The sequence below is a fragment of the Dipodomys spectabilis genome, unplaced genomic scaffold, assembly GCF_019054845.1.
Source record: "Dipodomys spectabilis isolate Male_0828 unplaced genomic scaffold, ASM1905484v1 ptg000081l, whole genome shotgun sequence".
NCBI lineage: Eukaryota > Metazoa > Chordata > Mammalia > Rodentia > Heteromyidae > Dipodomys > Dipodomys spectabilis.
Genome location: NW_024870758.1, coordinates 4,431,310 through 4,503,398, shown reverse-complemented (window position 1 = coordinate 4,503,398; position 72,089 = coordinate 4,431,310). Strand labels below are relative to the sequence as shown.

The 72,089-nt window shown below is 38.3% G+C and overlaps 1 protein-coding gene across 1 annotated transcript; it reads right to left on the bottom strand.

Annotated features, from left to right (window-relative positions):
* Positions 1–38,657: 38,657 nt before the first annotated feature.
* Positions 38,658–70,533, bottom strand: Hnmt (histamine N-methyltransferase). Its single transcript, XM_042683559.1, has 6 exons — positions 70,283–70,533; positions 65,376–65,428; positions 48,353–48,460; positions 46,469–46,599; positions 45,183–45,276; positions 38,658–39,417 (listed from the first exon to the last, which is right to left on the bottom strand). The coding sequence occupies exons 1-6, from the start codon at positions 70,417–70,419 to the stop codon at positions 39,062–39,064; spliced, it is 879 nt and encodes a 292-aa protein (XP_042539493.1). The 5' UTR covers positions 70,420–70,533; the 3' UTR covers positions 38,658–39,061.
* Between the last annotated feature and the right edge of the window lie 1,556 nt (positions 70,534–72,089).

The following is a 72,089-nucleotide window of genomic DNA, read 5'->3' as shown; positions in this document are numbered from 1 at the left end:
CTCAGCTTTAAAGACTCAGTTAAAACTCCAAGATAAGAAGATAAGAAAGCCCCATATTTACCACCTTTATTATTTCTTCTTTGGTCTCATAAGCACATACACTATGAAAGATCAGTATTTTCCATCTGGTTTTCTGATGAATCATTGGTGATAAAACAAATTCCTGGTACATATTCTGCACTTAGTAAAATGCTTGTATAAGAAATTAATGGTGATATATACATATGTGCTTTATTTTTACTTAGCTCATATATTTAAAAATGCTTAAAATGCAACTCTTGGGAGATTATAAGATTTCTTTGGGATCTGAGTAGTCTTAGAATCAAGTCAATGTCAGAGCTTTATGGGAACATTATTTAAAATGTAGTAAACTATTTAGCCTTTTTATCTCAGTTCATAATACATTCTTTCTTTCTTCTTCTTTCTTCTTCTTTATTTTTTTTCTCAGTTGTGGGTCTTGAACTCTAGATCTGGGTGCTGTCCCTGAGCTCTTCAGCTCAAGGCTGGCACTCTACCACTTGAGCCACAGTGTCACTTCCAGTTTTCTGGTACTTAATTGGAGATTTAAAAAATACCTTTAAAGAAAAAAGAAGCTGGGAAGGTGGCTCAGTGGTAGAGTGCTTGCCTTGCATACATGAGGCCCTGGGTTCGATTCCTCAGCACCAGATAAGCAGAAAAAGCTGGAAGTGGTGCTATGTCCCAAGTGGTAGAGTGCTAGCTTTGAGCTGAAGAGCTGAGGGGCAGTGCCCAAGCACAGAGTTCAGGCCCCACAACTGACAAAAAAAGAAAAAGGTTAAAAAAAAAGGAAGTATGGCTCAAATGGTAGAATGCCAGGTTTTACTGAAAAAGTTATGATTAAAGAAGAGTCTCACAGACATTCCTTTCCCAGGCTGGCTTTGAACCTCGATGCTCAGATCTCAGTCTCCTGAGTAGAGTGAGGCACTGGTGCCAGGTTCATAATATGTTCTTTCCCAGGTATCTTTTTCCACTCCTCACTTCTCAGAAGTTCATTTTAACATAATGTGAATATTAGCTCTATAAGACACCCAAAGAAGTCCTGTTTCTGATCAGGCAAGTTTGTTCTATATTATTGTCCTACTTAGCTTCATCTGCCTCCCTCCTAGCAGGCCAGAAAGCCACAATCAAATTGTCTCTTACCTGTATTCATATTAAAACAGATTTTTAAAAAGAGTTATCTGGAAATTCTTTATGATTGGATGATCAGTACTTCAGAATATTAAAATGGTCATTGTCATGATGATTACTGCATGTTGGCAAGGCCCTCTGGTGAGTCTTCTGTGTAGTGAAAACAACAGACATTATTCCTCAGCACTTTTCTTTCAAAACACATATTGTCTCCCCAGCCAAATAAACAAGCTAGTGTCTAAGTTCAAAAAAATAAAAGAAAGAGGAATGTATTAGGAAGCCTCATCACTCAAAGAGCACCTATCTTGCTTCTTTTTATTGAGGGTCTTTGTATGTGTAAAAAATTTTAACAGGATAAGTGCAGAAGAAAACACTGTGATTGGACCCTTGGGAAATAGTCAAAAGGAAAAAGTTCGTGGAAAATCTAACTAGTTGTAACACAGAACAGAAGAAATACCAAGTGTTTTATCAGGAGAAGGGCTAGTCCTAGTTGTGAATATTTTCCCACTAATTCATCCAAATCTTATGGAGATGGGAAAATGAATGAGTAGGAGTGATTTCAAAGGACCTCGGTGGAAACCATCAAGTTAATAATCAAAGTCAGAGATTATCAGGCCTCACTGACATCAGTGACATTTCAAACAAGGATAGAAACTATTGGTCTCCCACCAGAAGTAGAAAATAGAATCTATTAAAATGAAGCCTCATAAGTTCTTAGAAGGCATCTGGAAGGACAGAAGGACTTGAAGTTCTGGATTTAAAGGTAGGCTCTAATTCCGAGAAAAATATGTGGCCTCAATCCCTGAATATTTAGAGTTAGAGTTAACTTCCCACTACTGAGAAGAGCTCCATATAGTTTATGATACTTTACTACTTCCAATATTTAAAATTACATCAATATATCTAACTGAGTTTCAACCGGTATGCCTTTATGTCACTGTTGGCCCAATGTCATACGTGCAAGCCTGAGATGGCATGATGAAAATCATTCCTACTTTATCTTGGTACTGTATTTTGTTTTCACAATAAGCTGTGAACACTGGGAGGGGGATATAGGACACTGAGTGCTGTTGCCCAAACCTGATGGGTCCCTTGGAGACAGAGTAATAGCTTCTGTGGGACCTTGAAAGATGTCCTTTCTTCCTTCCTTTTCACTTTCCTAAGATGTACCAGCCATTGACGCCTCTCTCCTCCACCCCCTCACAGAGAATGTTAAGTGTAAGCTTGCCCCTTCCTGTCTTGGAGATTCCTGTAAGCTTCTTCAGAATTACTGACTGCTGGAACCGACCAGAATCTCATCTTTTGTGTCTGTTCCCAGAGCTCCTTGCCTTTATTTATTTCTTGGCTTCCCCTCTGTAATTCTCTGTGTCCTAAAGAATGAGGAGATAGGGAGGTTAAACATATGGCTGACTTCTGCGGGTGTATTTACCAGCGTCATCCATTATGCCCTTTCCCTTTAGTACATGCTTCAGATTGCCACTGGTGGAAGAAGGTTGGAGGTGAGGAAAGAAATCAACATTTCTAATGACTAGAATAGAATTCCTATAGCAGTTACTTCTCCTCTGTGAACCCAAGGAACCCTGCCATGATCTACCATGGCTCTAGCTTTCAACCATGTCTTTGTTTTGTTTCTTTAGCCTTGGAGTTGGTAGGGTAAACCCTATCTAACTTTGGGATCAACTCCCTGTGCTTGTTTTAAATATTTTGACTGCTTTCTGATTTCCTATATCAGATTCTAACTTTCAGAGGCTTATCTTAGAAAAAGTAAGTAGAGGGCTGGGAAGGTGGCTCAGCAATAGAGTACTTGCCTTGCATGCATGAGGCTCTGGGTTGATTCCTCAGCACCACATAAACAGAAAAAAGCCAGAAGTGGCACTGTGGCTCAATTGGTAGGGTACTAGCTTTGAGCTGAAGAGCTGAGGGACAGCATTCAGGCCCAGAGTTCAAGCCCCACAACCAACAACAACAACAAAAAGAAAAAAAAGTGGGTAGAGATGAAGAAAAGTGGGTTGTAAATAATTAGCATGCTGTAGAAAATAATTCAATTGAAAATATGATACTTAAATATGGTATTTAAATGCTACATTCAGGAAGGATGAAGGTTAGAATTCAAAGGTTAGCTTCAAATTGAGGAAACATCATACTCAAGCCCTTATCTCATCCAAACCACAGACTTTCTTTCATGCAGGAGTACAATGCACCCTCTTGGAATTGCTTCATCTTCATCAAGTTAACAACGGTTCCTGCCACTGAGATAGCAGACAAATGGCCTTACCATATTTAGGACAGGTAAGGGAGTGTGCAGACTTTAGAAGGTTTGTTAAAGGGACGTTCTTCACACATATTTTACAAAGAGAGAGAGTTTATCCAGTAGCACATAAAGGATATATGTTGGTTTGAATTGGTAATTCAAATAATTATTTACCTTGTTATTTTAATCTCTGGAAATGATACTTTAGAGCTGTGTAGAGTGAAAAAGTGAAGTTAAAATACCTTGGCTTGATGGAGTTTATAATATAGAATGGAGGGGTGGAACTGACCAACAATATACAAAGTAAATAAATAGCAAGTATACCAAAAGGATGGTGTGTGAAATGGAGAAAAATAATGCAGGCAAGTGAAGAGCAAATATGAGGGAAAAGGGTTCAAATTCTAAACAACAAGATTAGGAAAGAGCCTCCTTTAAGGTGGCATTTCTGTAAAGTCCACAAGGAGGTAAAGGAGAGAGCTCTGAGTCTTCTGGGTGAAGAATATTGAGGCAGAGAGACAGAAAATGCATCATATTTGGCTGAAGGTAAAAGAGATTAGGCTTTTCAAGAAAAAAATAGATTTCTAACTGGAACTTTGAAATGAATTATTACTTAATTAATAATTGGTTATGGTGAGAAAGATCAATACAGAAAAGCAAAACCTGTTTTAGGTAAAAGAAGTTGAACTGTTGCTTTGTCTCTGAGAAGTATGAAAGCATTGGCTTGTGGTTCACACAGTGCTCACAGTTTGTGTAAGCTGGGAACATGGATGGTGCATCCACTGCATCAGGAGAGGGCAGTGAATGTTTACAAAGGCAGGTAGCCAATAGATGTAGTAGGAGTTTGCAGAATTTCTTTACTGTTTACTTTTGTTTTTTGGTAGGAAATCTTGATGCAAAGAAAGAGGAACCAAGCCATTAGCTAGAAAGGAGGAAGTGGGAAACTGGAGATATAGCTTGATGGCAGAAACATGTGCCTTGTATTCAAAATCCACCATCACAAAAAATCATGAGTAAAAATAAAATAAAAGAGGAGGGTGGAAGAGATATTGGGGATTTAATTAAAGAACTAAAGGTATGAAACACTACACTGGTAGAGAGAGAGAAACACACATGGAGGTGTAGCAAGAGAGCTGTTTTGAGCTCAGTGATTATGAACTGAAAGTGAGGTTGTCCATCCTGGGTTTACTTCTTGTTTTTTTCTCAGTCTCATTCTGCTTGTTACAATTGAAAGACAACCGTGGTTTTGCATGTAATGAAGCTAGGAAATGGTCAAAAGAAAAGTCATGGAAATATGAAGAGGAGGGAATTAGACTTACTGGTCTCCAGAACTTAAGATGAATAAGAGGATTAAATTCTAGATGGACCAGGAAACACAGCTAAAATGTAGGTTCTGATGGTCTCAGAGGGAGGCTGGAGACCAAATGGCTGAGGGACAGAAATGATAAAATTCAGGAAGATGGGAAGTCAGTGACTTAGAATTTAGCATATTAGATAAATCATATTACATTCACAGGATATGATGATCAACAAGAAGTAAGCATTCTATAAAAGAGTGACAGGGAAGTAAGAATAAAATCTACAAAAATCACAGGAAAGTGTTCTAAATATGCCTTGATAACTGCAAAAGAAAAACTGTTGTGTAGACTGGTCTGATGATGTTAAGTTCAAAGCTGGGTGTTCTCAAGGAGAAAGGGTAGAAATAAGTAAAGAAACCAAAAAGAAAGTCAGGTCCAGTGGCTCATGCCTGTAATCTTACCTTCTTAGGAGGCTGAGATGTGAGAATCCTGATTGTAAGTTAGCAAATGCTCTCCTCATAGACCTAATCTCCGCCCTTGATGGCATCACCTGTGTGGTAGGTGATGTACCTCCCTCCTCTGGCCCCCAACTGCATAAAAGGGTCCTCCGAGGGGCCAGTCAGCACCATTTTCTCCTCTCCCTTGTGAGAACTTGGACTTGTCATCTTTGCTGGCAATAAATCTTTCTCCTCTATGTGACTTTTGTCTGCGTGGTCTCTTGGGTCACTTTATCTTTCATAGTGGTGCCGAAACCTGGAATAGGTTCCCTGATGGATTCGCTCCCCACCATAGCTAGGATGGGGCGGGGAGTGTCTAACCAGCAGCCCCGGACCTAACCCGCGGTACTAACCAGACCCAAAAGACTACCGAGCTGGCTTCTTCCTGAACGAATACCTCCTCCCCTCCAACAGCGGCTAATTTATTTCTACTCGCGGGTAAGTGACTAGCATACCAGAGATCTGGGATTCCACTGTATTAAGGCCACCTGGGCCTTGGTAGGCTGCCAAGCCCCTATCAGAGGATTAATGCCACCTGGGACTTGGTGGACTGCCAAGACCCCGTCAGAGCAAAACTTGGATCCAAGTACCCAGATCTCACTTCAAAGGTCTCCAGGGGTCGAGGTACCCCACGGGAAAATGTGACTACTTTTCCCACTGGTGAGCTCCCCCCCCCCCCGGCTTTTTTTTTTTGAACCAAACTGCACTGCTAAGGATGCTTGACAGCAAGCTTTTGGTTCCAGGTCATTTACCATGGGGGTAACACAATCTAATATTCCTGACATTCCTCAGAACTCCCCTTTGGGATGTCTCTTAAATAATCTAGAGACACTCAAATTTGAATCTGACATTGATCCACAGGAGCTATATGCTTCTATACTGAGGTCTGGCCCAAATATTCAATGGACAGCCAGTCCACATGGTCCATTCATGAGACACTGGATCCCGGTATTATACAGGATCTATCCAACTTCTGTAGGCATGCTGGCAGGTTACTCTCTTTTCTTCAGACTAAACTACTTCCTAAATCCGCCCATTCTCTTGCCCAACTCCTCCTAGCTACATGACTGCCAGCTTATAACCTAGATCCAGACTCTATTTTTTTAGATCCCACAGATGAGCAACCACCACTTCAAACACATGGAGCAACGACCCCTCCCACTACTTCAGAAAGATTTCTGTTGGAGGAGAAGGAACTTCTGCCAAAGGTGGAACTTCCTTCCCCGCCATTGTGCCAGCAGCCCTTAGCCTAATGGTCACCCACTTCCAAACTCTCCACTCTCCGACTATGTGAGGACAAGGCCCTCTTCCGTGATCGCCACCTCTTCCCCCTCAGGCCTCCCTAACTCCCACAGGACAAAAGTGTTCCTGGCTCGGCCACTAAGAACCAGACGTCTCAACTGAGCAATGCCCTGGAAGTTGTTACGCACCTTGCAGAAACATTGAGGACCGTCCTTACTCAGACCCAGACTCCCAGGGCCTGCTGCAGCTCAGAGTTCTACCTTAACACGTGTTCTCCCTCTTATGAGGTGGCAGGGGCTGATGGAATAGTTACGGTCAGTACAGTTGTTTTGATTGAATGATTTATCCCAGATGGAGACGCGCCTGGGGTCTTTCTCTGCCAATCCCACCCCTGTATCAAGGAGCTGCGGTGTGTGTTCCAATCCTATGTGGTAACCTGGCATGATGTCTATGTAATCTTGAGTGGTACCTTCCTACTAGGGCAACAGTGGGAGGTTTGGGAAAAGGCCCGCTGCTATGCAGTTGAGATCCACCAGACCACCCCAGTCATCCAAATGGGAATGAGATTACAATTCCCCACGTGGTCGCCAAAGGTGAAACTATTTTATTGCCTGTATGAAAACTTGTCTGCCTTTTGGGCCAGACTGAGTCAGACCTTCCTTCAGTATAATAACCTGGACCCTGAGTCTGTGGATGTACAATGCTGTTCAATGACTCATTAATCAATCTGCTCCAGACATTCAGGATAAACTTTAAAAAAATAAAAACACCAAAAACAAAACAAAAACTAGACAGGGGGCTATGGAGGCAGCCTTTAAGGTGTATCATGGCAGGGAGGAAAAGGCCAAAAAGCTCAGCTACCAGCTGCTAGCAAAAATATACCAGCCTCAAGCCTTGCAACTAACCCCTTCCCGATGGGAGTCCATCTAGGTCCTACTATGTATGTGGAGGGGAACCTATCCCCTAAATAGGCCATGCTACCAGTGTGGTCAGCCAGGCCATAAAGGCATAGCCTGCCCACAGCCAGGAAAGCCAACCCAGCCTTGCCCCAGGTGCAATGGCTCAGGGCACTGGGCCATGGACTGTCCATTGTCCTCTCAGGGATGACAGCCATCCACTAAGGCCCCATTGCCCCCTCCTGGTGCTCTGGGACTGGCTGCCTGAGAAGACTGAGGCAGCCCTGGACTCCTGGCCCCGACCACTCCCATCACCACACAGGATCCCAGGGTGACCATCATGTTTACAGGTAAGGTAATCTCGCTTTTGGTGGACACAGGTGCTATGGAGTCAGTGCTCACTGAGTTCCATGGCCAGACATACCTAGCCAATATCTCCATAGTCGGGGTGGAGGGAAAACCTTAAAAGCCCCTCTTGTTATTTGTCAATTTTCAGGAGTGACCTTTTGTCACTCCCTCTTTGTTATTCCTGCTGTCCAGTCCCACTGCTCAGTGGAGGTTTGGGTGATAGGGTTAGTTCACGTAAAAGCAAAAGTCAGCAGATTGGACCTTCATTTGTGCCAGTTGTTTATTTGTTGAAACACCTAGACCCTACCATTAGGGGCTGGGCTCCTTGCCTCTGTATCCTAACCACCTCTTCTGTCTTAATACAGGAGTCAAAGAAGCTAACATTTGGTGAAGCTCTTACCAGCCTCTCCCACTATCACCTCCCTGAGTTACTAACCTATAAGGGGCCACAGCTATTCTCTCCCTTCCTGTACTCTCTCCCTTCAGATTGTTGCTGGTAGAGGACCCCACCCTGACCTTCCAGTCCTGTCCTCTACTAAACCCCTCCACCCTATGACCTGTCCCAAATACAAAGACCTCACCAGCACACTCCTATGTGGAGACTTGGGAGGACCTGCTAGCTCACCCAGACCACATTAGTGAAGGGCAATTAAAGGACTCCCAGTTTACCTGGTTTACAGATGGTAGCTCCTTCCTCTGGGAAGGCTCACGGGTAGCTGGATATGCTGTTGTGTCAATCTCTGGTATTGTGGAGTCTGGGCACCTGCCTCTCTAGACCACCAGTTAACAGGCTGAGTTAGTAACCTTAATATGTGCCTTCCACCTGACCTCAGAACATGGACTCTAAATATGCTTTCCATACCGTCCTTTTTCATGCAGCTATTTGGAAGGAACGAGGCAAAGGGAACCTCAATAATAAATAGTTCATATATTACTGAGTTCTCAAAAGCCTCTTTTCTCCCCTCAGCCATCAGCATAGTTCACTGCAGGGGCCACGGGTTAGATGACTCAGTTATAGCTAAAGGAAACAACCTGGCCGGTGAAACTGCCAGACAGGCTACAATGTCCTCAAAACAATGGGCATTAATACTACCAATAACAGAGGATTCTGCTCTTCCCTTTAGGCAAGATATTCTTAAATACCTCCACCATCTTTTCCACCACCAGATAGGGGCCTTAAGGGAGTTCCTAAAACAGAGCCTTCCCCTAACCACAAGCAACACACAATTTCTCATTCAGCTGTCACAGACCTGCAAAGTATGCCTAAGGGTAAATCCAGATACCAATGTGTGGCCATCTTCCTTTCCAACCCCTCAGGCTCAAGGTAACCTCTCAGGAATGGATTGGCAAATTGCTTTTACCCATATGCCAACCATCCACAAATACAAGTACCTGCTAGTGCTTGTAGACATCTTCACAGGATGGATGGAGGCATTTCCCACCACCACCAAGAGAGCCTCCTCTGTTTCTCAGCATCTCTTACAGAAATAATTCCCGCTTTGGCCTATCTGCTTCCATCCAGATGGACAAAGGCCTGGAATTCATCTCCTCTGTGACCCAGCTATTGGCTAAGTCTCAATATATCCCTAAGCCCTCCACATTGTCCTCCAGATCCTACATCAATGCTGGGGACCTAGTGTACATTACAAAAAATTACCTGCCTTGGGCACCTAGTTCCACCAAGCTTTCTGCTAAGTGGGAAAGACACTATTCAGTATTTCTCTGTACTCCCACAGCTGTGCGGGTTCAGGGCTGTCTGCACTAGATTCATCTCGGCCACATTAAGTCACCTGCCTGATGAACCTTCATACATCTTCAAGCCAACAGGACCCTGGTCTCTCTGGATAAAAAAGATTGGACCCAGTCTTCCTCCAGTCATTGAAGAACCAGAGGACCCCACTCTGGACCAGTAGCATCTTCATAACCATCACAACCTTGGTCAACTTTGTGTACAGAACCTGGTAGTACCTGACTGCCTCTCCCCCTCACAGCAGGAAGTAGCTCCAGAAGAAAAGAACTTTGCCCATAGCCTTGCCCAGTACTGTACATATTAAAGCAAAAAGGGGGGAAATGTAAGTCAGCAAACGCCCCTTCACAGACCTAATTTCTACCCTCCATGGTAGCACCTGCGGGGTAGGTGAAGCGCCTCCCACCTCTGGAGGCTGACTCTCTGAAAGAGTCTTCCCAGGAAACAGTCGGTGCCATTTACCTCCTCTTCCTCGTGAGAACTTTGACTTGTCAGCTCCACTGGCAATAAATCTCTCTCCCCTACATGATTTTGTCTGTGTGATCTTTTGGGTCACTTTTCCTTTTACCCCCAAATCAAGATATTTAACTCTTAGATGCTATGGACTCTCAGATTCTTATCACCATCATTCAGAGAAAGACTGGTTCAATGCCTACTGAAATAAGGACAGTAGTGAGTTTATAGGTGTTTTTTATGTCAGTGTCTATTATTTGCAAGATATCCTGTAGTGTTCATGAAAAACATGGATTCAGAGAATGGAAGAAATGGAAAATCATTAATCATAGCTTTTGAGTTTAAGGATTATACTTTCTATACAACCTCTCATAGGAATTTCTGCATACCCTTTCCCCAGATTAGTTTTTGAGTCACTTTTCAAGATTGTGACTTCATTAGTTTCATAATTTTAATTCACAAAAATTTAGCTCAAAACTTTTTGTGAATTGATGTACTTTAAAATTGCTGGGATTTTTTTTTGGTCTGTTTTGGCCAACATATGGTTAGAGTTTTTTAATTTTGTCACTTTGACAATTGGTACACACACACACACACACACACACACACACACACACACACACACACACAAAACAATATGTGAGTATCCGGGTCTGTGTCTATACACTGTATCTAGATGTACGCCATAAACACACACATCACTTATATATGCACTACACATTTCTGTCACAGCTGTTAATGATCCCTATAGTGAGAGGAAGCATGATGTGTATTACAAACTCACTGTAATTTAACATGAATACTTATACATTTTCCTAATTTAAAATAATACTTGCAGAAGCAAGACACCATTCTATCAAATTTTAATGAGTTTCTTAATTACAGTAGGAAGTTAAACAAAGAAATTAACATACAAGATGCTACATTTAACTCAAAGAGATTATCTCTCAAGCTTTTGTTTTATGGTAGGGATTTTTAACCAGCAGGGACTATTGAGAAGAGAGAAAAGTCTCCATTTTCAATAAAAATAAGAATGCTAGACTTAAACAGATTAATATCTAATTTTATACCTACATTTATATTGTGTGCAAAATTATCTTAACTATATGTTATAAATGAAGTGACTTGCTACTAAATTGAGCCTTTTCATAGTGGAAAATGTTAACATAAATTGTAGCATAAATCATTGCTTCATAGATACCAGAAGGCGCATATAAAAACCCATATCTTTACTGCACATATTTCCCATTAACCATAATCTATTAGTAATTGAAGTTCATTACAAATTCTTGTAGACTTTATTGCTATCATGCTGCATGACATACCGAACCTGGCTTGCATAACAAGAAGTCCTTGCTGGGAAATATCCTATTAACAATGACAGTGCATTTGTCATTGTGATAATAAACCCAAGAGCTGCCTGTAGACTATAAATTATCAAGGTGCCATTTGTAGTGCTCTGGCTTGAAGGTTTGTCATTGCTTCCTTTATAAAACCCTGATTTTCAGTGAGTTCTAACTCAACTATCAGAATCTGCACTTAGCTGCCCAAGGATTTAGCTCAAGATTCTTTCCTTCCTTCCTTCCTTCCTTCCTTCCTTCCTTCCTTCTTTCCTGCCTTCCTTCCTTCCTTCCTTCCTGCCTGCCTGCCTGCCTTTCCATCTTTCCTTCTGTCTTTCTCTCTTTCTTTCATCCTTCCTTCCTTGCTTGCTTTTTTGCTTGCTTGCTAGCTTGTTCTCCTTTTTGAAATAACTTTTAAGTATATTTTATATTTTCTAATCAGGACAGAGGTCTGACAGCTTGAGCACAATAATATGGGAGGGATCTACATTCCTCACTGAGAAAAAATGTGTTTAAATATAGCCAAGAATACTTATGACTTTAAAGTCAGAGTTTACAACACTCCTATTTTTGTGCCTTAAAAAGGACATCATTTAATTTTTAGGAGGACTACACATAAATGTCAGGCATTTGAGGCAACTATATATGCCAAGTATGGTTTTTTCCCCCTTTCAGGCAAGAACCATCCTTTTCATCTCCTCCACATCAACAATGTGAAAAACAAAAGAATTTACACAATGCAGTGAGAAAATACTACTGTGAGGAAAGAGGAGCATTTGAAAAGCAGATGTAAATTTGAAATAGAAATAGTGACAACTGTGTAAATAGCTGTGCCTTTGGTTTGGGGGCAAGCCTTAGCAGCTTATATTTCTCAGCCAAAGAACTGGAAGCCAGAAAGTACTTTGTGCATTATACAAATAGATTCTAGTCTTCTTATTTTTCTTACTCACCTGAAAATAGGGTTTTAGATAATCATGCTTACTTTAAAAAATCCTCTATTCCTAATTAATAATGTAAATTTCTATGTATACATTGACAATTAACTGAAGCTGTCAACTCTTGGGATTTTGCAAAGATGGTTTGACTGATAGGACCTAGCCTTTTTTGAACTCAGGCAATATTTGGGCAGAGCCAGATATTGAATACAGTAAGAAAGCTACCAGGGAAGGAGAAGATTATTTTCATAGTTAGAGAGGTTTCTAAGTCTGAAGAGAGACTGACACATAAGAAAACTAATATAATACCAGATATAGAGGGCCATAAATGCAAAATGGAGCTGTAGAAACAATTTCAGGGGATTTAAAGCAATAAATTCTAACTAGAGGAATGAAGAAACACATTTCATATGTAAGACCCACTTAAGCAGGTTCTTGAAGGATTTCATCTTGTTTTACAAACCCTTCTCTCTCATCCCACAACAATAATGCCCTTTTCTAGAATGTGTCGGGACTTGTACAACGTAAGATAGCTACTGTAGGAATGAGCACTATCTTGACGTGGAGTGAAGTAAATCAGACTCACTCATTTTTAACTATGGCAAACACAAATTATAGCTAGATGTATCAAATTGTATAGAGAATGAGAGAATTGATGTAGCCAAAACATGGGAGAAGATTAAATCTGTTTTGTTTTGTTTTGGGGAAATACCTAGAAATCAAGGATTCTGGGTCCTTCCAGCTATTTTTAATAAGATAGTGGTTTTTATTTTTACTCAGTCCTATAGTGAGATAAAACAGAGAAAATGAAATCTTTTATTGAATTTATTGCCAAATGTGCTCAAAGTAAAATTTAATAGTTCAGACAATATTATTTTAATCCTTTACGCAGTAAATTTCCCATGAAGATCTAGCTGCCAAATACAAGATGTATGACCCAGACTATATTTGAAGTGATATAATATGCATTTCATTGCACGTCTACAAATACTGAAGTGCATTTTAGGATTTTCATTTTTATAGAGGAAACTCATATGCAGGCAAGTTATAGAACCTAAAACAGATTAAGACTTGCCTAATAACAAATTGGATGGCACAATGGGAAATCAAACTTGGGCTGATCTGCCTACACAGGTTGTGCTCTGCTCACCAGCCCTCCCCTCTTGTTCTCTTTTAATTACTTCAAATAATATCCAGTAAACCAGAGCATTGAGAGACTCAGTTTGCAACCCCCAAACTGGGTTCATATTATCAACTATGCTTCAGCTTTTTTCTTTTTAAGCCTAAGTTTATATATTATATATATATTATATATGCCTCCAGACTCAGCCTACTTGAGTGCCTGGGATTAATGGCATCTACCTCATTGCAAGTAATGTTGCATTATTCAGACACATAATGTTTTGTGTTAATTTTATTCTTAAAAGCTACTCCAAAATATAGTGAGTTCATGATTTAACTAAACAAAAATAAAAGGAAAAAGAAAATTCTATTTTTCAATAATGATGATTAATTCTATCAAAACTGTATTACACTGTTTTAAACTTAGTTAGAACTAGCTCAATAATTCAAGGTCCCCTTTTATTTTTATAATAGCTCCCATCTCTAAAATACTGAAGCATATGTACTTTGTCCACACTTATATGGAAACATTGCCAGTCTTAACTTCAATTTTCACAATGTGCTTATAATCTCTTCTTCCTTTATTAGCATCTTTGCCATTTGGTGATTGGATATCTTTTTTTTGGGGGGGAGGGGATCCGGTCGTGGGCCTGAACTCTGGGCCTGGGCGCTGTCCCTCAGCTCTTCAGCTCAAGGCTAGCGCTCTACCACTTGAGCCACAGCGCCACTTCCGGCTTTTTTTCCTGCTTATGTGGTGCTGAGGAATCGAATCCAGGGCCTCATGCATGCAAGGCAAGCGCTCCACCACTGAGCCACCTTCCCAGCCCTGGATATCTTTTTTCTACCCCCACCCCACCCCAACTTTCCTCCAGAGCAAATAAATCACAGATTTCCACCCCTCCTCATGTTTTAAGTCTTTTTTGGTACTGAACGTGACTTTTAGTATACACAAAATACCAAAATACTCTCAACAAATAGTGTGAGATCATTCTGGAATCCAAATATTTGCCCAGGCAGTAATTTGCCATTTGGAATCGACCTTAAAGTCAATGAAAGCATGTTGAGCTATCTGTTCATTTTCTCTTTCTCATTGTCACAGAGCTAAAATAATTATTTCCCTTCGTATAACACCTTTTATTTTGAGAATGTTTAACAATTGCCATGTCTATTATTTCATTTATCAAGTTGAGAGCAAAAAATAATAACTTAAGCCTTTCACCAAAATAAAAACCATTCAAGAGAATTTTATGTGTATTAATGTCATCAAAGCTTTCCCTCATGAAGACCCAGGAATAAGAGCTTTACATATTTTACCCCAGAAATAAATTGTACTAATTCAGTAAATAAAATTCTGTTCTTGTTGTCCTGGCCAAGTTTCTATGCCCTGTTAAACTAAAGATGGTTTTAACTCAAAATAGTAAGGAGAGTAATTAGAAAAGCAAATGTTAAGCATAAGAGAGAACTCTTGCTTGTAGTTGGAGGTTGGGAAAGAGCCATATATGTCCATATTTGTTATGTGTGGTAACCCAAAAAATATCCATTATTTAAATTTACACTACAGTAAATATTACACTAAAGGAAACTCAGGGATCCAGCCAAGTACAGGTGGGATTCTTGCTGCAGCCATGGATAGCTACCATAGAGATAAACTGCCATTTCTAACATAGCATTGTTGTCCCTATAAGCCCACACAACAGGGATTTAATAACATTTTCCTTTTTTGGTCAGGCTGGGGATGGAACCCAATATCTTGCTTATGCTAGGCAAGTACTTCACTGCCAATCTACATCATGTCAAAACAAAGCCAACAAAAGACACCACACCCCAGAATGTGATCTTAGATTCTGGATGGTGGCTGAACAGGCATTTCAAATAGCCCCATGCACTATACTCGTGGCAGCTTAAAGGGTATTTGAGAAAGGCAGAGAGATATCACTGGTCTTCAACAAACCTCGTGTTTATGTTAAAGGGTAACAGCCATAGAGGACTGCTTGTACAGGGGGAAAGGAAGGTAAAAGTTCATAGGTGCCAATGATTACGATTCTAACAGATTATCTTGCAATGCTCTATATTTCTCAGTCCTATTGCTTTATGTATCAAACCTGAACAACAGCTCTTTATTAGCAATGAAACTTATATAACTCACACTACAGATCATGAGAGAAAAAGTTGTTCAAGTGTAGCTTTTACTTGACATGACTAAACAATCCCTTTTTTTGTCTGAATGTACCCAAAAATGAGTGGATTATTCTTTCCATGTTTAGGTAGAGTGAAGATGAAGGTCACAGAAAGTTCGATTTGAAAAAAATAAAATAAAATCTTACTTTTCCAACTTTAAATATATAGTATATATCAATCACTCATATCAAAACTCAGTATGTGTATTGTATTATGTGTGAGAGAAAAGAGTTTCTTCTCCTCTCCTCTTAGCCTTGAAATCTAAACTCCCCAAACTAAGATGTTATATATTATCCTTATGAGACAGTGGAAGAAACATTCTCCACAACAATAAAGCAGTGGCCATTTTCTTACATTCTAAACACCACTAGTCAGACTATGCCTCATTTTGACTTTCTAAGCCCCACAAACTTCCTTCTTAAGCACACCTAACTATACTTAGGTCTGAAGATGCTTCCACCAGAACTTCTAAAATTACTGGTTCTATAATTGACAATTCCTGATGTTCTTGAACCTGGCTCTCTATTGAGGATATCATGTCCATATAAACTTTTCAAGTGTTTTTGGTTGGTCATGGGGCTTGAACTCTGGGCCTTGGCACTGTCACTCAGCTCTTGAGCTTAAGGTGAGTACTCTACCACTTGAGCCACAGTACCACTTTTGGTTTTCTGATGGTTAATTGGAGATAAGGGTCTCATGGACTTTCCTGCTGAGGCTGGCTTTGAACTGCAATCCTCAGATCTCAGCTTCCTCAGAAGCTTTTCCTTCCTTCCTTCCTTCCTTCCTTCTTTCCTTCCTTCCTTCCTTCTTTCCTTCCTTCCTTCCTTCCTTGTAGGTTATAGGGCTCGAACTCCTAGGCTCTGTCCCTGAGCTCTTTTTGCTCAAGACTAAGGACCTACCACTGAGACACAGCTCCACTTCTGGAGTGGTTTGAGTGGTTAATTGGAGAGAAGACTCTCATGGAGACTTTCCTTCCCTAACTGGCCTTGAGTCACTGAAAGGAAAAGTGACCCAAAAGACTATGTGGACAAAAGTCAGATAGAGGAGAAAGATTTATTGCCAGCGGAGCTGACAAGTCCAAGTTCTCAGGAGAGAGAAGAGAAAATGTCACCTACCGGCTCCTGAGAGGTGGGAGGTGCCTCACCTACCAGGCATGCACTACCTTCCAGGGCAGAGATTAGATCTGTGAGGTGGGCATTTGCTGACTTACAGGGGGAGAAAGAGTTACAGAGGAGACCCAGTTTGGTTGTTCTATGTTAAAGTCTATCTGAACCTACAACATTCCACATGAGAATAACAATGACTTCGTACTATAAAAAATGAATTAATGTATTATGAATTTAACAAAATTCCTAATATGTAATACATACCCAATTCATAGTAAATAACATTTTTATTATTATCAATTATTGGCACTTAGAGAAATGGTAGTCTACATAGCTCAGTAAATGATGTAATGTTTCTAATTATTAATATTTTTGCTGCACAAGCCTCAGTATTTTGTAGGTTGTAGGTTCTTGTGAGTCAGAAAATCCTCTGCTGTGGATGCATTCATAAAGATAGTATTGTGAGCTGTACACATGTTCCATATTTGGAACAATTTGGGGTTGCATATCTTAAAAGCCTCCAAAGTGATTCCCCCATTCCTGACCATTTAAAAGCAGAACAAAAGCACCATTCATAGACTGTCATCATGTTCATATCTCTCAACGTTGTTAAAAGAGAGCTAACTAGATTGATGGATGATTAAGTCACCATTTGCTCAGTGGATATTTGGCATTGAGCAGATTAAAAATCTAGAATTCAAGTGACTGATCAAATATGTTCACTTATCATTTACATATGTTGGACTTATCTGAGAAAATTTTTTTTCTCAAAAACTACAAACGGAAGATCCATTATACCAGGAACCTACTGTCCTAGCCCTATCTATATTGAATTTTCCAGTTTTTTATTCTCAGTGTTTTCCCAATGTTCTTTTGGTCTTCCTTTATAGATTGGGGGTGGGAAGTGGGACAGAAAAATGTAAGAAGGCTTAGATTGGGGGTGGGAAGTGGGACAGAAAAATGTAAGAAGGCTTAGACCTGATTAGTATACCTAAGTTAGTTAAAGCATGAATTTAGTTGTGATTACTTTAAGAAGTTGTCATTGTACATCCAAGGTAAGATGTTATTTCTGTCTCATAATAGTCAGAGAACAGCAGTCCGCCTTTCATACAGCTATTCTCTCCACCAAGTCAAGCTAGCCAGAGATCTGGTTTCATCTTCCTCTACATTTTCTGGTGTGTCGCTACCATTGTCTATAGGATTGGAGATAGCTCGTTGCCACATCCACTTACGTCAAGGCCTTTTCTCAAAAATAAAGAAAAAGTTGTTTTTGTAATGGATACTTAATAATTAAGGATAAGTTTTCACTGTGATTGTCCTCCTTTGTCCAAGAAGCCAGACCACAGTCATATGGGATCTGGTCTTGGAGAGAATAAATTGTTGAGCTACAGCTGATCATGACAAACACTGTCTTTTTTTTTTTTTTTTTTTGGGTCCGGTCATGGGGCCTGAACTCGGGCTGGGCGCTGTCCCTCAGCTCTTCAGCTCAAGGCTAGCGCTCTACCACTTGAGCCACAGCTCCACTTCCGGCTTTTTTTTTGTTTATGTGGTGCTGAGGAATCGAACCCAGGGCCTTGAGCATGCAAGGCAAGCGCTCTACCACTGAGCCACTTTCCCAGCCCCAAACACTGTCTTTGTATCAGAATCTCCAGCTGAGATCAGTCTCTAGAAAGAGAACAAAAATCTATTATCTGGGAACTACTCACACCATGAAAGAGAAGATAAAGGAACAAAGCAACAAAGATCAACAACAAGGCAGTGTTAATGAACAAGTTCCTTGGGGTTCATTTGTGTATATAGGAAATTTGGCGCCATTAGATGTAGGAAAAAAACTTGGGGGGCTGGGAAGGTGGCTCAGTGGTAGAGTGGTTGCCTTGCATGAATGAGGCCCTGGGTTCGATTCCTCAGCACCACATAAGCAGAAAAGTCAGAAGTGGTGCTGTGGCTCAAATGGTAGAGTGCAGGCCATGAGCAGAAAGGCTGAGGGATAGTGCCCAGGCATGGAGTTCAAGCCCCATGACCGACCAAAAAAAAATGGGGATATCATACAAGCCAATGTCAATTTCTTCTTTGTGAAATGGAAATGGAAGTTTTAGTGAGTAATTCAAAAGTTTGTTCAAAGATTCCATAATGCACACCAAGTTCTAACATTGTGCTTGATATTTAATAAGCCCTAAATAAATACTATTAATATTATTAATGAAGGCTTTTACAGTCTCTGTGATTTCTTATTTTGTAACAAACCTTCCTCTATGATTAATTCGAGTTGGAAATCTACAAAATAGAGCTGAAACTAGAGGAAAAGCAGTGAGCTAGTTTTGTTCCTCTCTTTGTAGGCTATGCAGATATATAGCCAAAGAACTAACTGCTAAGCTTGCCCAAACAAATCTATCCAGGGCGGCTTCTCCTGGAATAGTAAGCCCTAACTATGTCCTTTGTCCCATTTTTGTGTAACTTTTAAGTAATAAGAAAGAAATCCAAACTCATTGCCCAATCAGTCCTGGAAGGATATAAAATAAAACAATAAAAATAACCACAAGGACTGTGTATCTCCCACTCTGAGCTATTGCTGGTTAGATGGGGCCTTGGAAAATGTGAAGAACATCAGCAATATCTTGATAAATAAGCTAAGGCTGTAATGTGCTTGTGCTGATAATAAGTAGCCCAGAACAACTGCCTCTTGTACAAAATCCAAGGATTTATATCCAGTCTGCCTGCATTGAGAACTAGAGAATTAACTCATGAAACCCATATATCAACACGTGTGCAGAAATGAAATTAGCATGAAATTAGTTAGCTGGAGGACATAAATAGAGGTAACCGACATTTTCTTGCATCTTCTCTATCAAATGTCTTCGGAGAACTCACCAAGCCTAGACTATAATTGATAGCCAGTGTGATTTATTTTAATATTTTGTACTCTGGGTAGGTTGTTTGCAAAGTCCTTCAAGTATCATTAAGATGAATCAGGAAACATGGATAATTCTTCAAGAAGAGAATGTGATCATGGAAAGACACTGCTTATACAGAATACCCACAATGTGTCATCGCAGCCTCCAGAACAAGGCGTCTCTGTATTTATGAATCCATTGCTACAGAGATTACAGCAATCTGACATGGAGCTCTAATGAATTTTTTGGCACATTTGGAAATTGTGATAGTTGTTGCCCTGGGAGCCTCTAAATCACCCTCCCTTGTACTGTGGTTGCCTTTTCGTGATGTATATCACAATGAGATATGGTTTACATGAAATGTGGTTTTAACCATCCTGTATTAGTTGATCCCATACTATGGATATGTGTTGTACAGTGTATGAATCATACACCCATATTGAATATGGGTGACAGATAATTTAAACATGAAATCACTGAGGACTGAGCAGAAATAAAGGCAGAGAAATACAGGCAAAAGTCAAGGTAGCTGGCTAGAAGAGTCCAGTTATCTATGACTAGCTTATAGATTCATTACTGAAGTGTGTTGTCCAGAAAGAGGGTTATTTCACCATTCAAAGAGATGACTTTTTTTATTTACACATTTTTCTTCACTGCTTCTCCTCTTCTATAATCAGATTTCCTTCAGCTTCGGGCTGGACATCAAGAAACAAAGGCAATGAAGTTCTACAAGGTCACACTCTATATCAAAGATGAAAGATCGTTCATTCAATTGAGCCAACCAAAAGGCAATGTGAGGCCCTAAGACTTAGAGTCCAACCTACATCTTGTTATCAACTAACTTTGCAAGCCTAAATTCTTTAACTCGTGTCTCAGTTTCCTCACTTTCAAACAGGATTAATTAGAAATGAGTATTTTTAACTCATTAAGAATGAAGCAAATCTTCTATTTGTTCCACTTAAGAGAAATTTATGTAGACACTCAGAGGATCCTTAAGTGAAATGGAATGTGTGCTCATCACAGAGATCAGGAATGGAAATGGCATGGGGCTTTCCATGAGACAGTCAAAACTCACCTCCCACTTAGAGGTTACTGCATTTCTTACTTCTGGTATCTTTCATCCTCTTAAATCTTACAGTTTCCTGTCGTTCACATTGTGGCATGCTAGATGGTCCTCCCAACATGTGGGCCACAGTGGGTACTCTGGGTTGAATCTATCCAATGATCTTTCAGCTCAGTTGCTATAGAAAGCCACCAAGACTTTCTTATTACTTACTTCTCGGTCATGTGAGAGTTATTCTTCCCACAGAGACTTTGCATTTGCACTTCTTTCTTAAAATATTTTTTCCACCTAGCTCTTTGTAGGCCCTGTTCCTTTATTACTTCATTTACATTTTGTTTACTCTGTTAACAGAGATTTTTTGTTGCTGTTGTTGGTCCTGGGACATGAACTCTAGGCGTGGGCTTGGGCACTGTTCTTCAGCTCAACTCGAGTGCTCTACCGCTTGAGCCAAAGTACCACTTCTGGTTTTCTAGTGGTTTATTGGAGATAAGAGTCTCACAGACTTTCCTGCCCGGGCTGGCTTTGAACCACGATCCTCAGATCTCAGCCTCCTGAGTAGCTAGGATTACAGGCATGAGCCACCAGCACCCAGCAACAGAGATTTTTAAAGTGATCTCTAGTTCTCTTGCCCCCTTATTTACTTTGACTTTTTTTTAATGTTACTGTTATGGTTTGAATATGAAATGTCCTACATAGACTTATTTTTTTTAATACTTGGTCCACAGCTGCTATTTTGGGAGCTTGTGACAACTTTGGGAAGTAGGATCTAACTGAAATAAGCAGGTTACTGGAGTGTGCTTTGAAAGTTATAAGAGGTCCCAGACCCCTCCTTCTTTTCTGCTTACTGTCTTCATGAGCTGATTGCCTTTCATACCAAGGAAGGCATTGCCATGATGATCTGCCCAAGCAGATCAAGTGACTGTAGGTTAGATTTTCTGAAAGGATGAGAAAAAAACATCCTTTCTCCTTTAAGTAGTTTACATTAGGTATTTTGTCAGATCAACACAAAGTAACTAATACCAAAGTAACTAATCTCTAATACTAGAGAGTGTTGCTGTAAATAAATGTGATCATGTGGTCTTAAGCCTTTGTAAGTGATAGGAATCTGCTTTGTTCTCATAACTCAATATTGTTCCTACTGCTTGGCTTACTGACTGCTCTCTCCACCTTCCCTGACCTTCCTGAAATTCTCCAGCCCAGAAGCAATCTAGATGTGGAAGCCCACATCTCATCCCCACCCCTCAGGTGCCTGAGTTCTTGACACAGGCTATACCTGGCTGAATCAGGTGATAGCTTATAAAATAGGCTTCTGGACCATTTTAGGCTATTACCATGAATTCTGGAGGTACTTCTTTGGACAGAACTCTCACTCTCAAGACATATCCCAAAATTCCTTGCAACTTTTTAGCTACCTGTGACCCTGCCCCTCACCCAAAACCATACCTAAATCCCTGTCCCTCAGGTCACCATGGTGTCCTCTTCATCTTTCCTATAAAGTTGATCTAGAGTGTTCAGTTCACTTTCTGCTCTTTCTTTATTCTAATAACCTCATGACCCAGTTTCCTAACAGAAACTAGTTTGTTGGAAGAATTCAGGGAACTTTAGGATTCAAGAAAGAGATGCCCTAGCATGCCAGGAGCAGAGCTTAATGGGCAATTCTGAAGGCTATGCAGAAGATAAGAATGCCAATAGGAATGTCAACAAAATAGATGACTAGGAGGGGGGACCAAGATGGCGACGGGGCAGTAGGGAAACGCCACAGCTCTCTCCAACCAAAAAGAGAGTTCAAGTTCCAATGCTTAATCTCCCCAAGAGACCGACAACAACAAAAAGACAAACACTCAGAGAAAAACCAGAGGTGGAAAATAACAAAAAAAGAAAGAGTGGAAAAGAAGAATTTCAGAACAGAGAAGAGCGAAGACCCCTCCCCCAGCCTTTACTGGCCGCGCAGCAGTGCGCCAAGCTGCCGGCCAGCCGGGCCCGGCGGGGGCTGCTGGAGCCCCAGAGACACAGGGGGCCGCTTGCAGATCACCAGGTACTGGTTTGCAGAACAGCGGATAGCCAGGAACAGAGAAACCTACCAGCCGGGAGTCTCCACGAGATTCCCACTCCCACCCCTCACTTTCCACCGGAGCAGAGAGGCTCCATCCCGCCAAAGCCGCCAGGCACCAGCAGCGCAACAAAGGGACCTGTCGGCAGACCACCAGCCCGATCACGATCGCAACGACCCGGGTCCCAGAGACACAGGGGGCTGCCTGCAGATCACCCGCGCACTCAGACCCACTGGATCTCTACAACCCGCGAAGAAGCCGCCTGAGCGTGGACACTGTTGACCCGACAGCTTCGATAGAGGCAGAGACAGAAAAGAATCACACAGAGCCACCACAGCCCAACCCAGCCCGCAACCACCCCAACTGAACTCAGATTGCAACAACAACTGACGACCTACACCACACAGAAACAACCAGCTCCAGGGTGAGGACCCCACAGGGGACAGTGTATCCCTCCAGGGAGACCAGAGCTGGAGGGAATCCCCAGACCCTGACCTAGACTCCCTACCCCAACACCCGGACCACAGGACCCACTAAAACTGGGAACTGTCCGAGAGCTCCACCAGCCTGTGGAGCACACTCTGCTGGCCAGACCAGAGCAAGAGTGCCCCTGGAAGGGAGCTTAAATGCCCAAACCAGGAACAGCGCCCCTGGGTCAAGACTACCAACAGTAGAAGAAATTTGAACTGTGTCCTCCAGGCTGCATAACCTAGGTGGTATACACATCAGCATAGGCCTAACGAGCACGCTCCAGGCTGGGGCCGGAACCAGGCCCCGGGATCCAGCGCCTTAACAACACAAAAAGCTGAGCATACACCTCAACAGAGGGAAGAAAATAAACAACACTCCCCGGGAAGCACGCCTGTGACAACAAAAGACCTGGAGGTTCAGGACAAGAGAAGCCCAAACCCCACCAAAACTCCACCCATATACCCTAGGCTGGGAATTGGGTAACACAGGCTGCCAGCACCTGATAGTAAGCAGGAGCTCAGGCTGATAAGGCGGCTCAGCAATAGAGTGATAGTCTTGGATGTATGAGGCCCTGGATCTGATTCCTCAGCATCACAAAAGCAAAAAGGGTCAGAAGTGGTGCTGTGGCTCAAATGGTAGGGTGCCAGCCTTGAGCTGAAGAGCTGAGGGACAGCACCCAAACCTAGAGTTCAAGCCCACAACCAGCCCAAAACAAACAAACAAAAACAAATCAGGAGCCCATAGCAGACTCCAGTATTTGGGAGAGTGCATCCAGAGCATCTGATCTTCCCAAGAGCACCCGTAGGAGCAAACACAAGCAGTCTAGGCTGCTCAACCCTTCCAAAGGCGGGAATTGCCAGCAATCTACAGCAGAGAGCTGAGAATCCTAAGTAAGTCAGAATAGCAGCTGGAAATAGGCTCCCAACAGAATCCAGATCAGGCACAGACTCTCTCTACCAATACAGAATCAGCAACCAAGCAAAGACAGACACACCAAAACAAAATTGAAGAGCAGTCTCCTGAACCCCCATGTGAAAATCACAGAGAAAAATCACAAGGTTTACAACCACCCAGGATAGCAAGCTCACCTCAAAAGCCAGCAGCCATGCAGGGGAGAGCCCCAGTGGGAGCAAAGCAGGAATGGAAGACAAAAGATACATCCAAGGGTTGCTGGAGACAATGACTCAAGAAATAAAGCGAGAAATGGATCAGAAATTGAAAGAGCACAAGGATGAACTATCAAAAGAGATACAGGATATCAAACAAAAGTTGGATGTAAAAATAGAAGCTGCACAAACCTCAGTAAGAAGTGAGATAAACGCCAAATTAGAGGTAATGCATACCTCATTGAGAGGTGAGATCAGTACTCTGAGAACCAACATTGAATCCATAAAGGGATCCATTTCCTCCATGCAAACCACAATAGAAGCCACGGTCAACAGAGTGAATGAAATGGAAGGTAGAGTGTCAGACACAGAAGACAGAATACACCAACTGGACCAAAAAGTGACAGATATGGAAAATCACTCAAATTAAACCAAAGGGAAATCCAAGAGCAAGCAGATAATGCCAAAAAATTTAATCTTCGCATAATCAGAGTGGACGAAGGTGAGGAATTCCAGAGCAAGGGAATGCAACACCTATTTAACAAGATAATCAATGAAAATTTTCCCCACCTCAAAAATGACCATCTTAACTACATTACAAAAGCTTATAGAACACCCAACAAGCAAGATCCCAGGAGAAACACTTCTAGACACATTATAGTAAAAATGATAGATCTGAATAATAAGGAAACAATCCTGCATGCAGCAAAAATGAAGAAGGAGCTATACTACAATGGGAAAAAAATTAGAATCACTGCAGATCTCTCCACACAAACAATGAATGCAAGAAAAGCCTGGGAAAGCACCATACGAGCCCTGAGAGCCAATAGCTGCCAACCCAGACTAATATACCCGGCAAAGCTAGCATTCACATTCGATGGAGAACTGAAAACTTTTAATAGCGAAGAAAAACTAAATGAATACATAAACATTAAGCCAGCATTACAAAGAATTCTAAGAGGGGGGACACAACATGAAGAAAGCAACCAGGAACTGGGACCTGCCCCAAACAGGCGTTACTCAAAGTCTAACTGAGCAAGCACAGGAGGAAAGGAAAGAAGAAAAACTTAGGAAAACAGAATGGCAGGGACAACAATGCATCTCTCTATACTTTCTCTTAATATAAATAGGCTGAATTCGCCAATTAAAAGAAAACGAACTGAGGACTGGATCAGAAAACAAGACCCATCCATCTGTTTGTTGCCTTCAGGAGACCCACCTCTCAGCCAAACATACAAACAAACTCAGAGTGAAGGGGTGGAAAAGGATCTACCAATCAAATGCCCCCAGTAAGAAAGCAGGTGTAGCTATCCTGATATCTGACAAAATAAACTTTTCATTAAAATCAGTACAGAAAGACAAGGACGGACACTACATATTAATAAAGGGAACAATCCAAGAGGAGGATATAACCATCATCAACTTATATGCTCCAAATATTGGTGCACCCAGATATGTCAAACAAATACTCTCAAACTTACAGAATAAAATAGATCCCAATACGATAATACTAGGAGACTTTAACACACCACTCTCACCAAAGGACAGGTCTACCAACCAGAGGATTGGCAAAGAAGCTACCGAATTAAGTGAGGCCATACTTCAAACGGAATTAACTGACATCTACCGAGTATTTCACCTTAAAACAACACAGTACACATTCTTCTCAGCAGCTCATGGAACTTTCTCCAAAATAGACCATATCATAGTTCATGCAAGGAACTTAAGCAAATACAAAGGGATCGACATAATCCCCTGTATCCTATCTGACCACAGTGGAATCAAGCTAGCTCTCAATAACAAAGCATACCGCAGAAATTTCTCTAATACATGGAAATTGAACAGCACACTCCTTAACAATGCCTGGGTAACAGAAGAGATCAGAGAAGAAATAAAGCATTTCCTACAACTCAATGAAAATGAAAACACCTCACAAAGAAACTTGTGGGACACAGCAAAAGCAGTCCTGAGGGGCAAATTTATTGCCCTCAGTGCCCACATCAAGAGAATGGAGACAGACTAAGTAAATAATCTCATGTTGCAATTAAAACAGCCAGAAAAACAAGAAAAAATGGGACCTAAAGCTACTAGACGAAGCCAGATAACCAAATTAAGAGCAGAGATTAACCAATTAGAAAATCAGAAAATCATAACCAAAATAAACCAAACAAAAAGCTGGTTCTTTGAAAAAATAAACAAAATTGATGGCCCGTTGGCAAGATTAATTTAAAAAAGAAGAGAGGAAACCCATATTAATAGGATTAGGGATTCCACGGGAAATATCACAACACGTACCCAAGATATCCAAACAATTCTAACAGACTACTTTCAAAAGCTATACTCTCTAAAGGAAGAAAATCTGGCAGAAATGGATGCATTTTTAGAGAAATACAAGTTGCCCAAACTGAGCAAAGAAGAAGTTAACCAATTAAATAAGCCAATATCCTATAATGAGATACAGGAAGCTATCAAAAGTCTTCCAACAAAAAAAAGCCCAGGACCAGATGGATTCACAGCAGAATTCTATAAGACCTTTAAACAAGAACTAATACCCATACTCCTCAAGCTCTTCAGAGAAACAGAGAAGGAGGGAGCTATCCCGAACTCATTCTACGAAGCCAGTATCACACTCATCCCCAAACCAGGCAAAGACCCAACCAAAAAGGAGAATTACAGGCCAATTTCCTTGATGAACACAGATGCAAAGATCCTTAACAAGATTCTAGCTAACAGAATCCAGAAACACATAAAAAAAAAAAATACACTATGACCAGGTAGGCTTCATCCCAGAGACACAGGGATGGTTTAACATACGTAAGTCAATAAATGTAATCCAACATATCAACAGAGCCAAGGTCAAGAATCACATGATTATCGCCACAGATGCAGAAAAGGCCTTTGATAAAATTCAACATTCATTCATGCTAAAAGCTCTGGAGAAAATAGGAATAGAAGGAACATTTCTAAAAACAATAAAAGCCATTTATGACAGACCAATAGCCAATATTATACTTAATGGGGGAAAGCTACAACCAATTCTTCTAAAATCAGGAACAAGGCAAGGATGCCCACTGTCTCCACTCCTCTTCAATATAGTCTTAGAACCCTTAGCCAGGGCAATAAGGCAAGAAAAAGACATTAAAGGGATCCGCATAGGGAAAGAAGAAGTTAAACTATCCCTTTTTGCAGACGACATGATACTATACCTCCACGATCCCAAAAACTCCATCCCCAAACTCTTAGAAGTCATAAATCACTTCGGCAAAATAGCAGGATACAAAATAAACCCACAAAAATCAGTTGCCTTCCTATACACTGATAATGTACAGGAAGAGAGGGAAATAAAGGGAGCAACCCCATTCACAATAACCTCACAAAAAATAAAATATTTAGGAATTAACCTAACCAAAGATGTAAAAGAACTATTTAATGAGAACTATAAAAAGTTAAAGAAAGAAATTGCAGAAGACACTAGGAAATGGAAAGACCTCCCATGCTCCTGGATAGGCCGACTTAATATAGTAAAGATGGTAATACTTCCAAAACTAATATACAAATTCAATGCAATTCCTATTAAAATCCCAATGACGTACATCACTGAAATACAGAAAACAGTCCAAAAATTTATATGGAACAACAAAAGACCTAGAATAGCCAAAACAATTCTAGGGGATAAAGACAATATGGGAGGGCTATCCATGCCGAACTTCAAACTCTACTACAGAGCTATAATAACAAAGACAGCATGGTACTGGCACAAAAACAGACCCGAAGACCAATGGAACAGAATAGAAGATCCAGAAATAAATCCACAGGCCTACAGCCAGCTGATATTCGACAAAGGAGCCAAAGACATACAATGGAACAAACACAGCCTCTTCAACCGCTGGTGCTGGGAAAACTGGGCAGCCACATGCAGAAAACTAAAAGTGGACCCCCGCCTATCACCATGCACCAACATCAACTCAAAATGGATTAAAGACCTTAACATTAAACCTGAATCTCTGAAACTACTGCAGGACAGAGTAGGAGAGACACTTGAACTAATAGGCACAGGAAGGAACTTCCTGAACAGAGTCTCAGGGTCACAACAAGTTGGAGAGAGACTCGACAAATGGGACTACCTTAAAATAAAAAGCTTCTGCACAGCTAAATCTATCGCAACTAAGCTAGAAAGACAACCAACGAATTGGGAAAAAATATTTACCAGCAATATATCAGACAAGGGGTTAACATCCTGTATATACAGGGAACTCAAGAAACTAATCCCTCCCAAACCTAACAAACCAATTACTAAATGGGCAAGGGAACTAAAGAGGGACTTCTCAAATGAAGAAATAAAAATGGCAAAGAAACACATGAGGAAATGTTCATCATCCCTGGTGGTGAAGGAAATGCAAATAAAGACAACCCTGAGATACCACCTTACCCCAGTCAGAATGTCCCACAACCACAAATCAGCCAACGACAAATGCTGGAGGGGATGCGGAGAAAGAGGAACCCTATTACACTGCTGGTGGGAATGTACACTTATACAACCACTTTGGAAAGCAGTCTGGAGGGTCCTTAGAAAGCTAAAGATTGACCTCCCTTACGACCCAGTCATACCACTTCTAGGCATCTACCCTGAACAACAGGAACCAATACACAAGGACACGTGCACCTCCATGTTTATTGCAGCACTGTTCACAATAGCTAGGATATGGAAACAACCTAGATGCCCCACCACAGATGAATGGATCCAAAAATTGTGGTATCTATACACAATGGAATATTATGCAGCCATTAGAAATGACAAAATAATGGCATTTGCAGGGAAACGGATGGAGCTAGAAGGAATCATGTTGAGCGAGGTTAGCCAAGAACGAAGGGACAAACGGTACATGGTCTCCCTGATAAGTGGATGCTAAATCCAAAATGTTAGGTGATATGACAAAACTACAGGACTTAAGAAACAAAGAACTCCCACTCATCTGGTTGAACCACTACTAAATATCCTCATGCTGCTGATCACATATATGGTATATAACATGTGAACACCATTATATATTACAGACTGTGATAGACAATTTGCTCCAGGAAAGTTAGAATAAACTTGTGACTTTAAATGAGCATCATTATTCCACAATACTGTGAATTTCCGGAAATTATGTAATCACTTAATCACAATCAAAAAAAAAAAGAACCTTGGGGAAGGGAGAGAGGGAGGGGATGGTAGGGGGAAAACAATGAAGGGGGTAACAATGTTCAAGAGGAAGTGTACTCATTACCTCACTCATGCAACTGTAACCCTCTGTATAGTATCTTTACAATAAAAAAAAAAAAGAAATGGATACAGCAGTTTCAATAGTAATTCAAAATGATGGGTAAAATGTGTACTTTTCAAGCACAATGATAGCCCACTTAGTTTGTTTTCTTTTTCTTGACTATATTCATGCATCTTACATGTGCCCTTGTAACAATAATGAAAATAAATCACTTTTTCAAATTGAAAAAAAAAATAGATGACTAAAGTTTCAAGACAAAATTAGCACAGCATTTGTCTGTATTTTTCACCTGTTCTGAGACTTTGAGTCTTAATTAAAAATCAACAGACTAATTCCCTCTATTAGAAGAAATTTCAAACAGCATAGAATTCAAGTTGTGGCATGGTTAGTGCTGGCTGCTTTTAGTCAGATTTATATCGAGAACTGGGAGCAAAAATTGGGGGGTATGCTTTCACTGTATTTGATGTCAGTATAATTTGTGGAGGGGAAGGGGAAAAACAAATTGTTTAAATAGGGATACAGGTGGATCCATTGCAACAATGAGATGTACAAGTCGTTATGTTGAAAACAAATTTCACAACTTTGGTGTGGGGGGAGAGGGGGAGGGAGGGGATGGGAAGGGGAGAGAGGATTGGGTAGGGGGCGGGGGGGGGAGGATGGGAAGGGGAAACAAAGGAGGAGGCTACAATGCTTGATAAGAAATGTACTCATTATCTTGCCCATGTAATTGTAACCCCTCTGTACAGTATTTTCACAATTAAAAAAAGTGTGTGTGGGGGGTAACACTGTTCAAAAAGAAATGTACTCATTACCTTATTCATGTAACTGTAACCCCTCCGGACATCACCTATATAATAAAATTAAAAAAAATAAGCAAGGTGTTGATGCTTCATGCTTGTAATCCTAGCTACTTAAGAAGCTGAGATCTGAGGATCGTGGTTCAAAGCCAGCCTGGTCAGGAAAGTCTGCAAGACTTTTATCTCCAATTAACTACCAGAAAACTGGAACTGGCACTATAGCTCAAGTGGTAGAGCACTTGCCTTGAGCTGAAGAGCTGAGGGATACTACCCAGGCCCAGAGTTTAAACCCTATGACTGACCAAAATAACTAACGAAAGGAAGGAAGGAAGGAAGGAAGGAAGGAAGGAAGGGAGGGAGGAAGGAAGGGAAAGAGAAAGAAAGAAAGAAAGAAAGAAAAAAAGAAAGAAAGAAAGAAAGAAAGAAAGAAAAAGAAAGAAAGAAAGAAAGAAAGAAAGAAAGAAAAAAAGAAAGAAAGAAAGAAAGAAAGAAGATAAAGAAAAATGTATATAAGTCCATTTGTCTGGTCACTGGTAACTCATGCCTTTAATCCTAATTATTCCTGAAGCTAAGATATGATGATCAAGATTCAGAGCTACCTCAGGCAGACAAAACCTAGAAATTGTATCTCCAATTAACCAGTAATGAGAGACAAGTCTCAAGTGATAGAGCACCAATTGTGAGCAAAGTAGTCAGCAGAGTGAGTACATGAGACTGAGTTTAAGGGCTTGTACTGGTATGTGTGAGCATGTGCACACGCGCACACACGCACACACACACACACACACACACACAGAATAAGAGGTAGGAGAAAGTTGTAGTCAATCATTAGCATTATTAAAATGAAGCCAAGCACTTTGCACTAGAACAATAGAGAAGATGCCTTTAGGGTATCTCAGTAATTTACCTACTGAATCCATTTCAAGGTGTTAAAAGTTTTACACTGAAGAACAGTATACCAGATTGATCAGCCACCAGGGAAGTGTTTCACCAAGTTCAGCTATTAAGGTATACAGAGAAAGCGGTATCCATGGTCTAAGGAGGTACATCATTAATACTGTCCACAATTACGGTTATGCTATAGCCATGCAGAATGCCAGAATTATGAATTTAGGGAGGTTTCCACTTACATTTCAAAGGAAAGCTTAAAAGGCCAGACAAATGGTGACAGGATCACAGTTCCTGCTGCAGCCTCAGAAAAGATGGCACATGATCTTGAAGCCTCAGTAGTATAGAGATACAGAATGATGGAGATTGCAGGGACATGAATATTAGCTGAAGACAACTACAGGAAACAAGTGGACCAGACAACAGAGTCTATGTGAGCTGCCAACAGCAAGGTGCCATCGGTGGGGCTGCCCAAGTCTGTTGGATTTCATCAAATCACCTTACCAGATATCCCATGTTGCCCATATCGTTCACCTTACCATTCAGACATGGAATTACAGGATTTAATTTCTTCCCTGCTGTGTGTTGTTCATATTTGGCTCCAATTTCTCATTTCTATTCTACCATCTCCCCATTCTAGAAGGGGACTCTTCACTGTGTGCCGTTGTATCTTGGAATTCGTGACCTGCTTTTCATTTTTACAGGAACTCACAAATAAGAGTTGTTTTGAAAGTTGTCTGAGAGATGTGCCCAGGCCTCTCTCTTATCTCTGCTTCTGGCCTGCCACCAAGGCGAAAATCTCATCCACCCTATATTCCTGCCAAGTACTGAGAAAGCATGTGATGCCAAGGCAGCCTGGGGTGAATCTTCTTAGAAAGTGATTAAAGTTAAATCCTTCTTTAAGTTGTTTGTCAGCCACTTTGTCACAATGATGAGAAAAGTAACTAGTATAATTGCCTGTCATTTGACCACAAGAAATCAAGTCAATCAGGCAATATCTTCCTTGCTTAACATGACTTGCATCTAGGAAGCATTCAATAAACATTGGAAGAAACATATTTCATGAAGAAATAAATAAGCTCTATTGGTCAAGATTTATAATTCCAAATTTCTCAGAGAAGAATTCAGTGGGTCTACTTTGCATTTTTCAAAACAGGCTGATCCAATCAATCTCTGGCTGCCCAGCTATCTACCCTTTTTTGGGGGGGAGGAGACCAGGTCGTGGGGTTTGAACTCTGGGCTTGGACACTGTCCTTGAGCTCTTCAGCTCAAGGTGAGCGCTCTACCACTGGAGCCACAGCACTACTTTCGCTTTTCTAGTGGTTTATTGGAGATAAGAGTCTCACGGACTTTCCTGCCCTGGCTGACTTTGAACCTCGATGCTCAGATCTCAGCCTCCTGAGTAGCTAGGGTTACAGATGAGAGCCACCAGCGCCCAGCTGCTGTCTACCCTTTGGTCTGATCAGACAGGGTTTAAATGAGGCCACTTCTTCACATGCCATAGAGCACAAACACTTATTAGATCAGGGGACAAGAAAAGCAGATCCTTTAAGGTATCCCTTACATAACCTTTCCCTGATGATATTGTTGCCATCTTGAAGAGTCAGCAAAAATCTCAAGGTGAAAAACTAGAATGGCTCCTCTGGGATCCTACCTCTTTTTCCTCAGTCTGTGAGCAACTAATAGTCATTAGACTATTTTTTTTTTATCTATTTACTCCACTGTGGAACTTAACAAGAAGTCCCAGGTATTTAAAAATAATATTCTGGAGAGGTAAACATATATATGATTTCAAAATGGTAAAATATTATGCCTAACTCTACTGTTTTTCTTAGGGTATATTGGCTATGCAAAGCAAGGAGATTAATTATAGCATCTCCATATATGTAGAAAGAATAATTTGGTCATGGTCATCCTCCCATCATAGTCTTACTCTCACTCTCCTTTCTATTTGCCATTTTCCCTCTCTCCTTTCTAGCAGCTCTCTTTTATTATTTTGAACTGTGTTTTTTTTTTTAATCTTTAGAATTTTATTTTATTTCATTGTAAAGATGCCAAACAGAGGGGTTGCAGTTACATGAGTAAGGCAATGAGTACATTACTTGTCAATCATTGTTACCCCTTCCCTTGTTGTTGTCCCACTATCCACTTCCCCTCCCCCACCACCCAAAGTTTTAAAGTTTATATATATATATATACTGAATATATATATTCAAGATATTTCTGATATACTGTCCTATGGGTGTCATTGTTGCAATAGGTCATCCTGTGTCCTTGTTTCATTATTTTGTTATTCCCCTTCCCCTCCCCAGATAAGACAAATGTACATACAAGATGCAAAATCTTGTATGTACAACAGGGGATATACCGTAGGAGGAAGAACATACAAAAGAAACAAAAAAAATCACATATTACGTTTAAAAAAACAACAATAAAGACAGATCTCTTGTGCCCATATCTTGGGGTTCATTTCCCTTAGCATCATCTTTGCACAGATTTTAGAGATTCCCAATCATAGATAGGTGTTCCCTTATTTATCTCTGCTTATGTGTGTCAGTGGAAGAGTATTGTGTTTCAGAAGTGGGACTATAAACAGTTATAATCTGCGAGTATCTGTGTGATGAGGTTTAGAATGGTTTGGCCGGAAGGGATAACACCCTGAGCCACTTTGGCACTGTCTCACTGACTACCAATATGGTCGAGCTCAGTGTTTCACACTGGAGATCAACAGAGTAAAGAAATCAAAGAGGGAATGAAGGAGTAGAAATAATTGTAAATAGGTTGAGGTGAAGTTAGAGGAAAGATTAAAATATGCAATGAAATATAGGAGGAGAAAAATCAGATTAGAGGGATATAGCAAAGCCAAGGAACACAGGGAGGAAAGTAATGACCTAACTTCTAAGTAAGAAAGAGAGAAGAAAAATTAAACAAAAAAGAAAGAAGAAAAAATATACATATACATAAAAATTAGATCAATTATGTATGTATGAAGTAATAATACTAAAATTAGGAATACTAACATTGTGCACTATGGAATTGAGTGATCAACTTATACTCTGAATTAAGTCTATACACAGTTATGGAGAAAGTCTAGTGGTCACCGTAGGATGTGTATCCAGTTGTGAACAGAAGAGCAATGAGGAAGGAAACAACAAAAACAAAACAGGATTGTTGCAAAAAGAAAACAAAGCTAAAAACAAAAACACAAAAATACTGACAGAAAAAAAAAGATACCAGAGAGTTAAACTAGTTGCAAAAAAACAAGAGAAGTAGAAAAAAAATTAAAGAACTTAAAAAGAATAAAGAAAAATTAAAAAAAATAATTGGGGAAAAATAAAAGACAAAAAAGTATCTTCAATTTATTTGGAGGACTCTTATGTCTCTCCTAAGTCTGCTTTCCAGTCCCTCGATGGCGTCTTTGATCTGCTGGTAGAGGTTGGTTTTCCCTGTTGCTTGGTTGGTTTCTCAAATCAGCTTGTTTGAGGGCGCAGAAAAAAGTTCTGCTTTACAGGCTTGGGGACTTTGCCACCTTCTTCCCAGACTAAAAAGCACAATCTGCTTTGTTTGTTTGTCTGTTTGTTAGTGCTGCCAGGAGGAGGTGGTTGGAGACTGTAGTTTGTTGCAGTTGGGACTGAGTTTGGGCGTGGTGGAGTTTTGGCCTGTCTGGAGTCAGTGGTATTTCCAAAGTGGGAAGACCCCTTTTGGCCTCTAACCTGGATCCTTTCTCAGCTTTTATAGCCTGTCCAGTTTTTATGTATTTATTTTTAGTGAATTTTAGTAAGATTCCTGCAGCTGACTGCATTGCCAGTTCGGCTGTGGTATGGGTGGACTTCCTTTGTGGCCTGCAGGGAGCGTGGCTGCCTCTCTGGGATCTGCAGGTAGTGAAGGTTGATCCTCCCTGGTCCTGTGAGGAGTTCCCCACCTCCTGGGCAGGACAGCATTCCCCTGGCTGAACTGACTCTTACAGGTCCAGATCCTTGCCCTGGACAAAAATGGTGTTGCCTACTGCTTTTGTGTCCCGAGTTATCTGCTAGCTGTTATGGTGGAGTCTATGCCAGTATCAAATATAGTGATCTTCTCTGGTGGTGCAGGGGGTAGGGGCTGGGCCTGCCTTCCTTGGGTTGTTCTGTGGGAAGGATTGGGGATATTCACAGTTTTCCTTTTTGGCCAACCTGATCTATATCTGACAGTAGCCAGCAGGATGTGGAATTCCACTCCTGATCCCTCCAGTTTGAGCTGGAGGAGTTGGGTGAAGAGATGCACACCCTTGGTCTCTGGCTGGTCCCACAGCAGGTGCTCAAGGCTGCCACAGCCACCTGTACTCAAATTTGTCTTATGGTGAAAACTGCCTGAATTTTTTTTCACTATACAGAGTCTCTGTACTATTGCAGGTCACTAGGTGTGATTTTCCCATAGTGAATTATTCACTGAACTGCAAAAACTGGTTTCTTGGGGAGAGATCACATATAGCCCAGCTACACTCTACCATCTTTCCCCGGTCTCTTGAACTGTGCTTTTCCCCCCTAGCTTTTACAAAATGATAAAAAACATTTTGGGGGGTACAAATAAGAATGGATTATTTCAATTAACATCATTAATGATCTCTAGTTCTATACTTTCTAAGAAATGATGTATTTTCATTGTTCTGAAAGGCCGAGTAAAACTCCATTATGCATATGCATCACATTTTCTTTATTCATTCATTGAAGGGCACCTTGGCTGATTTCATAATTTGGCTACTGCAAAAAGTTCTACAATAAACATGAATATATAGGGTTTTCTACAATAAGTTTACTTTGATCATTTTGGTATATGTTCAGAAGAATTAGGATGCATCTAATTAAATAAACATTTAAAATACATTACCTATTAGGGTCTGCATACTTTTACAGAAATAATATTTAATATCTTCTATGTTCTTTACATCTCTTTAGATGGATGTCCATCAAATCAGGGGGTTGAGGGTGGCTTACCAAGAGATTAGACTGTGAGATCCCAATAGTCAATACCCACAGAGACACACACACAAAAATAAGAAGTGTCAAAAACAACCTTAAATAAATTAATAGCACTAATCATAAGTAACAATAGATAATAATAATAATGTTGAGAGAGAGACACAATTGTTGGGTTATTTTTCCTTTCTCCTTTCTTTCCTTTTTCCCTTGCTCCTTCCTTCCTACCTTTCCTCCTATGCTTTCTTCCTTTTTCATTTCTTTTTGTTGTTTGATGCATGTGTCTGTTTCAGAGAATTAAGTCAAGAGCCTTGCACATGTCATAAAATTTCTCTACCACTGAGCTACACTTTAAGGTCCTTAGTTCAGTTTATTGAACTATGTTTGTAATCCCCAAATAACTGCATAAGGTAGAAGGCAGAAGCCTGAGAAGGGTACAATTCATTCACTACCATGTCCTTAGCATCTTCCATATATAAGACACTATGTTAAAACACGGAGAGATGCACGATTTATGAAGTAGCATTCCAAATTCATATCAGGCATCTTTTTTTCTAAACCACAAGAACAAACTTGTAAAATCAATATATGACTATTTCAAACCTTCATAATATTAAGCAGTACAGAAAGAGTCCAACAATTCCATCCCTTGATACTATATGGCTTTGAATCACTAAGTGATAGGTAGTCATGGAAAGTTTTCTATTAAAAATTCTTGTGTATTCCAATTAACCTAAACTGAAGCAGGTGAATATTTATTTATTCTTGTGTTTTACAGAAAAGGCTTTATAGGAATCACTTTTTTTTAGTGTTTTCTATCCTTAATTTCCACATCAGTTCTATTTTTGTTTATTCCTACGCGTGTGCTTTTTATGAACAGACATAATTTACTCAATAGTCTCAGTTTCCAGCCTTTTAGTAACATTGTTCAAGGTCATCACGGCTCCATTCCCATCAATCATGTGCTCTTCACAGATTTCCTCACTCAGGATGATTAATCAGGGTGATTAATGGCTCAATGTTCATATGCAGGAATCTTGACTGGATAACTGTCATCTTATTTGTTGAAATTCATAACAAATAACACATTGAAACATTGATAAAGTTGTCTAGGAGAAGAGATCAATGCAAGTCAGCTTTACTTATTATGAACAACAATGCTTGATAATGTATTAGTTTCCATGTAATCTAGGCCTATATACTTCTTGGGGGTGAGGTAGGTGGGTAAGGAGGGGCTGGGCATATACACTTCAATATAAATATCCCATAGCATGAGAGAGTAACACTGTAATAGCAAGAAGTTATTATCATCCTGGGTTGAAGTCTTCTGTGCAAAGTCCATGAGCTATTTAGTAAGTATTAACTTTTATTCTATGCCTGAAAAGAGTAGTCTTATTTACTTACTATAAATAATTATCCTTTATTAACTTTCTAAATTATTTACTCACTTCAAAGATATATTGTACTATAAAAATGACATGCTTAATATTTAAAACAAAGTAGGGAGCATTAAGAAAATTTTCAAAAATTCCGTCCAACCCCACTGTAAAGATGACCCCTAACCTTTGAAGAAATATGAAAGCAACATAAAGGATGATAAGCTATCAAAAGAAATAAAAGGTTTCCTTGAATTAGAAAAGGCTAAAATGTATACTTCAAGGCAGGAGATTTGGAAGTTTTTCATTTCAGTGCATTTTATTGGTACAGTGGGCTATTATTTTGGGAGAATACAACTTGTTCTCATTAACAGTTTAAAACACATGAGTTTCAACTACAGCAAAGATTTTTAAGATTGTAGAATTATTATAACATACACCAGAATTATTAAGCTATGATTATAGAAGATCTTTTAAATTGTGTGTGTCAAAAACCAGAAATGTAAAATATGCAAAGAACTAAACCAGACTGAATAAAATAAATTTTAATGTATCAAAAAAGCATATCAAATAGCAAGAAATGAAAATATATGGCAATATATTATAAAGCTTTGCTTTTGTAGTATTCTTAATGTTCTAAATTGCTTATCTTTTTTTTTCTTGCTGGTTGTGGGGCTTGAACTCTGGGCCTGGGTGCTGTCCCTTGCTCTTCAGCTCAAGGCAAGTGCTCTACCACTTGAGCCACAGCACCACTTCCAGTTTTCTAGTTGTTTATTCTGAGATAAGAGTTTCATGGACTTTCCTATCTGGGCTGGTTTTGAACCACAGTCCTCTGATCTCAGTCTCCTGAGTAGCTAGGATTACAGGCCTGAGCTACCACTCAGCTTTTTTTTTTTTTTTTTTTTTTTTTGCTTCCTTCAGTTATTTTTCAAAGAGTTTCTCAAGTCTTTCTAGAGAGTGTCTTGCAGACCTATCTTGACCAGGCTGGCTTCAAAAATACCAAACTTGATCCTTCAGATCTCAGCCCTCTTTGGCTTACAGGAGCAAGCAACAGTGTCTAGCTGTCTCTTGTTAACTTTTTCCCAGGTTGGTCTCAAACTACTACCATCTTACTTCTAACTTCTGAGTAGCTAGAAATATAGGCTTGGGCCATGGTGCCCAATCAGCATTTGTTTCTCAGTAGTAGATTTAAATTGTTTTTAAGATGACAATAAGAGAATGTACAAAGAAAAATACTTCTTAAGAGGAGGAGAAAAATCTATTTTATTAGCAGTCAAAGTATCAATAAATTCTTACTTTACTAGCATTTAAGAATCCAGTGGACATATTTTATTAGTAGTCTACAAATGTATAGTAAAATCAGCTAATGGAAAGGATTTTGTTTTCAACAAGTCAATGGAACTCAGGTCTTCTATTTCTAGCTGACATGGTAGTTAGCCTGCATGTGATCTCTCAGGGACGAAATTAGTGCAGAAGTACTCCCATAAGATTCTGTATGAAAGTTTATGAAATTTTTTAGATTCAATTTGTAAGAAGCAATTATTTATATATTATGAAAAACAGTTGTAATTTTAATTGGGAAGTAAATGACCAACTGCTATTGAAAATATAATTTTTGAATATATTCTTGTGATGGATAGTTAAGCTTCAATCACAATGAAACTCAGATTATTATTAAAAAGAATTTTCCCATCTTTCTTAATACTAAATTCAGGCTCATTAAGATCTTTCATGATTTCTGCTTTAAGTCTTGGTGGAGCTGTCGTATTAAAGTTGCAGGTTTCTGTCAAAAAATCCCAAAGTAAGTCTCCATTTTCATTACCATCAACAAAGCAGTCACTTATGTCCATGGTGGACGGTAGATCATAACAATCATACTTAATTCCTAGGTTATCCAGTATCTGAGTGAGGTCATATGAAGTGACATACTGGCAGAGGTCATCCCGAGGTAGGCGGGATCCATACTTTTTCCACAATTTGTCCCAGCCACTGGTGCCTGTGAAATAAAACATAGTGCATATTTTCATTTATTCTTCCTTTCATAACTTCTTTTTACTTTCTTTTTGGAATTCATCAGTGAACAAAATAACATGCTCAGACATCAAGGTGGGGAAGATTAAATAAGTTCTACACACATCTGATGATGGCATGTGTAAATGAGAAACTAATCAGAATAAGAGATCGGGAGGTGAAGTAAAACAGGTTGAGTAACCGCTGCTTTACCTACAGTTGTCACAAAGAGTCTTTAATAAGGTGACATTAGAACAGAGACCTGTAAACCATGTAGACATGACAGGGAAGATTGTGTCAAACAAAGATAAAAGCAACTGCAAAGGAATTAAAGCAGGTGCATGTCTGTTGTGTTCAAGACCTTAACAGGAAGTCCATGCAATTGGAGTTGAGTGAGAAAGAAACAGAGGCTGAATGTGTGGCAGAGGGAGTACATGAAGGTGTAGATGAGGGAAAGGCTCTTATAAGACCAAACTGGAAACCATAGTGTTGTCTATTGGGCGTTTCTGGATTGACAGGTGTGTTTTATATCTGCATAGTCTTATGCAGTAGCCACTTATTATGTGGAACTGTAGGATACTTAAAATGTGGTTAGTGTGACTGAAGAACCTAATTTTAGGTTTATTCCATTTTAATCAATTTTAATTTTAACTTTAATAGCCAAGTGTAGCTTCTATTTTGCACAGCACTGTGCTAGGGTGACTTAATTTGCATTTTAATAAGGTGACTCTGGCTATGCAGCCTATAGGAACAGGACAGAGAGACTATTGCAATCAACTAGGTGATACGTGAAGGTAACTTAGAATGGTTAACTAGAAGGTGAAGACATGTGTTTGGAACATCTTTATGCATTATTCTTCTAATTCCAGTAGGTTTGCCAACAACTTGAATATAAAGTGTAAGCAAAATAAATAAACAAAACAAAACAAAAATACAGAGCCAGTAAACACTGGTGATTTTTGTTTGAGCACCTCAAAAGATAGAATTACTATTATTAGAAATGAGAAGAATGAAAGGCAAAAGCTTTTACGTTTATAAACAGACTTTGGTTTGGATATACAAACTTGAAAGAGCTACTGGATGTTCAGGAGGTGATATGAGGAACGGAGTTGTTTGTATACTATGAAGATTAGCAGGAAAGGCTCCAAGAATAAAGAATTGAAATGGAAAGAAATGGCACAATGAATAAATGGTGATTTATACCAAGCAGTTGGGTCGACTTTCATGTCCATAGTCTACTTACAAAAGGCTGCCTGCAACTGTCAGTAAAAGGTTGACTTCACATATTTTGTCCCATGCTTTAGAAGACAATTCAGCAATACCTGATGTGTTTAACTGAAAATTCAACCTAGCCTAGAGGCTAAAATGTATCATCTAAAATGTATTATCTGAAATGTAAATATCTAATGTTTACAGACTTCCCTGAGCTCAAGAGATCATCTAATAAAGGAAATAGTAAATATATAGCCTAGTTAATTAGACTGTTTCTAATATTTCAGAAGAAGATAGATAACTACAGGATCTGTTCTAGGAGAAGATGGCATTGGAATGTAGCAGAAAAATTTAAGTCCCAGTAAAATAAAAGAAGAATAAGCCTTGTGAGAACCTATTTAAAAATCTTCCATTCCAAAGGCAGCAGGTTGTCTTCCTAAATGAAAGGCTCTGTTATCATCATTATTATTTTTAACCTGGCAGAGGAAAAAGAACCAAGCACTAATTGCAGAAAATTTGCTGGTGTCAGTGCTGTGACTCAGTGCCATTTCTGAGCTGAGCAATATGCACTCCCTGACTGATGTATTACCATAATGTCTCTCAGTGAGCACACATATGGTGTAACTTTTACTTTCAACATGCCATAAACTAGAATCTTTTTCTCCACCACTCTATTAGAAACAACACACATTTACTTGCTACTTCCTTAGATAGGTAAAGACAAGACAAACAGAAAGCTTAATGAATTCCTTCTGCCTCATCTCCCTTACCTAAGAAAGTTTCCTTCTAACAACTCAACTAAAACCTGGTTACATAATTACAGACGTATGCCACTCACAATATTTTACTATTGTGCATTCTTCAATTAAAACAAAATACAAATCTTCCATTCTCTTCTTTTTCGCCTCCAAATTAACTCTCTCTCATTTTCATAGTCAGAAGCTTCTGTGAGTTATCACTAAGGATATTTACTACAGTGGGCTGGTATGTAATGCATGCTCAGAACATAGAGGAAAGGGCCTTTGTCTAAAGCAAGATGTACTCTAGTAGGCTAAGAAACATATCATTTAATTCTGATTTCAGTTTTCTTTCTTCTCCTAATTAGTTTTATTTATCTATACCATATTGTTTTGTCTGCATTTTCCCTTATGAAATATGCATGCACACATGTGTATATGCATGTGTCTTTTATTGAACCTTTTATTCCTGTATATTAAATCAATTTCCAAATATGTCAAAGTTTCCTTACTCCCTGATTTTTTACCCCTATAGTCAAGTCAATTTTTTTTTTTTTTTTTGGTTGGTCATGGGGCTTGAACTCTGGGCCTGGGCGCTGTCCCTCAGCTCTTCAGCTCAAGGCTAGCGCTCTACCACTTGAGCTACAGCGCCACTTCCGGTTTTCTAGTGGTTTATTGGAGATAGGAGTCTCACGGTCTTTTCTGCCCGGGCTGGCTTTGAACCACGATTCTCAGATCTCAGCCTCCTGAGTAGCTAGGATTACAGGCGTGAGCCACCGGCACCCGGCCTCAAGTCAATTTTAATGGACATAAATCTTCTTTTTTTGGTGGAGGGTGAATTTTCCCAAGTAACTATAGGGTTTTTTTGTTGTTGTTGTTGTTGGTTTGTTGTAGGGTCTGACCTCTGGGCCTAGGCGCTGTCCCTCAGTTCTGCAGCTCAAGGCTAACACTCTACCACTTGAGCCACAGTGCCATTTCCAGCTTTTTCTACTTATGTGGGCTGAAGAATCAAACCCACCGCCTCATGCATGCAAGACAAGCGCTCTACCACTGAGCCACCTTCCCAGCCCCCAAGAAATTATAATTTTGATATCACAGGTAGAAATGAAAAAAGTATTCAGCTCAATTAAAAACATTTTGAGTATCTTCTACGTGCCTAAGTCTTTACAAAAGTCTGAGAACACTTTGAGAAGAAAAGACTGATTCTCTAGGGACCTTTATAATCTTCCTGGATATCTCTGATGGGCATGACACAAGAAATACTTACAGTGAAGGAGTGATGAGAAGGGAAACAGACCAATCAAGTTACTAAAGACAAAATCATCAGTCATCTACTCTGTATTTAAATCAAGTGTGAGCAAGTATAACTTATGTAACTCTCTGGCAACATGTAGTTGGTCACTAAGTTGAGGATGATGATCAACATATTTGACAGTTTTGTTTTTCTTTTTGTGTTAGACTTGCCTGTTTATCTGCAAAGCAAACTATATTGAGAAAGTTGAGGTCCTTTATATATTTTGGCTTTATATTGAATTAATTTGCTTAACATTTCTGATGAACAAAAACAAAAACAAACACAAACCAGAGACTTCAGCCTTAGGAAAGACACAAGTAGAAAATTCAACATAAAGTATCTAATAATATCTTTTCCTTTGGCTCAGTGGTTGTACTTTGCAGAAAAAATGGATGTGTTATTTCTTCTACAGTGGTTAAAACTTGAAATAGTGACTACTGTAAAAGAAAGAGACTTCCAAGTTCCAGTTTAATAATCTGACCACTATTTGCTGAATTATTATATGTAGGAGCATTATCTATTAATGATTAATGTGTTTTTATTAGAATAGCAGTCCCCCATTCTGTTATCAGTAATATAAAATGTGAAATATCAATTGAGAAAGTGATTAAAATGTTTTTACCATATAGAAATACATCAAATAATTTTATACTTAAACTACTTTTCACAGAAGGCTGACTTCTGACTCTTCACTCTCTTTTGATACCTTCCCATAAGTTCTTGTTGACATAGTACATACTTATCATATATTAGGAAAAATATGACAGTATAATTATCCAGAAATAGCTTTAATTTGGAGATCAAATTAACACAGGTAGGTATTCTTCTTCCATGTGTCATCATATCTTTCATGGGTTTATTTTGATTTATCTTGATGCCAATTGCATTGAATTTTATTAATTCCTCATTATATACCCAGTTAATGTATCTACAAAGGCACTAAGTACATCCTCAGATTCATGTAGAATATTTATGTCATTTCCTATATCTTAGATGAATACATGTAATAAATACTGCCTAGTAGTACTCCAACATTACACTTTTGCAAACTAATAGAGAATAGATCTGCTCTTGATGTCAAATATGACCTGATCTCAAACTCTATGACTTCTGGATAAATCTCTGCCTATAATATCTCTTCTGATCCTGGCAAACAGACTTTCTCCAGTGTTGGTAACTAAGTTTACTCTTGAATTCCTAAATGTAGTACAGAATGTTTCAGAACAGTGTCCTAATTTAACCAGAGGTTGGTAGGATCAAGTTCACATCCTTCTAAATGGGAAATCAGAATTTCCTTTCATAAATGAGTACTTTGAACTGACTAGACGTAAAAATAGTACATCAAAATATTCCCTTGGTGAACATTGCCAAGCTTACACATAAATTTACGCCTAAGATTACAAGGAACAACCATATTTGCCATGTTTAAAGCTATTCCTTGTATCTGAAAGGAAATTAATTTTGTGACATATGGTTTTTTAGCATGGAGTCTGCTGTATCCTAAGAAAAATAGGCACCGCTGTGTATTTAGAATCAATCCATGGACATTGGGTGGGTAATTTGTAAGAACTGCTGCCTCAGAGAAGTACTGTATTGAATGGATGACCTCAACAATTTTAGTGTTTTATTTTCTGACAACATTTACTTATATTCCTGCTGTGGTGCTTATTATAACTTTGGAAGTAACATAATATGATGAAATGCCTTCTTTGTAAACAAAACAATACCACAAAACAAATCGAATAGACTATTTTGAAAGGTATTTGAGAAAAGCTATGATGAGCAATGCATCTAATTTCTCCACAAATGCAAATTAACCAAAAATTGTGGGCATCCCACATATTTTAACCTTTATTAATTAATATGACAGAGGGAAAAAAGTAAGGTTGGTGGCAAAAGAAAGGCAAATATAAAATTAAGTATTTGTAGTCTCATTTTAAAACAATAGCTTGAATTTTCTGGGTTACATAAAAAAAGAGTTCATATATACAGGGCAAGGAATTTTTTATTTTTTTAAATTGTTTTGGTCATGGGTCTTGAACTCTGGGCCTGGGCACTGTCCCTGAACCCTTAAGCTCAAGGCTAGTGCTCTACTAATTGAGCCACAGCGCCACTTCTGGGCTTCTGGTGTTTAATTGGAGATAACAGTTTCATGGACTTTCCTGCCTGGACTGGCTTAGAACTGAGATCCTTAAATCTCAGCCTCCTGAGTGGCTAGAATTACAGGTGTGAGCCACCAGTACTCAGCAGGCAAGGAATTTTTTAAGAGAACTAAGTAAATAGATATTGAATTCCATTACGCTCTTAAATTGAGAGGTGTTGTGAATGGCATTTCTACTAGTGTAAAAATTAACTGAATATAATCAGAAACCAAAGCAACAATTTCATAACAAAAATAAAAGATATGAATATTCTAAAAAACAAACAAACAAACAACAAAAGTACATGAATGCATGCATACACATACAGGTGCCACTTTAAAATTCATTCTGAATGGAGACAGCTTACCTGACACAACAATAATGAGAATCTTGGCTTTGGTAGCTAAGATACTATGGAAGAATTTTAGAGTAGCGGGGATGTCTTTTACATAATACAGCATCTAAATAAGAGGGTAAAGAGAAATTAGGTATTTTCCAATGTTGGAGTCTTTGTTGCCTGGACTAGATACACTGGAAGATTTTATTTTCAAATCGAATGTATTTTTAGTTAACAACAACTTAAAAATTTTGAAGACTAAAGATTTTTTTTGGAGGTAGAACATTAATGTAAGAAAATATTTGAGGAAAAGGGAAAACTACAGCATTTTGCTCAAAGGTAACCAAATACCTTCAGACATATTTTTTTGGTTTCCATAGCACACATTTGTAGCTGAAAACATTGACTCCATTCTACATAGTGACAATGATCTTCTGCCTATTCTATGCTTTATGAATTGTAGTACTCTGAGGGGAAAGTGTTATGGGCACTATAAGAATATGTCCATTTCACAGAACATTGTTTTAAAAATTAAGTCTTTACACTGGCTTCTCCACATGCTTGAGTATGCTTTTTTTCTCCTTAAATCACAGAAAAAGTAACAAGGTATTACTACTGAGAGATTCTCTAGTACATGGGACTAGGAGAGACATAGGTCTACCCAGTTGGTCACAGGATGTTAAAGGGTCAGCCGATTGACAAGAAGTTTCTTCTTATCAAAATATGTCTGTGTGGGAGTGGTACTGGAGATTGAATTCAAAGCCTCATTCTTGTTAGACATGTATTGAACTACTTGAGTCACACTTTCAGTCTTGTTGCTTTGAGTTTGTTTTCCAGATAACATTTCATGCTAACTTGGACTGGTTGTGGCACCATGGAAATAAAATCATATGGAATGAGTAGTTGAAGAATGACAAAATCTTTCCTGTTTGTCGTATGCTCATTAGGTAGGCCATACTTTAAAGGCAAAAGTGAGAAGATTCCCAAAAAAAATCTGAGACATTAGACTTTGGAGATTGTTAGAATCATTGGAAAACTAATTAGGATTTGTTATTGTTCTCCTTTCCTCAAGTCAATACATGGACTACTGTAGAAAACCAGCCCATCACTGTAAAGGTTATGAGTGGGGAGCAAAAAAGTAGGCTATTTTGATGTTAAGAAAGAATCTTAGTGCTATCAACACCTTTATAGATAATGCTCACTTATAACATGGGAAATCAAGTTTTCATTTAAAAATGGGAAAATAATTCATTCTTCATAGATATCTCTGGAAAGAATCTCCTTTCTGATAATATGTTATAGTAGATAGTTCTTACCTGAATCATGTGAATAAAGTCCCACTTTTGGAGTTCTTTTCTCTCCACCACTCTATTTTGATATTCAGATGATGTCTCCTTATGCCAAGCAAACTTTATGTTCTCCAGGTTTGATTTCTTAGCTACAAGCTCTAAAATACAGAGAAGAGGTGATGCACCATCAATTTTAATTGCAAATGTGGAACCCATTTCCATTTAGAATTTTAATGTAATCAATGCTACATACATAACAGATAGAAGCCACATTTTTTTCAGTTTTATGTAGCTCTGAGAAAACAAAAGGTTCATTTTTATTTTTTTCCATTGAAATGAAATTGGAGGCAACAGAAAAGAGTAATTTTGAGAACTTGGTCACACAGGGGTTATAGTATCTTAATGTTAATGAGAATCAACTGGTAAATTTTATTGATAGAAAATTGTTGTGAAACAGGTATAGAATTGTGTGAGCCATGAGTAAGCAAAAATGATGGCACACAGGCTTTCTTTGGTGTAACACCTATTTTTGCATGGAATAGAAGCCAAAAACTTACTATCCTACTTTCTAATTTTGTGTCTCTGTCATTTATGTTTACAGGGAGGGAAAGCATACAGACCAGGGACTATAAAAGCCCCTTCATTACACCCCATTTGGTGTGTAATGACTTAGACACATAGACAAGGGTATGATGATACAGGCTGCCCATGGCTTGTCATACCTGTATTAATAGTTTTGTATGGGCCATGATAATGTTATCATGTTTCTTGGCCTTTGGCAGAAAAAAGTCCCCTACTTCTTCATTACATTTTTAAATGGTCAGGAAAAAATAAAAAGAATAACATTTCATAATTTATAAAATAATATAAATTCAAATATCAATATTTATAAATAAAGTTTTATTAGAACACATTCATGCTCAATCTATAACTGCCTTTGGGCCACAATGGCAGAATTCATTATCTGGCACAGAGATGTGACTTTCTTTTTCTTTTTTTTCTGAATTTGCATTTAATTTCATTTATTTTTAATAATTTCTTTTATTGTAAAAACACTGTACAGAGGGGTTACAGTTACATGAGCAAGGTAATGAGTACAATTTTTATCAAGCATTATTGCCTCCTCCTTTGTTTTTCCCCTACCATCCCTTCCCTCCCACCTCCTCAACTACATTCCCCCCCCCACCTAAATTGTAAAGTTCCTTTTTCAACATACTATCTTGTACATCTTATTGTTGAAATGGTACAATCTGTATCCCGATTTAAACAAACAAAATGTTTCTTTTATCTTTCTTTTTTTTTCAGTCATGGGGCTTGAACTCTGGGCCTGGACGCTGTCCCTGAGCTCTTCAGCTCAAGGCGAGCGCTCTGCCACTTGAGCCACTGCACCACTTATGGTTTTCTGGTGGTTAATTGGACATAAGGGTGTCACAGACTTTCCGGCCTGGGCTGGAAACTGAGATCCTCAGATCTCAGTTTCCTGAGTAGCTTGGATTACAGTCATGAGCCACAGGCGCCTGGTAGGTATAACTTTCTAAGTCTAAATTATTTACTATTTGGCCTCTTCTAAAAGAAGTTTCCCAACTCCTGTTATAACCCATTAAGGATAAACCCTTTAGGGGTAGGGACTCTTTTTTAAATATTTCTGAATGAATGAATAGTTCTGTCTTTAAGAATAAACATTAATGATGACAGAGGCATGAATAGGGAATCAATAAAGAAATCTAATTATTCACGGTTAAGAGTCTGAAGTGTTCAGTCATGCCTGCCAAGAATTAATTAGGTTCTTCTTCCTGTAGGCTTACAAAGAGCATAATGCGGCCAGAGTACTATTAATCACTCCAGGCAAAAATGAGAAGTGGAAAGCCTTTGGCAACAGGGCTGGCATACAGCATCACGGGTTACAGGTACCTTTGTACTTGGCAATTTGGTCAGAGCTGGGCTCAACAACTTCATTGTTGATACAAACTCCTGGGTGTTGAGCCTGGACTTTGGATAGAATTTGAAGATCAATTTCACCTAGAAGATAAATATATGAAATGGGTTATATCATTCCAGAAAGAAGTGATTAAGAGCCATTTGAGTTGATTTATTACCTTTCTTACCTTCACATCAACTAGCATAAAAAATAATGTTCAATTATTTTACTGTCACTATGCCTGTGAGCCACAGAAGGAAGACTTCAAGTAGGAATAATAGTATGCTTTTGAGGAGGTCTATCCATTCTATTCATTTATATAATCATTAGTATCATTATGTTTCATTAAGTCAAAGATATCATTAACTGTAGTAAGTAAACCCTCTTTATTTTTGTTTTACTGAATGAGAAAATCCCTGTCAAATATAATTTTAAGATTCTACCAACTGAACAATACTACTTAAGTCAGACATATTAAAATGGAAAAAATATACTTTAGAACTAACAAAGTAATCGAATCTGGACTATATACATTATGATAGATGTAAATATTGATACATATGTTTTAAAAACATATACATGTTAGGTATAAACACTAGATACAAAAGTGTGTCAAATAGATGCTTCAATAAAACCAAGTGAAGGCTAGAGGCATGACCTAAATTCAGACACCAATGAATAATAAAATCAAGTGGAAGAAGCATAAACATGGACACACCCTGAATGTTGTGGACTAAGGTAGCATGAGGAAGTTTTGGAGAACATAAAGGAGGTCAGAGCAATGCAAAGTGCACAGAAGGACTTCACTTTAAAGGGCTGACTTGCTAAATGAGGAGAAAAGAGTTTAGGCAAGTAAAGAATTATAGGTAAAGAGGGTAGGATGACAGAGGCACAAAGTCCGAAAGCAGGAGAACATAGAGAAATTCTAGCAATTTAGAGTCCTTAGAATACTACTAAAAAGACAGGAGCTTTAAGACAGAAGAGATCCCTGAAGTAAATAGAGAGGAATTATGCATAGAATAGATACCTATTAATTGATTCATTTGTCAGCTATTAATTGGCCGTTTACATGTGCCAGGTACTACACTAGACTCTAGCAAAGGAAAAGAGCAGATAGACCTCCCCTGATGAGAACTCAGCCTCTATGCCTTGTGTGAGAGGGGTGTTAAGTTAGATAATCGTGAGCACCAAGCCTGTCTTCTTCATCATCTATCTCTCCAAACTTCATTTTGATCCTCAGAAAAATAACAAAAAAGTAATAGTTAATTTATTAGGTGAGAGGATTTAAAGACATAATGCATGGAAAGCAGAGTGCAAGATTGACCTGGCCATGAACAAATGTTAGCTGTTAATTATTTCTATTATTGTCATTGAGTCTCTTTTCCTAAAATATTTCCTTCTCTCCCTATTGCTGATGGCTCCAAATTAGGTTTCTCACTTTCACACGATTAGGTTATGATGTTGACCTTCATTAAAATGGAAATATCTTTTGGCAAGATTAGCATATGAAAATTAGGAGTCTTTAGTATTTTGGCATACATGACATTAACAGAACCTTTTCAAGGTTAGACATGACAGGCAGCTAAAGCATGGGTGATAAGATTGGAGCATCTAGATGAAGGATGAGAATGATAAGGAACAGAAGCTGCTAGGCTTGAAACAGAGGTCAGTTAATGGCAGAATGAAATCCCAAAGTTAGTTAGGGACCCCAACTCTGGAGATGGTGTATGTGAAATAGAAGGAAGGTAAGTAGAAAGGGAGCTGAAATGCGGGAAGAAAGAAGCCTAGTTTTCTCCAAAACTGGCCCAACCTAAATAAAACCTTTTACTTCTTCTCTAAAAACCATAACTATCATTTATTGGCCATTTGCTATTTGGGCTAGAAATTACCTGGAATACCTATATTACTCCCAATCAGATTAAATGATTTCAGTATTTTGATACTCAGGCTATTAATAATACACCTGAAGTCCTATCTGCCTAAATCTAAAATAATTGTTCTAACAGCCTTACAAAAGGAAATAGGAAAATACCAAATACCAAAAGAACATAAAAAAGTATCTCTATTGCAGCTATATTTGAAAAGTAAATAATGAAGGTACAGACTAAAAAGAAAAGCTTCTTGAAAGAGCTATTAAGAAAGAGCTATATGGGTTAATGAGAGAGTCTTTCCTTTGCCCCAGAGGACTAGAAGATGAAAGTTTTGCTCTTGCATCTATCAGCCACTATCTTTTAATTTAAAAAAAATCATCAACTATGGAGATCTCAAGTTCAATTTTGAAAGGAACAACTGAAATGCCACAATTCCTCCCCACATGCCAGGATTTAATTAGTTCCTCTCCTAAGATAAACCCAGAAATTTCAGAACTGCTCAAAGAGCAAATCGATCAAATCTACTCAGCCCCAGGTACATCCTGGACTAGATAGTCCCTCCTTCTGGGTCATTGACAGAGGACCTTATTAGAACTGCCATTGTAATATTGCAGGCCAGGTTAGGCATCAGCCACTGGAGTGTAAGCACAGGGATCCAAACCCTGGGTGATTATAATGTGTTCATGAAAGCCGATGAATTTTACTAAATGTGCAACTTTGCTAAGATGTTAATGAGGAGATTATGTCTGTAGGAGAGGGATGCATGGGTCTATCTGTACATTCCTTTCAATTTTATTGAGAATTTAGAATTGCTTTAAAGAATTGCTTTTGTTTGAAACAAACAAAAATATTTGTACAAATTCCTTCCCAGCAGTAAAGATCACAAAATAATTCAGATCTTTCTCATTGTATTACACATAGCCTAGTTTAACCACTCAGCATTTAGTTATGTTTTCTTGAATCTCTCCCCTGTGCTGTTAATTATGTTTTCAATCATTCTAGCTCTATTCCTTCCTTTCGTCTACTTCCCTGGTCATTAGTTTTCCTGCTAAATGATTCTTCCCTTTTTCTTTTCTGTTCCATCCTTTCTGTTCTGTGTGGAATAGTCTCCCTCACCACCATTCCCTTCATCTGACTAGCACCTTTGAGTCTTCAGTGCTATGCTATCATCATGACTAGTTATTAGCCTTTCCTACAGAGCCTAGAACTTGGCTCAGAATCCTCCAGAATCCTGCCTGCAGTTGGCAGCAGAAAAAAAAACTCTACTTATCTTCCCTAATCTAAATTATTGTTTTCCTTCACTTACTTGACTCACTAGCAAAGGCTTGATTCCAGTTAATTTGTTAAAAAGAATCAAGGATTCCAACTACTAGGGTGAACAACTGAGCTGGGGTAATCATAAATCACTGAAAATTTCAGGCCCTAATTCTGTGATCCAGGAGTAAAAGGGATCCAAGAAAAGAGGAGGTGGGGAAGTGACCATTTATTTTTCTCCCATCTGAATACTTCTGAACAGGAGCCATAAGGCATAATGTGCTTCAATCAATCAATCATTAAACCCGTCTAGAGAGCACACAAGCCAAAAGAATGTGCCAAAAGTAAACTGAACTTGATCATCAAATAGTTCAGACATTCTCAAAACATTCAGGAGTGAATGTAAGATATGAGAAGCCAGGAGTCTTCTCTAAGGAAAAGTGGAACATGTCCAATTAGTAGTCTCTTTTCACATATGAATGGCCAATAGGCGTTACTTGATCCTAACCCCAACACTTCTCTCTCAACTACTTATTTTTTATATTCTAACCCTTGACACACATAACCAACAGCTGTTTTTATTAACTGAAGACATATTAAGAAAGCAGTTTCATTCCTTAAAAAAAGCACCAAATTTGTGTTATCAAGGGAGAAATAATAATGATTAAGTAGCTCTATTCAAACACATTGTCCTTTTCTTTATTCTTTTCTTTCTTCCCCTTTTGTGCATAGCAAAGAAAATTAACAATTTTTGAAGTCTGGGAATGTTATAATGATATAACAACTGATTTTCTATTTGATCAATGTGGAGAATTTGAGCAGTTAGGCAAATCCAAATATCTGTCAGCCTGAATCCATGGGTTATAAAGCACTTCTTTTGAATGCTCAGTGCTCAGATGATATTCATTGAATTACAATCAGTAGTTATCTCAGAGTGGTAGAATTTTAGGTTATTTTAAATTTGATTTTTCTTATCTACAATTTAAAAGGTTTCTACAAAAGTTTAGTTAGATTAATTATTTTAAAGTGCTTGTTTACTTCTCAATTAAAAATGCTTTATAGATGGTTAGTTGTATGTGTTGACTCAAATGTGCCATGAGGTACCCAGGATATCTGGATGCTTCTGGATGACGTTGACAATCTGGACCAGTCTATTAAGTAAAGCAGATTGTCCTCTCCAAATAGGGTGGGCTTCATCTAATCAGGTGAAGGTTAATATAAAATTGAGCTGGGGCATTGGTCTTTTGTTGACCCGAAACTCAGGTTGAAATTTCAGGATCTTCTTGGATCTGGAGACTACCAGATCTTTGTGATTGGAATTTATTACCAGCTTCACTGAATCGCCAGCCATGATTGCTCAATTTCTGTGATCACATGAAACAATTTGTTATTTTATATTTGGGTGGTTTTGTTTCTCTGGAGAATCCTTTTCTGCCTTATCATCATTCAGCCAAACAATAACCAAAGAACTCTGTGTCAATGAGTTGTTGTTATAATTGTGTGTGTGTGTGTGTGTGTGTGCGCATGTGTGTCGGTTATGGGACTTGAACTGTGGGCCTGGGCACTGTCCTTCAGATCTTCAGCTCAAGTTGAGTGCTCTGCTGCTTGAGCCACAACACCACTTCTGATTTTCTGGTGGTTAATTGGACATAAGCATCTCATGGCATTTCCTGCTTGGGCTGGCTTTGAACCATGATCCTCAGATCTCAGCCTTCTAAGTATTTAGGATTACAGGTGTGAGCCACTGGCACCCAGCTTGGTTATAACTTTATGTGCAAATAACTATCCCAAGGCATGTAAAATGTAATGTTGAACAGATTATATCAGTGCTAATTCAATATTTAGCTTAGTGTCATTATTGTCCTCTCATGTATTGAATGCATATTTGATTTTATAAAAACACAAACATGTAGTTCTAAGGTATGATTGCAATACAACAAATATATGAAAGATGTATCTATACTAAGATTAGACATGGTCTTTATCTAGTAACCCAAAAGACTGGCCCTCTGAGTTGGAATCTTTCTATATTATATAACTGTACTAGGGAGACTAGAAAATGACATTTTGATGGCTTATAAATATGAATGAATAGGTAGATATGTGATTTGATGGATAGACACATGGACAAGCTAGTAAGTGAACAAATAACTACTTGAATGAATACAAAGAAAACAATGTAGTCAAGAAGGAAGTCACAACTTGGAAAAATGGATTTTCTAAATTCTCGACTATGACCAAGAAGAAGAAAGCCAAACGTAGCTCTTTAACATGACAATTATTTTTGAGCTAATAGAAACTAAGAAGTGGCAAATGGAAAAACAAAGTTTCCTGATCTCGCACTCGCCCCCTGTTTTTCTGTCTCAAAGTAAGATGAGAGTTAATGATAGATTCTTATTAACTCAGAGATAAGATCAGAAGTATCTGAAAACAAACCTTAATCTTAGTTTTTTCCCCCACATATTTACATTTGTTTAGGTTCCACTTTTCTTTAGAGGCATAACACTATTTGTTTTCCTTTGTCCTGAATTTTTGCCTACATTTACCTTTTTTTGTTGAAAGTGGTCTAATAAAGTGGAGTTCTAGGCCTCTGCTTTGAGTTACTTATGCTGTCTTTCATGTTATTCATTGTATGTATTAAAAATGTGCATCTCTCTCTTCTCTTTGCATCTCTGTGTGTATCGGTCTGTCTGTCTCTGTCTCTGTTTCTCTCTCTGTGTGTCTCTGTCTCTCTCTGTGTGTCTCTGTCTCTGTCTCTCTGTCTCTGTCTCTGTCTCTGTCTCTCTCCTCTTCTCTTCTCTTCTCTCTCCCCTGCTGGTCCTCTAGCTTGCTAACCTGATGCTATACCATTTGACATTTAGTTCATAGTTCCAGCCCTGCTTTTTTCTGGTTATTGGGAGATGTAGTCTAGCAAACTTTCTGTCCACATGGCTTTGAATCATGATCTTCCAGATGTCAGTCTCCTGTGTAGCTAGGACCCAAGACATCAGTAACTAGTGTTCAACCATTTTTGTCTTTTTATTCTGTCTTTGCTTACAATTGTCTGTCCCAGTGAAGATCTCATTAGGGTGGAGAGGATAAAATACGTTTCAACATATTATGTGATCATACAAGAGAATGTTGAAACATACAGATTGGTAAGGAGAGACACAAAACACATTTAAGTGCAATAATTTGCTACAATACCATTTGGAAATCTCTAGAACAAACAAAGAAGTTATACATGCTCAGTAATTGGCTGTCATGAACAACAGGGAGAGTGAATCAGAGAGAATGCTGGGAATTATAATTATTTGAGCAGGAAACTACCCTTGGGCTAGTCTGTGTGTTTACCATTTACTCTGTTCTAGGTTTTCCAGCACTTACTCTAGATCTTTAACATAATTATGAGTAACTGGAAGGCTCTGCCTGTTGTTTATGGTAGAGGTTTTCTGACATAAGGGATGAATCAGAGTTTAGAGAAAATTAGATCTGAGCTTAGGCCTCCACTCCACCACCTATCACCTAACCATAAACATAGCAAATCCTCTGAGCTTCAGAACATCTGAACATTAGCTTGTTCACTTTTAAATGAAACCCCATAGAGTTACGGAGGAGAATGAAGACTAACATAAAGAAGCATGAAGCAACGGGCTTTTAATGAAGCTTGGTTATGCTTTGGCTCCTTTTCTGAAATATGTAGTACAAAGATGGTCTATGCTATAATGAAGGTCAAAACAACTTATTAAAAATACTGCTTTGTGAATTTTACAAAGCTATCTGAACATAATTTACTTCAAAAGCTAATATATTTTAATTTAATCAAAAGTTATTTTCTAATAGGTTAGCTTATGAATATTTTTTGCCCCTTTCATTCTTGAGTACCCAAGAATGAATGCTAAATAAAAGCTAATTTAAAACAAAACTCCTTCCCTGTAAACAAATATCCTTTGTACCACTGTATCCCTCAAACCTGCCACAAATATATAAGGACTTGTCATGACTGTGGGCTATATTGGGTGGTTATATTTAATTGAAAAGTCATATATTTTTGGAGTATCTTGCTTTCATGAAGCAATTTTGTTAGCATGCAAGCTATACTTTAAATACATCATGGTTGCACATAGAAACACTTAAAGGAAATCTCTAAAAACTTAGTGCATAGAGCAACAAAACTGAGCCCAAGTTTAGCATTGCCAACAATTATAACTATTTGTAAATCTCTCTGTCCTTGAAATTGTGCTTTTATAAGTCATGGGGAATATGGTTTATGTTCTAGGATCACTGTGTTAGAGACACAATGTACCATACTTCATGATATCTAGTAAATGTTCAATAAATTGAAGCTACAAAATGCCAGATTCTAAGCATTAGAAATATAGCAATAAAATATGTAAATATGTAATCTATCTGGATAACACTAAGCATCACAGAGAAAAATCAAACTAAAAAACATGGGAAGCTGTGGCAGAAGGTCTCTGTGATTTTCAATTGAGTGGTCAAGTAAGCTTCTTGGAAAAGGTGACATTTACAAGAATCCTCAAGGAGAATAGGAATGAGAGAAATGGAGATTTGCCTTTTTAAATGCACAGCTCCATAATAAAATGACAACTGAGAAAAGCATGCATCACATATTTGTGATGTCTGGCTTATCCTACTGACTGATCCTACATAAAATGAAATACAAATCCCTGCTTGAGAACCCCAGGCTGCCCTAAATGAGAAAATCTGTAGGTCAAGAAAATGAAGAATTAGATATTGGTGAGTTCTGCTATTTGATCTCACTCAGCCTGCTTTTGCTTCATTTCTCATTATTGAAATACATGTGAATTCCTTAGATTATCAGCAGGAAAAAATTTTCATTCCATTACATGCTGCAATAAGATTTTTTATCAACCTTGTTCCTGTTACTAAAATATCAGGCAAAAAAAACATTTCTAGGAAGAAAGATTACTCAGATAACTCCATACTTGGCAATGAGAAATAATTTCGTCTCTGGGTTTGTTACTAGAATAAGAACAATCTGATTATGAGCTGCAGTGTGAAAGATAGAAGATTCCTGACAAGATTCCCCCCCTTTTGTTCCCCTTCTATCTCTACTTTTCCCCTGGGTGAATCAGTATTGAAGCAGTTTTGTCAGTATGAAAGGAAGAGAGGAGAATATTAAAATAGCTGTAAGGTTTCAGGGAGAGGATTATAAATATAAATCCTGAGCCAAAAGGGCATTGCCATTTGCTTTCATGTGTCTTCTGGCCCTTGGCCCAGGAAATCTACTGCCTGAATACTTTGCAACTGCTGAATGCCTATGAAAGCCATGTTGCCAAAATGTTCTATGAAATATAAACATAGAGAAAACGCCCCAAAGGCTGTGATCACTGAAGTGTTGAGATATTTGATAGACAACTCAGAGAAAAACTGGTGAGCCCTAATTTCCAACTTATAATTTTTAAACATAGAGATACTAAAACTCTACTTCAGTACATACAAAGAAAAAGGTAGATTCTAAACTCTATACAATTAAACTTCTAATGTATAAAATTCATATTTTAAAATGTAAAAGTTGTATTTACTTTTTTTGAGGCAGGATCAAGTTGTATAGCCCAGGCTGGCTCCAAATTGAAGATCTTCTTGCCTCTGCCTCCCAAGTATTAGTATTACAATCCTATGCCACCATGTCTGGCTTTTTCCATTACGGTTAAGTATTTCCTTCTATCTTTATAAAATAAAGCTGTTTATGCTAGCCAGAGTAGGCAAAGATAATCACATGGTTGTGATCTCATCATTACTAATTGTCTCTCTCCTTCTGTCTCAATCTTCATTTCTTACCTGAGCTGCACTTCGTTAGCCCAACACCATTAATGACATAGATTTTCCTTAAGAAAATAGCCATTTATAGTTGATTGTGAAACAATCAAAGAGCCTGTTGCCCAATAAAGGTAAGAAGCCACAAATAAACAACAGAAACCATCAAGAAATGAGGACAAGCACCTTGCTTTCAATTAGCATCACCCTCAATCTCTGTGAGTCAAAGTTCCCTTGGAGTCAAGCATGGAAGAAAGGATAGACTAAAGTCCGAGTTGAAATCTATAGAAGCTCCGATAGCTCTTAAAGCATTTGTTCAGGTACAGTACTGTTACAAGTCAATCAAAAACATGTAAGCTGGACTGGGTAAGTGGCTCAGTGGTAGAGTGCTTGCCTTGCATGCACGAGGCCCTAGGTTCTGTTCTTCAGCACCACATAAGAAGAAAAAGCTAGAAGTGGCACTGTGGCTCAAGTGGTAGATCACTTGCCTTGAGCTGAAGAGCTAAGGGACAGCGCCCAGGCCCAGAGTTCAGGCCCCACAACCGAAAAAAATAAACAAACAAACAAAACAAAACATGTAAGCTAGCATGAAAATGCACTGGGGCAGCAGGTGAGATTGCCACCACTTAGCTAAAGAAGAAGGAAAAAGAGCCAGGGAGTCCAGTCCCTATTGTTATCACTAATGTGTCATATTAGTTTTAATTAGGTATATTTTCCCATCTCCAGTTATAAAGTGTTATAGAAAACTAAACATAGAGAAATGTATAAAATAGAAAAGAAATTAATATCTCATTGCTAGAGAAAGCAAAAGTTCTCATTTAGATTTACTCCTTTCCTAAGGGTTTTCTTTGCCTTCTGTAGTCTGGGATCATTATGAATGTTTGTGAATAGATCTGCTTTTCTTACCTGGGAATTAAAACATTAATATTACATTGAAATGCATTGAAATGTGTTATTTGTAATGGCTATATCACACTGTATTGTGCAAAAATAGATTCATGAAATAATTGATTTAATGACTAACCTTATATATATAACTTAAAGTGCATATATAAAATGTGGTTTTATATGCATATACTTACATATGGATATGTATATATTATATACAAAGTTTATATTATGTATATAGATGTATAAAATCATATGCACAACAATGAGTTAATCAACAACTCTGTATACACAATGATGAGCCCAGAAAATGCCTAATGACACCTTAGATGTTTTAGTGTGGGTTTTTATATCTCATGCCATCCATACAATGGCAAAATCACTTAAGAACACGTCATGGAATGACATATGACTGTACTGCATGGGTGTATTTATATAACATGCATAAGTATATAGCATGCATTATATATATATATGCTTTTATATATATATTCCTGTGGAGCTAGGGGTATAACACAGTGGTAGAATATGATCTAAGCATGCATAAAGCCATGGGTTCTATTCTTAGCACCAAAAGGAAACAAAACAACAACATATAAAAGAACTAACTAGCCAGGCCCCAGTGGCTCACACCTGTAATCCTAGCTACTCAGGAGGCTGAGATCTGAGGATCACGGTTCAAAGCCAGCCCAGGCAAGAAAGCCTGTGAGACTCTTATCTCCAATAAACCAGTAGAAAACTGGAAGTGGTGCTATGGGTCAAGTGGTAGGGTGCTAACCTTGAGCTGAAGAGCTGAGGGACAGCGCCCAAGCCCAGAGTTCAAGTCCCATGACCTACAAAAAAAACAACTAACTATGGTGTTAAGAGAACTAACTGTGAAGTTAAATATATATAGTTTAAAATATTTTTTTATTGTGAGGAGCCTAAACATGAACCATACATATGGGGGCAAAAAGTTTTAACTTTATTTGGTTAACTCCAAGACCTAGGATTAATGTTCAGAATGAGACTCTTTGTCTGTGGTAATTCTCAAAAGAAAACAAGATTAAGGAGAGTTACAAGCTGCTCAGCAAGGGCACAGGCTCAGAGGCCCTCCCCCTAGGTGAACACAACCAATCCAGTACATGGGTGGGCAGTAAGTGGGTGGGCAGCAGAGGCACTGAAACCACCAGTGACTGTGGAGGGCCAGCAGGGGAGTGGCCATTGGCCAAGTATTTCAAGATTTTAAGCAAACAGCATGACAAAGCTAGTGTAAATTAAATGAGAAGCAGAACTATCCATGATAGCAAATGTCAAATTTCATTCAGGAAAATATCAATTATTTCCATAGCTTACATGAAAGACCACAGTGTAACAATAGGCTAGGGTTTAACGAGCAACCAATTCTTAGCCTAATAACCAGTTCTTAGCTTAACAATAATAGGCTTTTTAAATCTTCTCGGTGAACACAAACTTTTCTTGAGCATTTTTTGTATTTGGATTTAATACACAATCAATAGCTAACCAGATATTTGCCATCGTTTCTCTCAGTTCATTACTGTGAATAAAGTTTCAGGAGACCCTGAACAATGACCCTAATTTCTGTAACTTTCAAATCCTCAGTGTACATATTATCAGGCTCACCATACTAAAATGAAGACAATAGACACCCACAACAGAGCTGCATGTATGTTGTATTAAGTTGTGATGTTATAGTTAACAGGAAATATCAAATAGAAACCTAGTCACTAAGACATTATATCCCAAACTATATCCAAACAAAAACTGCCAAGACCCAAATGTGTCCTTCAGGAAAATTACACTAAGCATAAATCACAGACTTTCACCTTGATTTTAAACAATCAAAATGGACAATGAAAACTTTTCAAAAGCTAACAAAGAGTTTGGATCTAGAATATTTCTTTCTGTTTATAGTTCCTGTATTAGGCCACCCCTGCTTTCTTAATTCTAAGACTTACAATTGAGCTTGTTTGCTTTTCTAAAAATATATAGTCATTTAATCTGCAAATAATGATAGTTTTGTTTCCACTCTGCTCATTACCCCGTTTTCTGTTTCAAGCCTTATTAAATTAGCCAAAACAATTGTGTTTGCTCTACGTTTAATGACAATGACTCGAACATTGTTGCCTTGTGTTGCATTCTCTCAAATCTGTAATGGACTTGTTTTTAAACAATACTTTCACATTCCCTGAGAGTCTGAAATGCAATACAATGAGATACATTCTCTTACTAAAATTACAATATACAAATGCTTTTAAACTATGTAGTTGTATTCAAGGCCCCAAACTATAATGGTAATTGTCCTAATACACACACACACACACACACACACACACACACACACACACACACACACACATTACTTCATAGTTATGAAATATAGTTACTCATCTTAAATTATAAGTCATTAGAACATGGACTAAAAATTGCAAGGAGGCCCATTAAATTTCACTTCTCAATATAACTAAACATTGTGATGGCCATATTAGGTAGAAAGGCCTATTTCTTTCCTAAATGGTTGCTCATCAAACCATAGATTTTTGTTCAAGGCTAGTGCTCTACCACTTGAGCCACAGCACCACTTCTGGCTTTTTCTGAGGAGTTTATTGGAGATGAGTCTCACGTGGACTTTCCTGCCTGGGCTGGCTTAGAAACCAATCCTCAGATCTCAGCCTCCTGAGTAGCTAGGATTACAGGCATGAGCCACCAGCACCCAGCTCAAAAGTACTTTGAATGGCCCAAACACCCAAGAGGATCAGTGCCTGAATCCCTCTACATCACGCCTGAAAAGTATTTTTTCTAGTCCATGTTGATATTCATGAAATGACAAATGACTCTTCACTTCTCAAAACCTGTGGTTCTATTTCTAGATAATTTTGATCTTTAGCAAGTTCTTACAGTGAACTAAGAAATCACTCTCTCGGCCTTTTGGGAGCAAATATTTTACACTCTATTCCTATTCAAATAGCTTAAACTTCCATGTCACCTTACCATGGCATTTATGAAAGAAGACAAGAATTTCATAAGATTAGATTGTCAAATAATTGACCATTGCTGTTATAATTTTTGCATTTGCCTCATACAAGTGGTTAGACTGAACTAATGAGACCCCTGTTTTGTCCTGCCTTAATGGTGTTCAGGTTTTTGTAAAGTGAGGGTGTTGATAATCTATGATTTCTTTTCTACTCTTTAACCTCCATAGGAATGCTACGTGGGAAGACAAAAAACTCACTTGGTTTTAACAGATACCAGTAAAACCACCAAAAAGATCAAATAATACCTGTATTTCATATTGGAATAGCTAAGATGGGTTAAAAAATATCAACAAATATCTATAAAATAACATTATATATTGCACACCAATTGGATTGGTATTGAATAGGTTAATGAAAATGCAAATATAAACTCAGATAAGATGAGATTATTGCAATAACTTTAGTTTTAATTCATATAAAACTTTCTGACATTTGCACATAAGAACTGAACAACAAGACAGATAAAAGGATTCTTATGTAAGCAGAGCTGAGAGCAAGAACATAGTCCCATTACTGCCTTCCGGAATGTTTAGGCATGAAAATATGCACTGTAAATTAATAGCATTCTCCCTTACAAAAACGAATATGGGTTTCTTTTTTCCATGCACCATCTAGCATAAAGACAACACTCATTAAATGTTGAATAATAATGAAGCTCCACTGGAGAGTTTAATTTTAAGAAGTACCAAAAACCAGGTTCTAAAAGATTTAGAATACAATGCCTTTATTCTCAAAACCTAAAAACAATGGCTGCAGTTCGTGTGATATAAACACATGGAGACCCAGGAACAGAAATTCTGATTCTAATTGTGTGTGTGTGTGTGTGTGTGTGTGTGTGTGTGTGTCTGTTTAAACACACAAACTCATGTACATGTACCAACAACTTCCAGTCTAAGTTCTGCAAAAAATTACATGGTCTATATTTCTATTCATGATTTGTTTTCCTCCGGATTTCTTTTTTGGGGGGGGGGGGGCAGGGGGGAGAAATCCGGTCATGGGGCCTGAATTCTGGGCCTGAGAGCTGTCCCTCAGCTCTTCAGCCACTCAGCTCTTCAGCTCAAGGCTAGCGCTCTACCACTTGAGCCACAGCACCACGTCCAGCTTTTTTCTTTTTGCTTATGTGGTGCTGAGGAATCGAACCCAGTGCATGCAAGGGAAGCACTCTACCACTGAGCTACCTTCCCAGCCCCTCCTCCTGATTTCTTTTGGGGCCTCATGCAGTATTTATTTTGCACATGTCCCTAACAATTGAGCATACCATTTGTGGATAGCAGTGCTGCTCACCAGTTGTGTTTTATTGACAAGAAAAGTGAAGTTAAGACCTCCCCAGGAGTTGGTCACCCATATCCTTTCTTTGGATCTGTTTGGGGCCATGATTGCTTAGTGATTGAACTCAAGTGCCAAGTCCCTTTTACAAAAACCTTACATTTTTTTCATAAGCTACAGAAGTCTCTCTATATAAATAACACCCTCTAATGAAGAAAAAAGCACACATGTGACCTTCATGCTTATGTTTCTTAAAAGAAAATCAACTAAGGACTCCAAAGAACATAAGCACTCAGTACTATAAAAGCAGTAATTTCATTTATGGAAGCATTTAGTTTATTTGTTTCTCAATTGTGCTGGGAGTAGAGGCCACACCATTATGAATGTAGAGAGAAGATTTGCCCCCAAAGACATGCAGAACATCATTTGTAGTTGTCTAGGAAACTAATTATGGAATATTTTTGTCAATAAAATTGTCTTGTAAGCTAAGACTTCAATGGGACCCTATGAGACATAACAGGGGAACAAAGCATAAAGTACGGGACAAGGATCAGGCCCTCACTTGCCACGGATTAGAGGTTAGTGACTGCTTTGTAAGGACACTCAAGCTGAAGATTATGTAATACATTTCACTATAGATAGAAAAGCATGTGGGGCAATCACTTCTCCAAGGCAAGGATAGGCAGTTCCTCTGGGCATGGTATTCTCTACTGGGCAATGAAAGGGTTTTAGCTAAGCATTTCCCAACAGGTAATCTAAGCACTCAAGATAACCAAAGTGGAATATTCTCTCCCCTCAGAATGATGCTGTTTCATAACAGAACACTTAGACTGACTGATTTTAAATTCATTGCTTTGACTTCATATAGGTTACTTTGGAAGTGAAAAGTGGGTACTCATAACTTGAATTTGTCTTAGCATTTTTCAAATTGTTTTCAGTGATTTTTTAAAATGAAGAATCACTTTCAGGGTGTCCATATTCTCCCCCAGGCAAAGACTATTACTAATAAAATGCTCAGTTCCACCACAATACTAAGTGTTACTCCCTTTATTTTGGTAAGTTCTCTATTTTAGCTTTTAGGTGTACCTTGATGTGAAAAAAAATCAGTGTGCAAGCCAAACATTCTTTTCTTGAGATAGCTCATAAGCATCTGGATAAATTTGCATTAGAAATTCAATTAACTTTATATTAGGAGGTCAATTAACTGGGCCATGATAGGGATTGTTTTTTAATTACTTTTCTTTGTAAGGCTTCTTTTCTTGTCCAAGCATGAGTGACACTATCAAATCATAGTCTCATTGCCCGTTGGCTACTTGAGACCCATATGCAAAAATTGGAAATGACTATCTTGGTTAAGTGAATTAATAAGACGCTCTTTGGGTAGTTCATCACTATTATAATCCTGTGGGCTTATAGTATCAGTAAGCAATAATGGAGTGTTTTAGCTTAAACACTCTCTATAGTATTATTCGTGACAGTATCCTTCTTTATTTGTTCTCTCTAGTTTCTATTTTCTTGGTGAAAGATGATAATAAAATGAAATGATTTTAAGGATTAGTTCTTATTACATTATATCACAGTGTATTTTATGAAAAATGAACAAATAATGACATCATAAACTAGCTATCCAATTTCACCAGAGGGCTCTTCATTTGCTTTGTGTTAATATGGGCCACAATTCAACTCATTCATGTGGCACTGAAACACTTGTACTTAACAGACTAAAGGAATTACAACTTAGCACTAAGTCACAATTGGCAGTGTACTCTCCAAGTGGTGACCATAATTAAGCCAGCAGGTAGACAAAAAACAAACAAGAAAAAGAAAACAAACAAAAAGAGGACCCAGAAACAAAAGCCTGAATAGATAACATTTACCTGTCTTGTAAAACAATATTTTAACTGAAACATACAGATGAAAATAAATTTAAAGGAAATACCAATTCTTGAAATAGAACTTTGTGTTTGATTTTTGCAGAAAGGAATAGCCTTTCCCTTATAGAATAATCACATGATATTCTCATTATAATCCTGTGAGATAAGACTCAATGCTCCTATTTCACTGATGAGCAAATTGCAGTTTTTGTCTCAGCCAAGGCTATATGTGCAATTTCATTAAAGTATTAACTCTAAGTACAATAATACAAAGGAGGGTAGTGTAAATGTTTTGAATGGTTAGAACACAGTTCCAGAACTCAAATAGAGAAAGGGAGGTTGAGGCCAATGTAACTCAAACTGGGTTCACAATTAGGTAAATTAATTATGTCATTCAGCAAACTTTTACCCCAAAGTGAGTCTTTCTCAATGAAGTGTATATGTAGCAACTGCATTCTGGTGAATATTTCAAATCCACTCATGGACCAATAACAGTCAACAAATAAATAACCAGTCTATAGGCCTTGCTTTAAATGGCACAAATTTAAAGACCTTATGAAATTTTCCTTTTCTATAAATATTTAAATTATTGTTGATAAAGATAAGCTTTAATATTATCTTGTTTTTCTATTCATAAAAAGAATAAAGTGGGGCTGGGAAGAGGCTCAGTGGTAGAGTGCCTGCCTTGCATGCATGAGGCCCTGGGTTCGATTCCTCAGCACCACATAAGCAGAAAAAGCCAGTAGTGCTGTGGCTCAAGTGGTAGAGCAGGAGCCTTGAGCTGAAGAGCTAAGGGACAGCATCCAGGCCTAGAGTTCAAGCCCATGACCCGCAAAAAGAAGGAATAAAGAAGCCATATCTTAAAGTATACTACAAATAAATATGAAAATTAATATCCTAAACCCTGTAAATCCTTGGGGGCATCAATTTTAATTATAATGATCTATTCCAAAAACTAAAGAAATCAGCAAGCAAAAGAATAATTAACATAGCCATGAAATAGCATATTTTCAGTGAAATATATATTATTGGGTATATTATACATACCTGCACCTCCGCCTATGCTCAGAATCTTAATTTCTGACTTTGAGTCTCCAATACTGAAAAAAGAAAATCAGACGATATAAGAAAAAAAATGTTAGGTGTTTTTCAAAATCTGATTATCAAATCTATTTAAAAAGAACAGTACTAAAACTCTAATGAAGTGAAACGAGGCCAATAAAATTCTCCAGTCATTTCAGTGATTATATGACTGTCTTTAGGATATCCTTAAAGTATAGATTCCATTCTTAACTGTATTTACTTGGGAGACTTAGAAACAGTCCCATGAACAGCTCATAATTAGGAAATCATGTTTGTTTAGAGATTGTTTGGAGACTACAGACAGAAAATGTGGGCATTTGAGTGTGGTGGTATGAAATGCCATTCATTATAAATGGCGATAGGTCAATAATGACTTTACTTGCTATATATTTATTCTAGCCATTGAGTTCCACAAGTGAATAACATACTACTTCCTCTCCATTTAAAATGTGAATTCATAGAACCCTGAATTTGTTTTAGTAATAGAATCAGAATGGATACATAGGCTGAGAAGTAAGTAATAGGGCTTGTTTATAGCTAGGTGTGAAGGGGTCAGGAAAGTGTCCACATGCACAATGATGACTGTGGGTTCAGCTTGGATACCTCGGCAAGAGGTGGTTCCAGAAACTTGATTATATAGTGTGATAAGCAAGGTTTCATTTTATCTGGTTTTTAAAAATGTGAACTCTGCAGAAATTTGTATGTGTAAAATTTCAGCTGGGTTTAAGAGAGAGCAGGGTCAATTACACATTCTAGGGAACTATCATCATAAGGCAGTGGTCAAAAACAGGAGAGTGTACTCCATCATCCAATGATATTGCCACATAAAAGAGTAGTGGGAAGGTGAAACAACACCACATTTTAGGTCACTGAACTTCAAGGACCACACAAAAGAGACAGAAAAAAATGATAAAGTTTGGAGAGGCACTGGGCAATGAGAAGCAGGGATAAGCAACTGTAGTATTCAAGAAAGCAGAGTACACTACTAAACAAATGGGGAAAAAAACTCCACTGAAGTTGGAAGAATAAATATATTCATTAAAAACAGTTTGAAAAGAAAGATTCAGACCAATATATGAAAGAAGGATTAAAAATGACCTTGATAAGAGGGGGGAGAACTAGAGACTGTTGGAAAAAGATGAAAGTGAGAAGGGAATAGATGACAAGTGGAAGGGAAATGGGAACTGGAGAAACAGTGTCTGTGTGTTTGGACTGTGAGGTTGTTGCTGAAATTAAAGATCTTGCACAGAGTACCAGGATGAAGACAAAAGTTGAAGCCTGGTTTTGAGGAAACTGGGAAGGCTAGAGTCAAAGATACCAATGAAAAACCTGTACCCCTTGCCAATGTTCTAAATTATATTCCGATTCATAATCATAAACTTTAGTACATCATCATCTTCTATCTATACCACTTATTCATTTGTAAAAATGGTCCTGTAGCTAGTGTAGGAAGGCTACAATGCAGAACACAAATTGGGGTGTGTGTGTGTCTGAGTGTATGTGAGTATAGAAGGTACATTCAGACAGCACAGGAATATTTTGTAATAGATAAGAGTAGTATAATGGTGAAAAGTATACTATACAAAGGAATATTTTTAATATAGTAACAAAAATATCAATAGTCAGCTGACAGATAACATAGAACACTGAAAATATATTTTAAAATAGAGAAGCAATCTAAGAGGTCTTATGGTTGATGAAGACAATTTAAAAAAAAGAAAATTGTGGAGAAGGATGATCAGATAATTTTGAAGTTTCTCTGGAGAATCTGAATCTTAACTGAGCAGCCTAAGGAGTATGAGCAAAAAAGTGGGTGAAAAAGATCTACTGTACAACTCAGAATAGTATAGTATTAAGATAAAGAGGAAATCCTAAAAAAAATTCAAAGTAAGGTCAACAAAACCAACCAAAAGGTTTTATTTATATAAAAATAGCTCTTTTGAATAAACACTAGATTCATTAGATAGTAGCTAAATGACAATTTAAAAATATCATTAAATTTGTGATATAAAATCATTTTCAGTACAGAATTTTATACCTAGTTAAACTGTCTAATAAATAAAGGCATTTTTTTTAAAACACAAAGCCTCAAATAGTTTGCCTTGTGTTTACCCTAAGCCCATATACTATTACCTCAAAAAAATGGTAGGCTGAAGAAATGAAGAAAAATAAAACACCCAACATCAAGAAAATATATGAAAGAGAAATAAGAATTTCAAAGTAAATGAAAAAAAAACCTCATTAATAGCTGTGAGGCCAACTAAAAGCAATTTTTTTCAACAGAGCACTCCAGAATTTTTATTTTACATTTTCCAGTCATGAGGCTTGAATTCTTGGGCTGGACCTCAGCTCTTCAGCTCAAGGCTAGCACTTTACCACTTGAGCCATAGTTCTACTTCCAGTTTTCTGGTAGTTAATTAGAGAGAAGAGCCTCACAGACTTTCTTGCCTGGGCTGGCTTTGAACCATGATCCTCAGATCTCAGTCTTCTGAGTAGCTAGGATTATAGGCATGAGCCACCAGCACCTGGCCAGAAAAATGTTTTCACAGTAAAAAACTATATAGGTCACTTACATATTTGAGAGGAGATTAGTACAAAAGGAAATATATGTGATATATTGACAAGAGATTAGTACAAAAGGCAACAAAGTAAGTATAGATATTACTAAGTTCTGAATTATATGTACTAGGAAAACTGGGCACACACCAGTATTTTAATCAAAGTTTTTGGCACAAATAATGCAATTGATAGATGAGAAAGATCTGTTTTACTTAGTTAATTTAATAAGCAGGTTATTTAGAATTATGAAAGGAAATAACATAAGAAATATTTTTGAAGGTTGAAAATGATTGTTTCTGGATAGTGAAAGTCAGAGCTAGAAAAGAAGGGACACTATTCGTTGTAGTTATTGTTGTTATTTTTTAGAACCATTGTTTGTTTGTTTGTTTCAAATATGAAAACATCTTCAGCCAGGCTCATGCATATAACCCTAGCTATGCACGAAGCAGATATCTGAGGATTGGGGGTGGAAGCCAGTCCTAGCAGAAAAGTCTGGGAGGCCCTTATCTTCACTAACTATTAAAAAAAATAATAAAGCCAGAAGTGGAACTGTGGATCAAGTGGTAGAGTGCCAACCTTGAGCAACAGAAGTTCAAAGACAGCACCCAATCCCCAGAACCAACCAGCAGCAAACAACAACAACAACAACAAAAAAATGACAACAAAATGAAAACCATCTTCCTTTAATAAAAATATTAAGTGGCAACCATTCCCAAATAACAGTGAGGTCCACACACAATTAGCACAGCAAACCACTCCCTCAGCAAAACCTGCCCTTGTAGGTACAATGATATTCTGAACCACTTTTTAGCATCTCATACACATGAACACCTTCAACCAAAAAACAGAGGACTTTTAGCTAAACCTAATTTTAAACATTATTTTCAGGAAATAACCCCACACTCCCTTCTTAAAGGTTGACAATTTGATTCAAGTATTTCTATTACCATTATAATGCAAATTTAGTTATAACTTGGAAAATCAATCCATCACGAATTTTACATTCCAGTTAAACTAGATATGCTTAAACTGGGAAGAGGGCATCCATGATTCCCTATGTTACATCCATCCATGATGTCTCTTTAGACTCAGCCTTATGGCTGAGGAAAACTAGGGACTTCGATAAGCTATAGAAATAAACAAATTCTCTTACACTTGGAAAAGAATAGGGAATTAATTTGTTACCTTTAAGTTTAGAAGTAAGTAAGTGACACAATGAGGTAAGCTATAGTTTCTAGATCTGGGTTTGATTTTTTTTCTTATAGCCAGCCTAATGCATGTTAATTGTTCATATATTACATAATACTCTGGGGTTCTTTTCAGAAACTAATATTTTCAAAACAAGCTGTGTAAATTTTTTAAATTTAATTTTTTAATTAAATTAAGGAAGACTGTATGCAGCCAGCAGTGTTTATTTATTCTGGCTTGGGAAAACATTCCACGCCTACCAAAGAGAAATTTAGCAAAAGATAAAATATCAAGTTTCTCCTCCCCCTCTCTATTAGATGGAATGCACAGTCATTCATTTCTTCCCAGTTTCCATCATTATTTCCTGAAGCAGAGGGAGTTACAGCAATTCATCTCCAGTTAGGTGATTTGATTATCTTTAGCATGTGGAATCTGTTATTCTCATAATGCTTATCAGCTCAGGCACAAATTGAACACATTAATCACAGAAGAAGAAAAAAAAAGGGAGTCTCCTGAGCAGGCTAGAAACAGTGAGTTTCACTGATAATGGAGAAACTCTATTTTTTTAGGTGCCACGTTGCTAATATAAAGTTGGAAGAAAAAAAATCTCATTCTTTCGGAGAATGATAGCTATAATCAGAGATAAATAAAAATGAATTGAAACAGATACTACGAGAACCTAGAAACATCCACTCAATCCTTAGAAGCAGATAGCATACGGCAATTATTTACATTTTCTTCACATGAAATGAACACTCCACTCCATTGGAGGCTTTTTCTTTAATGTCATATTTGGAGAAGGGTAGAACAGTCTGGAGTTGAAAGCTTTGTATTTTATCTTTCTCCCCCCCCAAAGGAACATGGAATTGGGCCTGCAAATGGTTAATAGTTATCTCTGTGCAGCTGGAAAAGCAGCCCAAGTCAGAGCTCTGGATGTTTAAAGGGAAAGTGTGACCCAGAGCTGCAGGAGGCCTCCGGGGAGAGCGGGAGGTGGGGCTGGTGCAAGCTGCTGTCAGTAACTTGCCCTTATCCCTGCGCCCAGCCCCTCACCCACCCCCAGCGCTGGGCTCGACCTATCCATCACCCAGGCTTGTCCCTTTGACAAAAACGGCCCTCTTTGTTACCTTGCTATTATGCCGGGCAGCTTCTTGTCCAAGAATTCCTGCATGCACTGGTGTTCCGTGGAGCTTCGGAGAAACCTCCGAAAAGATTCAACATATCTGCTGTGGTCAGAGAACAAGCTCCTCATGGAAGATGCCATATTGAGTTTTCTAAGGAACCCTGGGAAGGAAGCAACGTTTAACTTCCTCTCCTTCTCTTCCCAGTTCCCCTTTTTTTTCCCCACCCCCACCAGTTTCTGTCCAAAAAAAAAAAAGCCAAAAAGAGGCTGAGGACGCTTTAATTTTGAGCATGCTCCCAGAGCTGGGCAAAGAACAAAGTCGGTGTTTGCACAGGACTTTTTGCTTATAATTTAACCTATATGCAGATGTTTTGGCTTGGTTATGTTTGAAATAATTTATGAGAAACAGAGGTCATAAAGCAACCCAGGGAATCCAAGGATAAAACTTGCTTTAAAAAACTCTTGAGGTTGGGAAAGCCAAGAAAGCAGATTGCATGCAAATTACTTCCTGTTTTGTCAGCCTTGGCAACAAGTAAGTTCCAAGTGGAAAAGTGTTCTTTTATGGAACAGGGAGCCAGAGAAAAACAATAATGGGGCTACCTTTCAGAGACCTACTGCAGCTGGAATTGAGACAAAAGTGTGTCACCTGCCTCAGCATGACACATAGAGGGCCCAGTGTGCAAGTTCCTCACCACTGGCCCTTGAAACTCATTGCTGCATTTTCTGCAAGTACCCATGGCTTCCTCAGCACTAAAGAAGACTCTGAAGTCTTAGGGGAGCTTGAGAACTCAGGGCTGGAATGTGGCATGGAACCTTCCATATTTCCTTCAAAAGAAGTAAATACTCCTGGGGGAAGTTTCTAAGTCTCTTGCAAGTTTCAAAACTTTCATCCTTGTGTGATAACCATTTAAGATATTGTCTTAATTTCCTTTCTAAATCACTTATGATTATTAATGCATAAAGACAGGGAAGGAATGGCAGCAACTGCACGTGTTAGGTTGTCCACCATAGATCTTCAAGTTTTGTTTTGTTTTTGCGCAATTATTGAAAATGTACTTGCACAATTCTACCACTGAAATGTTCTTCATCACTGGGTACTCTACGTCACTACTGGCACTACTAAGTTAATTTACTGAGTCTATGTATTAGTAATATTAGTAGCATAATGACTGCTTTCAAATCTAGTGCCTTACCTCCATGAGCTTCTTTACAGTGATGATGAGAACACTGGAGTTTTGAGAAGTTGAAAATATTGCTCAAAGATTCCACCCCAAAAGGGGCAGAGCTGACATATAATATCAGGCTGTGAGACCCTAAGATCAGTGTCCTCAGAAAATTCCTTATATTCAGCCACAAGCTGTCTCATTCACAGTTTTGTTCCTTCCCCAAACAATACTCATTGAAAAACTTGAAATTGACTCTTAAGCTTACTCCCTAAGGTATCTCATCCACAGCTCTTAATTGTTTCTTTTATAGTGTACTTTTATAATTATATTACTCTTGTCTCATTCTAAAAGATTCTAGTTTGTCTGGGATCCTTGAGGGGAAAAAAAAAAAAGAATGGTTCTTGAAAATAAGCTAACCATGTCAAAAGCTGTTTAACCAGTGGATGTGTCACTGTCTGGGTTAGATATTGTTTCTCAGTGTTTTATAAAACCAAGTTCTGTAAGATTTTTTTACTATAGATAATGGGTTCCATAGTCAAATAACTTATACAATACTGTCTTTAGTATTTTCCTGTTGGTCTACAAAATGCACATTACTGCATTAAAAGTTTTATAATCTCTTGATATACAGATACATAGTATGCC

Coding starts and splice junctions, on each gene's coding strand:
- Hnmt (XM_042683559.1), bottom strand. CDS start 70,419: ATGGCATCTTCCATGAGGAGCTTGTTCTCTGACCACAGCAGATATGTT. Junction 65,429..70,282: donor CTGCCCGGCATAATAGCAAG/GTAACAAAGAGG, acceptor TTCTTTTTTCAG/TATTGGAGACTCAAAGTCAG. Junction 48,461..65,375: donor GAGCATAGGCGGAGGTGCAG/GTATGTATAATA, acceptor TTTATCTTCTAG/GTGAAATTGATCTTCAAATT.